Consider the following 72,089-nt stretch of genomic DNA (forward strand, 5'->3'; position numbering starts at 1 on the left):
GCGCGAGCTTCCCTCCAAAAGCCCTGACAAGCCAGACGGTCCTACCTCATGCCCACTGCCCAAGGCCAATTGTCAATTTTGTTCACAGACGTCCCTGGGGGAATCAGCACGATTCCCTGCACGCCGAACACCAAATTCTGCAAAGAAGTCAGGATTGGCAGCAGGTGGCGTCGGCCGTTCCAAATTGAGCAGCAGACAAGCCTGATGCGGTCTGACAACCAATCACAAACACGAAAGAAAAGATGCCCCTTCAGCAGTGATACAGACATCATCACCAATAATGACAGCTCCTCCCTTCTCGCCCCCTGGTGGCCCTCTCATTGATGATCCACTAGCCCCTGGGAGCAAGGAATCATTGATTTATTTTCCTTGCTGCAGTGTAACCGCCCTCAGGAAGGGGAAAAACGCAAATGACTTTGTGGCAACAAATGGGCCCTGCGTTGCAGATCGCTTTAGTAGCGAAACACCAGGTGTAAGAAAGCGAAAATCAAGAAATGACTGAACTGCAAAGTGAAATTTCAGTTTCATGGACTTGGCCAGTGTGTAGTAAAACAGACATCTGCCACAAAGAATAGCATTAGCACAACTTAGTGCTTGTAAAATGAGAAGGGTTAACTGCTGACAAGGGGAACATTTAAGCCCAGGTACACAATATGAAACTCTATATAGTATGCACAATTAGTAGCATCTAGAATCCAAATAAATCATTCAAATGCACGTTTTTAGAAAAAGGGGGAATTAAGCCAGTGAAAAAAATCAGATATAAGACAGGCACATCAATAGATTAACTCATAAAGAAAACTGTATTTATAAATCAAACATCAGGGGTTCGAGATACAATAATATCCGTATACTCTGACGATACACTATACAAGTTGTATTCTACATTCCATGATTTAATTTAATGTTTCCGTCTCAAGTGGATTCAATCCACGAGACCATCCTCAGGACTAATATGATTTAAGCAGAGATGCAAGAATGACCCCAACAAAGCTGAATGAATCAACCAAAATACTTCACTAATGAAAAACTGTTAGTCTGGAAACTTGAAACAGCTACTGCACTCAGTTAAACCGGGCACTGTTCATAAGCTTATCCTGAGGATGGTCTCGCAGATTGATACCACTTGAGACCGAAACGTTGACGCTAAGCCATCCTCCCTGTTCCATCTTTTGATCTCATCATCAATGTTAATTGTATTCTTCGTAATAGGTGGACATTTGATGTTGCTCGATGGAGAGTGGGTTCTTATACATTGACAAATTAAATCATGGACGGTAGAATGCCACTTGTATAGTGCAGTGCCAGTGTATACTCAGATATTATTGTATCTCATGCCCCTGTTGTTTGAGTTATAAATTCAGTTTTCCTTATGATTTACTCTATTAATGTACCTGTCTTATATTTGAATTTGTTCTGCCTTTATTCCCCGTTTTAATGACTTTTTTTTAATTCTAGATGCTACTAATTGGGCATCCTAAATGTAACTTTATATTGTGTACCTGTGCTTAAATATCCCCCTCGCTAGCAGCTCACCTTCTAGTGTTAGATACCTAAACACACAAGGGGTTATGGGGTGCGCTTTTAGTTTGAGGTTTGTAAAATTGGAACATATTAAATGATCACATGCTCACAAGTGTGAAGTCTGGTTTTAGGAACAGGTTACATAGACAGTCACCGAAGGCACCTCTTTCTAGGGGTGTCATTCATGAACTGACCTAACAGCAGCATGAATGCCAAGAACACAGGGGCAGGGCCGCCTAAATATGCCTCGTCCGGGCACCTACATACAAGAGAGGCCATGCTATTCAACAGTAAGCTGCAAGAGTATCACAGTAGCAGGGCCATAACAAATCCAAACTTCTAGAGAAAAAAATCAACTACAATAGGCGAACACATTATCTTTAAGAGGAAAGGGTGAGAGGTATACAGGTAAGTGGCAAAAGGAAATGAAGATCTTGTAGATAAAAAGCTTGTTTGCAAAAAAAGCACAATTGGCATAGAAGCAGAGTAGAAAACTGTACATAGATGCATTCTGAGTAAGATCATGGCACTCATAATGATACACGATGACAGCAAAAAGCCTTGGAAGAGGTAATATGGGGGCATATTATCAAGGAGGTTTATCTCCGCTTTTTTGGCTTTAAAAGCCAAGAAAGCAGAGATAAAATTATCTCCCTATTACCAAGCTGTCGCTAACACCAGTTAGCGACAGCTAATAGGAGATAGCGACCATCTTGGGCCCCGCTTTGCATGTCAGTGATATTTATCACTAATGACATGCAAAGTGGGCGTGCCAAGATGTTAGCGACTGGAAACAGTCGCTAACATCGCTATCTCCTATTACCAACTTTTGGAGATATTCGCGCTAAGCGCGAATATCTCCAAAAGCTAACACCTGCCCTGAGCAGTTCTTAGCCATGTTAACCAATGGGAGGTGGATAACATGGCTAAGAGCATTTGCTCGATAATGCATGAATATCGCTGACTTTTCAGCGATATTCATGCATTGCGGCCGTTTTTTATCGCATTTGCGATAAACCTTGCTAATAGCAAGGTTTATCTGCGATAAAAATCGCCGATGTGCGGCGATAATTTTTGTCTCTAAACAAGTTAGAGACAAAAATTATCTCTATTGGTTGGTAATATGCCCCATGATCCCTGAAGCTGAACCAAGGAGGAACTGGCATCCAACTTGCAGGCTGCCAACACACCAGAGAAGGGCAACAAACGCTGACGAAATACATCCCTGGAGAGAAACAAGTAGAGACCATCCTTATGCTCAAGTCAACAGTTGCACAAAGCTCTGTACATCTTTCAGTCTATGGATGGGAGAGGACACTAAGGGGCATTTTTACTAATTTAACACCCAACACTGGGCAGCAAGCAAAGTAGCAGTGCTGCATGTGTGAAATGGAGAAAGAAGAAATGCGCAAAATCTACTAAGATATGGCTCACTTCCGCTCCCTCCATGCGTTGGCGTACACAAGGCTAACAGGCCCCAACGCAGGTACCCTTGTGCCTTTCGGCAAGGGTGCCTGCGTTACAAGCAGGATTTTGTGCAAAAAGGGGTACCTTCTTCACAAATGCAATCCTGAAAGTCATTTTCCTTTTTCTATGTGTGATACGGAATGCTTCATATATAGAAAAAGGCAGCAAGGAAGAAAAATAAAGATATTTCTCCTCGTTACGCCTGGGTGTGGAAAGTGCACCATTTTGGCGCAGTTCTAGGTTTACTGACCTTAATAAATCTTGGATTGCATCAAAATCCATGGATGAATGCATGCGAGCCCCCATTTTCCACCCATGCCATTCCTCTCTAACGCAGAGTATTTACTAAACCACGCAAAGCCACGCAAAGTGACTTTAATATCCCACTTTTGAAAGTCTGGTGCTGCACAGATCTGGTTGTGTTCGGTCAAGTTAATCAGTGTGTGACCGCCATGGACTCCTTGTTGGAGAATTGCATTTACCTGGTTGTGCATTCATGGAGAAGGACCTGCGGGTACCATTACTTGACTATTACTGTCAGTGGGATAGATAACATTGATTGATACCAGTGTGTGTGTGACACCTAAACAAACGCTGTCCAACCTTTCCTAGGGGTGTGTATATGGTATTGAACTTTGAACACATTAAGCAGTCTCATGCTGTTACTGATTGTATTGAGTCACTGGGGTTATAAATCTGTTCCTTTGTTTTATGTCTGAATTAAATTTACATTTGCACACCTACCAGCTTTGTTTCTCAAAAGAGCATGCCTCCTTATTACCCACAACAGGTTGGTTTTCTGGATTTTGAAGTTTTGGCATAGAAACCTTTGCTCATGCCTTATATACCTAAGGCTATTGCAAGGAAAACATGCTTACCCTATTTTTCGTAATGTATAGCTGAGGCAAGTATGATTTTAGTTATGGATATCAATGATATTCTGTCATTAACCCCTTCCACGCTATTGACGGAACCATTCCGTCATGCCCCTCGGGTGGGCTGTGCTCATGACGGAACGGTTCCGTCACGGCCCGGCCGCCGCGCCTGCGCGGCGGGTTTCATTAAGCGGGCGGGACCGTGACGGAACTGTTCCGTCACAAGCACAGCTCACCCGCGAGCTGTGACGGAACGGTTCTGTCACCAGCGCGGGAGCGTCGCGTGCCCCCCAGCGAACCGTTAGCGCTGCGACGGAATAGCCGCCGCAGCGAAGGTGTTAAAACAATTCCAGACTTTTTAATTGATCTTTATTCAAACATGAAAAGATTTTTGAGTGAAGGTTCAGTTCTTATTGTAAATTATCAACATATATAAAATATTTCTTAATTATTTTTTGACAGTACATGATTACATTTAACCAGAACAAATATAAACTACACAAGCAGAAAGGCTTTCTGACAGTTACAAAAATGTTATTGGAGGTAAGAATAAGACAAAACTGCATTATAAAGGACATATATTTTGACAACAGGGTGAATCTGTGCCTTCAGCGTTGAAGTCAATTTCTATTACCTCAAGAGATTTAGGGGCAGATTTACCGACATTTTACGCTTTGTTTGCCTCACAAAAGAGACGCATGCCAGCCCAAAATGTTTTTTTAAAAATATTTAATTTCCAACTTGTTTTGTGCTGGAAATTGCCTAAAAGTAACATGAACCATCAACAGGTCATCACATGGGTGTTCCCAATGCAACCACTCATGCGTATTGATGCAAAACCCTATCTACCAAAAATATTGGACAGGCTTTTGGGTAAAAAAGGAACACCATTTGAAAGCGGGCGTTAAAAGGAGAAATGTTTTAATTTCTCCTTTCTTTTCCGACTTTGCCTGTGTGCTGTACTGTACAGCACAAATACAGCACAAATACAAAGTAGAAAATGTTTTAAAAAAGTCTTAAGCACAGTACCCGTCCAGTAAAAATCCTAAACTGGACTCACGGAGACACCCTAGCACTATGGTGCAAAGGTGTGTGCGTGGCGCTCAGCAGCAAAATTCTGCTCCGACGCTAGGAAGAGGGAAGGAGAGTGCCATATCTCTGTAAATATGGTGCTCTCCTGCTCCCTCCCTGTCATTAAGCGTTTTTGGCTGCTGCGTTGGGTGACACTTTAGTGAACCTGCCCCTTAGAGACTCTGATTTCATCTGCGCTCTGATGGTGGAATGTATATTATCTGAGCCTCCGTTTTAGTTTATTGCCTCCCCTCTACAGAGTCTCTTTTCTTCTGTCATAATATTTTTCAATCACCTCCCCTCACACCTGCACAGGCCCTTAAGTTTGTGGAGGGAACCCCAAGGCAGCAGTCACCTCCATTTTGTAGCCCCATCTTCTCCGAGCCGTTAACAGCCCAGTAAGCAATGACAAAGGAAGTTGGTAAGAAGATAGACTTTGTGCTGTGTAGTTTGAAACTGTAAAACTTTTCTTTTCCTCTACCCATGACTGTTTAAATGTATCTCTTGGTTTCTGTACAATTTGTACTTTTAAAGCTGCTGTTTTTTTCTACCCCAGATTATTTAGTTTTCTCTCCTGGTTTTCCACTAAGCTTTGCTAGCTACAAGGCACCCCCCTTTTATTTATAAGCTAAAAAGGTAAAATACACCCCTAATCCCAACAAGAGTTTGTTTAAGAGGCCGCTCAATCTGTTTTGTGGCTTAAATTGAGTTTGGAAAGTGTATTTAACACTAGTTTTTGGCTAAACAAAGTGTTTTTTCAAGAGTGCGAAAAGGTGTCTTTTATTGGATTTAGATCTGGGCCTTACCTGCAGGGTTGAAAAGGAACTGCAAAGTATGTATTAGGCCTATCTGTATCCAAGGAGATTCTGACTTTAGGAGCACCTCCTTGCCCCCTGCACTCAGTTTGTGCTCAGGAATCTCAGCAGGCGTGACACCTCCCTTCACACCTGCCCTTAAGTTTAAGGTCACATGCTCTTTAAATAGGTTTCTTATTCGATGTTGTGACTGTGTTCTGACTGGTTACTAAGGCTAGGGTTTCTATTAGATTTAGGGCTTAGGGATTGCGTTCTGATTGGCTCCTATGGCTAGGGTTCTGATTGGCTCCTTGGTCTAAGGTTTCAGTTGGAGTTAGGGCTTGCAGCTCGAGTTCTGATTGACTGATACGGTTAGGGTTTCTATTGGGCTTAGGGCTGACATTCTGACTGGCTAGGGTTAGGTCTGGCTTCTGATTGTCCCAAAGGTCACCTGATCACTAGGGGCTATTTAACCTTAAGGCTCAGTGTGTCTCAGCTTGGATGTCGGGTCTAAGGCCGGAGAGGACAAGGGCAGTTGCCTATTTGGGCCTGTTCGGGTTAGGCCTAGGGCCAGTGATGCTGCCCCTTTGCCCATTTACCAGCAACTACTTCAAGCCATTCACATCCTCAAACCTACAAGCACAATTTCAGCAAAAATACACTGCTCATTTACAACAAACAATCTCTAACCATATTTCAATGTCTCAACAACCACTACATAATGCCACAAACCACATCTATACACCCTTCTACCCCTACTGTCACACAATGACGACTTCACTGCAAATAAACTACCACTCTGCCCAATACCACTATCAAATCCACACATCACCAACACAACAGAAACCCTAATTATGCATACCCTTAATCCCTTCAAACACACACTCCCTGTTCAGTCAAAACACCAGCTCTAACATCTACTTACTACTAACAGACCACTTTCCATTACCACAAACCCTATTCTCAACCTGCTGTCATATCGTCCACCAACAACGCCCTCCTCTTTTTAGTAAAAACACACAACCAAACAATCCATTACCACTTCTTTCTACCAAATCTAATACAAACTTGCATAACCTCTGTTTATCTCCTCTCACACATCACATTCACTCTCTTTCCAATGCACATCACCACCCGTTACCATTCAACTTTCACTCACCAGCACTACTTTGCATCCACATCCTTCACAAAAATGTACTACATCAATATCTTAGTTCACTACTCCACAAAAACAAAACATAATACACACACCGGCACATTACAATCCCTAACACACAATTTCATACTACATTCCATACATATTCCCAGTCCCACCCTCAGGATTACACAAATAATACAGATCCTAAATCAACTTTACTCCCAAATTTTCTATTTTCACCAACAGCTACCACAAACACCCCAACACAACAACAGTAATTCGCCCACCTCTCATCCACTGCATAATTTAGAGCCTTAAAATATGGCCTGCATGTTCTAACACCACCCCTAACCCATGAAACTTCCACCCTAAACAGACGCAAATGAAATAAATACCAATCTACACAATTGTGCGTTCTAAGCCTGATGGATGAAGATTAGGATATAGACAAACAACACTATTGTTATCCTGATACAGTTAGTGCCAACACTAATAATACACCTGCTACAAGTTCAAAGAATACTACCCACTCTTTCACCACCACCAAAACACAATCTCTAGACTACCTGCTAATAAATGCTCGATCGCTCTCTAAAAATAAGCACCACCTATACGACCTACTCAGTGACACACAACCTGATTTATTGTTTATCACTGAATCATGGTTGGAAGATGATATAGCTCCAGGATTGCATGAAGCTGTTCCTTCAGGCTATAGAACTGTCACACAAAAACGGTTAGGCAAAAGAGTAGGCAGACTAGCTGTTATATTTAAAGAAACAATAAATATCACCAAAGCCGATGACATTTCCATACATGGTTGTGAGGCCCTTATCATCCTCCTGTAACTTCCACCATCTTTACAGACCGCCACCCAGCAATGCAACATTCCCACACATGTTTCTGAACACAGTTTCAAACCATATGGCACTGCCCTCAAACCTATTTATCCATACAGACCTAAGCATATAATTTGTCAAACCCAATGGGCTCCATCCAAAAACTATCATTCCCGGTTCTAGCTGAATCACTGTAAGAATATCCACTACAAAAATGTCAACGTCCAAAAAATCTGAGGTGAAATATCGATGTCAACAATATCGAAGTCCTATCTACATTATGGTAAGTACAAAAATATTGAAAAAAAAATATCGTCAAAAATATCGTTGTTAAACATATCGGTTTTTTATAATGTTTAAAAAATTATGTAAAATAAAGTAAATAATACATATAATTAAAAGAAAAATAGTTGAAAATATTGTAAAATGTTTAAAATTATAACTAATACATATAATCTAAAAATAAATTAAACATATACTAATAAAATATAGTATATGTACGTATTAATATTTATAAATAATTATTGTAATAACTTATACATTGTTAAAAACATTTTATTAATTATAAATACATACATACACATACAACAATGATATAAATAAAAATATAAACAATCCATATAGAAACAAAAAAAAATTATAATTATACACTACATTAACTAAAACAGCAAATATTGGATAGCGTAGGGGTAAAAATTACTATTCCCACTCCAGAGAGGGCAAAAGTAGGGAAAGTGTTGGATAGCGTAGGGGTAAACATTACTATTCCCACTCCAGAGAGTGCAAACGTAGGGAAATGTTGCGGTCTGAGCGCTGTGTGTGGGTTATTTTTTCCCTTTCCTTTCTTCCTTTCGGGACTTGCGGGCAGGATTGGCGGACGGGGACTTGCGGGCGGGAACTTGCGGGCGGGGACTTGCGGGCGGGAATTTGCGGGCAGGAAATTATGGCCGGGAACTTGCGGGCGGGACTGGTGGGCAGAACCACTTGAGGCCGGAACTCGATCCTGTTATAGGGTAGGTGGGTAAGAGTTCCCCTTATGTAACCAGCATTGTGAAGGGTGGATGGGTGGGACCTTGGTTCAGATTTAAGGCCCCTGCTGACTCCTATTATTGCTTTTGTTCTCTTCCGGTTTTCGGCCCCGGAAGCACTTCAGCTTCGGTATCCTGGCATCCTGCTGTGTGGATCCTTGTTCCCTGCTCTATGGCTACTTGTCCTTTTGGATTCCTGTTTTGCCCTTGATTGGATCCCCTTCTGCTGTAACGGACTTGTCTGTTTCCCGGCTGGTGCAGACCCTTCGTGGGATATCATTTCTTCTACAGTTCAAGTTGGATTCACCAGGAAGTCATCTTGGAGGGCAAAACGAGCAGTGGATTTATGTGGACTCTAAGAGAGATATTTGTCCACATTTTTGAGAGAATATTATATTTTCTTTTCTTCAGTGCACTGATATGGAATTTCTGAGACTATATTATTTTTTTCAGCGGGTTTTTCTGGTCACTTGTTTCTAGAGGTGTTCCTTTTTTCCCCGCATTCTGGGAGAACCTGGTGTTACAGGATTTTACTTGGAACTTCTTTTGTGGATACCCTCCCCCCCTTCCTTTCATTATTCAAGAGGCCTCAGGATTGCCTGATTCATTAAGAGCAATTACTACGCTCTGTTCTGGGTATGTGAAGGATAACGTTCTTACCAGCGGGTCTATTCCTCTCTCATAATCTGTTGTCTTTTGTTTCTTCTTACTGCAGTATGTTCCTGGTATGGAGATGTGGTATGCCTTCAGTCTAGAGGATGGCCGCATGAAAACCTGTACTACCACCATTATTGACGTTAACTGGTTCTCCCCTGGGTGTGTTGCCCGCTCGGGTGATTATTACTGAATATCGCTTGAGGGGTTAAGGCACAGTTAGGGGGTGAATCGGGCCATCTTCGCTTCTGTAGTACCTGTATTTTCAGGTGAATGGGGTCAGAACAGAAACCCAAGCCCACGATTTTCATACTATCCGAGTGAAGATGGATGTGGACCCTTAACAGGTGCATGGGGGGGTCCTTCATTACAGGAATTGTCCGTGACTCTCACTTCCTTACAGGAGGAAGTGAGGGATTTGCGACAGCAAAATCAAGGATTACATGGAGAATTAAATGCCTATAAGGCTAAGGAATGGGTGGGGGTTGGGAAAACACCTGTACAACCCGCCACTTTCCTTTACGATAGTGCCTTTAGTAGCTCAGGAAGTGTGCCAGTTGCAGTCACTGTAAATACACCTGTACCAGTGCCTTTGGCAGTTCCTGAGCGCTTTTCAGGGGATAGCAATAAATATGGCATATTTATGAACCAATGCCATTTACACTTTATGTGCAGACCAATGGCCTTTCCTGATGATGCAGCAAAGGTTGCCTTTGTGATATCTTATTTGGCTCGGGCGGCTACATTATTGTCGGTTCCCTTGGTGGACAATGACGATCCCATTCTATATGATTTCAGGTCTTTTAAGGAGCATATGCGGCGTTTGTTTGCGAAGCATACTTTTATGCAGGCTAGCGATGCAGAGCTCCTTAAATTGCGGCAGGGTAAACAAGACCTATTGGTGTATATTACAACTTTTAATCGATTGGTGTCCGAGACACCTTGGCCCAATGAGAAGAGAACTTCCCTTTTTTATCAGGGTCCATGTGAGGAGTTAAAAGATGTCATATCGCAGATCGTCGATCCCCCTGAAGATTGTACTGAGTTCATTGACCTAGTGGTAACTGTGGGCCAAAAATCCGTTCCTCTCGTGGATTTTGCGGATTTTCGGCAATTTCGCGATCCGCAAATCTCGCGAAATTGCCGAAAAATCCGGTCGCAGGTGGATTTTTTTTTTGGCCCACAGGAAGCACTTACAGTTAAGGCAGGTGCTCGAGTTGATGCTAACTTTGTAACCATTTTAGAATGGCACCGGCAAGCTGTCAGAGTTGAAGTTGCTTACTTGCAAGTTGCAACTATTCTCTGCCGGCGCCATTCTAAAAGGGTTACAAAGTTAGCTTCAACTCGGTCACCTGCCTTAACTCTGTATTTGCTTCCTGTGGGCCAAATATTAAACCTCAACAGAAAGCACTTACAGATATAAATAAAGCAGGTGCCCGAGTTGAAGCTCAAATTCAGTAATGTTTTAATCAGCCCAAAACATTAGTGAGCACGGTCGAGGCTGGGCATATCTGCCGTCAAAAATTAGCTGTAATACTCGGGGGAGGTCTTTGAATCCCCGAGTTTCTCGAGCGCAACACCCGTGTAGTTCCTGTGACCAGGAGGCTGCTTTCTCCTCACCTGCTGCCCTGCTCGCTCTCTGACCTCATACACAAGAGGCATGTGAACACGTATAGAAGCCCCGCCCGTTTGGCCCCGCACCACACACTAGCGGTATCAAATGTCTTCCCGCCCTTTCCCAACTATCATGGACAGCTCACTCAAGGGACCTTGGCGCCTTTTGGCGCGGTGGTAAAGTTACAGGCACACATGGTCAGTGGAGACAAATCTTCTGGCTCATTACGCAGCTACAGTATAGGAAAAGCACTATCATTTACCCAACGAGGTAGCACTTACTGGATTAGCCAGTAGAAAGTACTCCAGTTGAGTAGAGGTATTGCACAAAATGGTGGCATCTTCGTGGATAACTATGCAGGGCAGGATTCATTCTGGCACGAGGCTCCTGTCACAAAAATTAAACCTCAACAGTAAGCACTTACAGATATAAATAAAGCAGGTGCCCGAGTTGAAGCTCAAATTCAGTAACGTTTTAATCAGCCCAAAACATTAGTGAGCACGGTCGAGGCTGGGCAAGTGTGCTTTCACCCCATACCTGCCATCAAAAATTAGCTGTAATACTCGACGGAGGTCTTTGAATCCCTGAGTTTCTCGAGCGCAACCCCCGTGTAGTTCCTGTGACCAGGAAGCTGTTTTCTCCTCACCTGCTGCCCTGCTCGCTCTCTGACCTTATACACAAGAGGCATGTGAACATGCATAGAAGCCCCGCCCGTTTGGCCCCGCACCACACACTAGCAGTATCAAACGTCTTCACGCCCTTTCCCAATCTCAACTATGATGGACAACTCACTCAAGGGACCTCGGCGCCTTTTGGCGCGGTGGCAAAGTTACAGGCACACATGGTCAGTGGATGCAAATCTTCTGGCCCTTTACGCAGCTGCCGTGTAGGAAAAGCACTATACATTTACCCAACGAGGTAGCACTTACTGATTAGCCAGTAGAAAGTACTCCAATTGAGTAGAGGGCAAATCACAAAAAAATCTGTGAGTTCGCGGGAAAATCTGCAAATTCGCGAATCTTTTTGCGAATTCGCAGATCTGCAAAATTCGCCCATAGTTACCTAGTGGTCAAATTGGATCACAGATTATTGGAGAGGAAGGGGGAGAGCTATTGTTTGCCTATGTCTAGGTATTATGCTGGTCGTAGTGACGTTAAGACAGAGGCAGGAGAAAAGAATCATCCTGAGCTTATGCAGATAGGGAGTGTACGAGGTCCCCTTTCCAAAGAGGAAAAAGAGAGGCGACGAAGGCTTAATCTTTGCTTGTACTGTGGAGGGAACGGGAATTTTGCGCGTGAATGTACAGTTAAGTCCTCTTCAGTGCCGGTACGAAAGTCCGTAGCCTTTGTTGAACAGGGAAAAATGTTTAACGCACAAGAACATGTACATGATTGTAATCCTTATGATGTGGCAGGGTTGGTCAGACCCTCCAGGATATCGCGATTTCGCGATTTGCCGCGAAATTGGCACTTTAGTAAAAATGCCGCGATTTTTACAGAAGTGCCCGCGAAATCGGCACTTTTGTAGGAATCGCGGCATTTTTACAAAAGCCGCCTATATCCTGAGGGGGTCTGACTTACATTGTTTATTGGGGCGGGCGGGAAGGACACAGAAGCACGAACGAAAGAATAACTTTCAGGGCTTAATGGGGCATTAAACAGATGCGTGGGCCTGCGAGGGTTAACTCTTGGATGGGCTCCAGGGATGCATTTCTGGTTTATTTTACGGAGGGAAGTGTGCGCGGGGTTGATTAAGCACCATGGTTTCCTTTTTTCCCATTACCTCCAGACCCCCGCAGCCTCCGTGTTTACTCTTTGAAATAAAAAAGCTGCTGCTGTTTTTTTCCTTATTTTGAGAAGGGCTATTTTGGGAGGTGTGGTGGGATTGTTCGTGCCTCTGTGTGTGCAGTGAGGGAGGAGAGTGCTGAGCACGCCGAACCCCCTCCCTCTGCATCTTATTCTTCTTTCCAAATGATCGCAGCTTTTCTCAATACCACTTCCAATCTCTTTTCGCTATCATCCGCTGACAGTCACTCGATCATGCTCTACCCTTTTAGTGTCTCTTTCTATCATTTAATAACTCAGTATCTCTCCCCCATCGTCTTTTCCCTCTTCTTTTGCAGTTTTTTAAATATATCGCAACCACGACCGAAGATATTAGATGTAGAACGCTATAAGTGATCACCAGTTTCGTTAAAAAAAAAAATTGGGTAGGGATGGAGAGATTAAGTTATGTGCCCTGAATCACAGGATGTTGAGCAGACGCCGAGACTCGAACCTGGTTCGCCTGTTCCAACATGGGCAGCTCTTGCCGTTATGCCACACCCTCTCCCCCAACATTTTCTACAATCAAAGAATACGATAACCTGGTGTTTTAATTTGGAAAGCTACCTACCTATATTTTGTTCTGTCTTTGAAATATGATGCAAACGTGGCTCCATGTTTCCAGGCAAGCCAAAACACGGAAAACTCCGAATTTCATCGGAAACGGACCGGAAGGAAAGTTATGACACCCGAGCCCATCCGTGCGCCTGTAAAGATGTGCGACGTGTCGCGGCCATAAAGTATTTTTGCTTTGTAGCACCTCGAGTACTGTACTCCAAGGCGCCCGGTTTGACGAGCGCGGGCACGTGAGGGTGGGTACCTATATATAAATATTGATGGCATGCCCATGTAGAAGGGGGCACTCGAGCCTTATGCGGGCCTCAAGCTGTAGGAAAAGGGAATTACTTAAACCCACAATCAAGAGTGTTTCTATGGAGGAATGCTTACATTAGTATACATACATAGCTTCATGTTGTTAAATAACTAAAAAAACGAAGATATCTGTGTTTGTTGTAGGAAAAATGGCCAAATAAAGTGCCGCAAAATTGCCGCTAAATTTCCATATTTGTGCCACTAAATTTCCATTTTTGTGCCGCTAAATTTGCTAATCCATGCCGCTATATCCTGGGGGGTCTGGTTGGTATCTCGAGTACCGCGTTATTTTACCATCACAGTTACCTTGGTGATATCCGGGAACAAAAGAAACACCTTTCCGGTTCTCCTTGATTCCAGTGCCACAGGGAATTTTATGGATATACAGTTGGCTAAAACATTTGACATCCCTTGTGTGTGTAAGATCCACCCAGAACCAGTGAGGGCAATTGATGGCACAGAGTTGTCCTCCGGATTGATCATGAAGCAGACTGAGCCATTAATTTTGATTTGTGATAACGGTCACTCAGAGTCTGTGAGCTTTGATCTTATTGATGCTCCGGCTTTTGATATTATCTTGGGGGTGCCCTGGTTGCAAACTCATAATCCCAAGAAAGATTGGGTAAGACGTACGGTTACCCTAGACTCAGGATATTGTTTGCAACATTGCTATCAGGAGGCCTCGGATTGGGTGTCCCCTTTGGTATGTGCTAATGTATGTTCCATGGCAGGTTCTGGTATCCCATCACAATTCATGCCATTTGCGGATGTCTTTGATACAGTCAAATTCTGTGTTTTACCACCTCACCGTTCTTTTGATTGTCGCATTGACTTGGTTCCGGGGGGAAGTTTGCCTTGTAGCAGGATTTATGCCTTGTCCGAACCGGAAACACAACATCTCCGGTTATATTTGGACGAAATGTTAGCTGTAAGTTTTATTCGGCATTCTTCACCCCCCAGATCTTCTCTTCTCTTTTTCGTACCGAAGAAGGGAGGTGAATTGCGCACTTGCATTGATTATAGGGCATTGAATAAAGTAACCATCAAAAACAAATACCCTCTTCCGTTGATTTCGGTGTCGTTGGACCAACTGCGACATGCTACCATCTTCACAAAACTCGACCTGCGGGGGGCTTACCATCCTATTCATGTCCATGAAGTGGACGAATGGAAGACCGCCTTCAGAACGAAGTTCGGTCTTTTCAAGTACTGCATTATGCCCTTCGGGCTGTGTAACACCCCCGCAGCGTTCCAGTTTTTTATCAATGAAGTGTTGAGGGATTTGTTGGATATTTGTGTCATCGTGTATATCGATGACATTTTGTTTTTTTCACAGAATGTCGGGAATCCTAAAAAACGTGGGCCTCATTTATGAAAAGTGACGCATCACTGCGTGAAAACAGCGATGCGTCCCTTTTCACTGCGTCCTCCTTGCGACACCAATGATGCATCATATTTACAGTATGACGCATCATGTCACAAGGAGTTACAGATACGTCAGTATTTCTGACGTATCTGTAAGCGCAAAAGTCACGCATTTCTGGGGTGTGTCAAAAGTGACGCAACTCCAGCAATGCGTCCTTTCACATGGGGAAGGGCTTGCGTCAGTCTTACGCCTGCTGTGAGGCAGGCGCAAGATTTTGACGCAACAGCGTCCTAACAGTGACGCAGTGAAATCTCATAGATTCACTGCGTCACTATTACGAGGCTTTTTGCGGGGGAACGCCCCTCTGCATACATTATACCTGACGCAGGTATAATGTAGCGCAGGGGTTTACAAAGTGACGCATCTGCTTAGATGCGTCACTTTGTAAATAGTGCGCAACAGGAGGCATGTTTTACGCTGCCGATGCGTCACAAAAAGTGATGCATCGGAAGCGCAAAACTGACGCAAGGCCTCATAAATGAGGCCCCATGTGTCTCAAGTTTTACAGCGTTTACGTAATCCTCTGTTGTCTGTGAAACTTGAGAAATGCATCTTTCAGACATCATGAGTATAAAATGTGGGTTTTATTATTGCTGCTGAGCGTATGGATGGATCCCAAAAAGACGGAAGCCATTACTACCTGGCCGAGTCCTACATGTGTTCGGGGTGTTGAAGTGTTGTTAGGATTTGCCAATTTTTATCGCCGATTTATCTCCCATTTTTCGGAGATAGTTACACCAATAACATCATTGCTGGGAAAGGGAGTGGTGTTTCCATGGACACCGGCGGCTCAAAAGGCTTTTCAGACCTTGTTGGAGCGCTTTGTCACGGCCCCCATTTTGCACCATCCCGATCCGGCACTGCCTTTTTTTCGGGAGGCAGATGCCTCACAGTATGCAGTGGGGGGTGGGCGGTGGGGAGGGGGGGGGTATTATCGCAACGTGATCCTGAGACCGGTCACATGCACCCTCTTGCTTTTTTTAAGGTTTAAGGTTGAGGTTGTTACTGTTATCCTGTGAGGTTGTATTAGGGAATATAAGAAAGGCATTCTGTTGAGCCAGATCATAAAGGCTTCTGTAGACGGAATGTCCCCTTCCCATATCACCAGAACGTCGTCAATGTACCGTTTCCAAGTTCTTAAATGACGAAAGAATGCGTTGTTGGCGTGCAGGTTTTTTGTCACATCCAGATGGTGCACGTAGAGACCAGCTAAGCTAGGAGCAAAAGTGCTCCCCATGCTGGTCCCGTGCTTCTGGAAGTAGAAAGTGTCCTCATACTTAAAGAAATTCTTTGTGAGCGTCAAAGACACATGATCCATCACCACATTACGTGGTGTTTGATACTCCCATGTAGTGGAAAAAAAGATCTCCTCAATTATGGCCAATGTCTCATCGTGGGGAAGACTTGTATATAGGCTCTCCACGGCAAGTCCCATGAGCCGGTCATTGTCAGGGTCAAAATCCATGTCTTGGGTTAGTTGTATACATGCTTTAGTGTCTTATAAATAGGCCCCTATTGTTTGGACCAGTGGGCAAAGGAACTCATCAGCGAACTTCGATAGAGGTTCCAGAATGAAATCTATACCAGAAACGATGGAGTGGCCCAGTGGTTGACCAAGGTTCTTGTGAATCTTGGGTATAGTGTAGAAGTATGGGGTTCTCTGAGATTTTTTAATGAGAAACTCAGCATCCTTCTTAGAGATCCAATCATGAGCCAACGCTTCCTCTACCATTGCGACTATCCGAATCCTGGCTTCTGTAGGGTCATCACGTATGATCTCATAATTTCTGCAGTCTTCGTCGAGTTTCCTACACTCGTTATCATGTGCGTTGGTGGTCTGAATAACTATTCCCGCCTTTATCATCTGGCTTGATGACGATATCGCCATTGAGTGTTAGTTGACGTATTGTGTCTTTCACCTCTCTGGAAGTATTTTGGAAAATCGTGTTTCCCATTGTTGAGATGTTCCCCATCTCTTCCATAACTGCTTTCTCGAATGCCAATAATTCTACTGGTAGTGTGGAATCCGGGGGGACAAAGGTGGACAATAGATTAGATTGGATTGTGAGTTGCCACTGAACTGGACTGTGTGCTCGGTGACGGTTGCTTTTAAAAGTATAACAGCATTTTAAACGTTTTGGGTCTATGTGTTTTAATTTGACTACATGATTTTTATAATTACTCTCCTCATGCCGCATTCAACCTTGGCTACCGGAGGTGTTTAGAGCGCCCGTTTCTTCTGGTTTCTTCCGCTGTCCTTGATTGGCGAGGCCCGTCCGTGCGAGTGGACCCGCCATCTTGGACTTTAGCGGTCTAGTTTTCCCACGCCCTACCAGGATAAAAGTTGATGCTGTCACGAGCGCGCAGCGGACGCGCCAAAGGCAAGCCCGTCTGCGCCCATCCGCGCGAAGGAGGCGCTCAGCGCCAGCCATGCTGTTGCTTCCCCGGTCAAAAAAAGACAAGTCGGTAAAAATGCTTGCGGTCTGGTCAGCTATTCCTCTGCTGAACTTCGCTATATTGATACAATAGCCATGGGCAGAGGAAGGCTGTGTTTCGCCGATTCGGCTGCACCCTTATCTGACTTTCTGGAACAGGATCTAATCCCCTGTGGCCTTCTCAATGTGCGGTCATTAGCGAAACATCAGATAGAAATCCATCTGTTACTGGAAACACACGACCCGGCAATCCTATTTATGACCGAGACTTGGACTCGTTCCGACTGTAAGGTTGATCTCGGTCTAACCTGTCCCCCCGGCTACAGTATTCTCCATAAACCCAGACTGAGAGGTAGGGGTGGTGGGGTTGGATTAATTTATAAGGATTCCTTGAATTTAGCCTCTCTAGATATTGATGAGGTGACGGGGTTTGAGCTCTTTGGTTTTTCCATGAAAAACACTTATGGACAGACCTTAACAGGCATCATATGTTATAGGTCACCGAGTGGCTTTAACGTGCAACAACAGCAATTGCTGCTAGAGATCCTGACTAATATGATTACTACCCACCGCAGGCTGTTGATTTTAGGGGATTTTAATTTATGGTTTAACGGAACATTGGACTCTGGTTTCAGCAATATTCTTCAATCCTGAGAAGGTCTTGGCCTAGTTCAATGGGTGTCTGAGGCCACCCATATAGGTGGACATACACTTGATCTTATTTTTTCAGAGGCAAACCTGCTATCCATGGGAGAAATTCTTCCAATGGACTGGACTGACCATTTCTTGATCAAATTTTTTGTTCATGATGCTGTTCAAGTCAGTCATGGTACCAAATCGGTGGGTGGTTATGTAGGTAGAGATTGGAAAGCTTTGTTGCAGGAAAAGGGGCCCACCCATATATTTCAGGTACAGGATGGCTTTCTTCCGGAGGCACACGTGGAAGAAAATTACTCTGCTCTCTGTGGTAATATCAGTTCTGTCTTGGATAGCCTAGCGCCAGGAAAAAAGCATTATAGTAAAGGAAGACCTCGGCCCCATGGTTTGATGAAAATCTAAAACATCTAAAGCGTGAATGTAAGCACGCAGAGAGGACCTGGAGGAATAATTACCAGGTTGAAGATAAAATCACCTGGAGATTAAAGATGATGAGCTATAGGAAAGCAATCAATAGAACCAAGGCAGAGTATTTTTCTGCTCTGATACTAAATGCCCCCAATAGCTCCAAAAGCATTGTTAACATCCTTAATAGCCTAACCAGTCCTGATTGTGCTAAAAATATAACAACTCCGTCCCAGACACTTTGTGATAACTTGGCCGTTTTTTTTCTCGATAAAGTGAATAACATTATCAGGGAGTTTGATAGGACTCCTGTTTGCACTGAAACAGGAAGTATGCCTAGCTCAGAAAAAGAGGATCATTCAGCAAATTGCTCAGTGACCCCTGGAATCAGCTCTGAAGGTGGGAGAGCTCATCAGCTATCGGTTCTTCCTCCTTTGGACATGGAAGACTTTCATAGCCTTGCAAGGTCTATTTCTTCTGGATCCATGCTAGACCCTCTACCCTATAAAATGTGGAGAGAATTTGAGGAGGAGCTTTTTCCCACTCTCCTTCAGATTTGTAACCAGTCCTTAACTGTTGGACTGGTTCCATCACAGTGGAAACAAGCCTTGGTCACCCCACTGCTAAAAAAACCTTCCCTTGATCCGGAATGTGCCATAAATTATAGGCCTATTTCCCTTTTGCCTTTTCCTGCAAAGATTGTGGAAAGAGCGGTGAGCCGTACACTTTCAAAATACCTGGAACAACATAATCTCTTGGAAGATGTCCAGTTCGGGTTTCGGCCAGCTCTTGGCACTTAAACAGCTTTGGTGACCGTGCTGGATGATCTTCGGATTCGGGCAGACAGGGGGCAGGCAGCGATACTTGTGCTGCTTGACCTGTCTGCCACATTCGACACGGTCAACCATCAAACCCTGTTGGGCAGACTGAGAGAGTTGGGAGTCACGGGTCAGGCTTTAAAATGTCTCCGGTCCTTTCTGCTGGACAGACAGCAAGCAGTATCCCTTCCACCGTATCAATCTGCCTTTTCCAACGTCCTGCAGGGAGTTCCTCAGGGTTCGGCCATCAGCCCTGTTCTTTTTAACATCTATATGAAGCCCCTGATTGCAGTCATCAAACAATACAACAAAAATATTATTAACTATGCTGATGACACTCAGTTAATCCTCTCCTTGGAGGGTGAGCAATCAACTTCTTTAGAGGAGTTTCATAGCTGCATGAGAGACACAGCCGTATGGTTGAGGGATAACTCGCTGCAATTTAATACTTCTAAGACGGAGGTGCTCTATTGCACCACGCAAAAGATTCCCCCCATCCTGCCCAACAACTTCTGGCCTTCTGAGACTCCCAATGTGGTCCGCCCAGTACAGACTGTTCGCAATCTGGGTGTAATGGTTGGTAACAAACTAACCATGGAGGCACAAGTGACAAAAACAGTGGGCTGCTGTTTGTCCATTATTAGATCTTTGCGTGAGGTTCTCCCCTTGCTCCCACCCTCAGTGCGTATACTAGTCACACACAGTACTATTCTTAGCAGACTCGACTATTGTAACGCTCTGCTGCTCGAGTCTCCCAGATTCCTTTTGGACAGACTGCAAAGAATACAGTCATCCGCAGCTAAACTCGGACTTGGCTGGCCTAAGAGGTCGTCCTCCTCCCAGGCCCTGGCAGAACTTCATTGGTTACCAATGAAACAGCACATCCATTTTAAGTTGCTTTGTCTGCTGTTTAAAGCTCTACAGAATATATTTAACTGGTATGTTCCCACTAGATGTTTGCGCTCAATGGGAGCAAAACTGGTAAAGGTACCCAGATTTAAAAAAGTTAGATCAGGTGGCAGATCCTTCGAGGTTGCAGCAGCTAAACTGTGGAACACTTTACCGATGGAACTCAGGCAGATCAGTGAACTCCTACCTTTTAGAAGAAGTTTGAAAACTTGGCTGTTTCCCAAACCACAGCTGTAAGATCATTCGCTACCTCGGTGACTCTTTTCACTCCTTATCCATAGCGCCAGGATGCCTGTTCAGGTGACAGTGCGCTCTATAAATGCAATAAATAAATAAAATAAACTCGAGACCCGTGTCATCGCCCTTACCTTCTGATGTTTCTTTGTCTTTGAAGAAAGCACTTAACTTCAGTTTGCAGATTAACTCCTTCATCTCTGTACACAATTTTAATTTGTCCATTCTGTTTGTCGGTACAAATCCTAGTCCTCGTTCAAAGACACATTCCTGTGTCTGTGCCAACTCATAGTCTGTCAGGTTCACTACTAGGTTCCTCTCATGCTGGTTGATGGCTGGTTGCTCGACGCGTCCGTCATACTCCTCGTGGAGACTCGTGGTGTCTCGTCCTAGGTGATGGACCAGTGGACATTGTTGCCCCTCTAGTTCCTGCCTCTCTGTGGTCCATGGTGTGTCCCTAAAAAAGGCGGTGGGCCACAGTAGTTGTGATTGTATTCCTGTGGTGGAGGTATCCAGTGTTGATATGGTCGACCCATTGGTAGTGGTCCATAGGGTAGGGTGGGTAAGACGGTGGTCCTGGATGATTCCCCCATCCTCTCCGTCTTTGGTTGTTCGGTCATTGATATTGGCCTCCCCCTTGATGGTATCAAGGGCCGCTTTCTCTGCTGGAGTTCGAGCTATTGGATCCCGTGTCGGATGAGTCTCCATCAGAACTCTGGTCTGTATTAGAGTTCTTTGGTGTGTAGTCGTCCTGTACATATGGGTACACTTTATCATGACTAAAGCGTGTAGTATCTTTCTATAGTTTATTATATTTGCTTTGCTTAAGAGTGATTTCAAACTCATTCATCCACTGATTGAGTTCTTCCAGGCGTTTTTTTGAGGACGCTCGGGGATTGGTAGGTCTTGAGTTGTACCTCCAGTTGATGAATCTCAATCTTGAGTTCCTGGGTAAGTCTTGTGGCTGTCTTGATGATCAAGACCAGCCTGTCACGAGTACAATGCCACAATATCAGTGACCAGTCTTTCTTGAATGATTTGTCATGCTGGAAAATATGTGGTTTGTTACGAACAATCAAACCCTGAGGAGCAGCATTTGCCCTCAGATACTCCGTCATCAGCAACCCATGGAGAACTGTTTTTATCTGAGCTCTTCTCAGGTTGGCCAATTCGTCCCAGGCAGCATGGTTGGGACCGGGGTAGGTAGTATTCAACCCTTCAAAAGGATTGTTTGCTGCTAGGATCTTATCTACCTCTTCTTCATTGAATGTGAGGCCTGTTGTTTCCGCCATATTTAAGGTTGAGGTTGTTACTATGTAAGTGATGTAAACTAAGTTAGAGGTGTGTGTGTTCAGTGTTGTTTGGTTGAAAAGAGTGGTCGACTGACCTCTCAGAGGTATTAGTATTCTCACCAATATATTGTAACCAGGACTACTGGTATACTCTCATAGCTGCACGCTGTCATGTGCAGTTCGATCTATTTTAGGCAGCTCAGCAGGTTCTGTTGAACTTGTAGATGGCTCGTGTTGAGGCATATTCATGTAGACATCAGTGTTAGGCCGAATTGAAATTTGTCTTTCATTTTGATTTTGAATGTCAGTTTCAAGAGGAACAAGTTCCATGGCATTATTGCATAAGTCAGAATTTCGTATAGGTGACTCTTCAAATGTGATGAGTCTTTCTGTTTGAACTTACTGTACGGTAGTGAGAGGAGGGCGTCAGCTACCGAGGATCCCACGAGGTCTACTATTCAGTATTGGCCACTTAGTGTAGTTTTATCAGATCAATGGAGACTAATCCTTTCTCCTTCAAGAGGCAAGAGGTGGCAGAAGCACAGTTCTTGTTCCTTCGACTGCCAGGAGAGGTACAGGCTTTCTATATGATGGCCCAAATTCTTTTTTGTCCAATATTTTTTCCTTGACCAGATCCCCGACTCTACAAATCCAGAGAGGTCTTGCCGTGACTGACTTGACTTCCCCAATGGCAGTAAGCTTTACCTGCACATTACTCTGTAGTGCCCTGGATTCATTCAGATCCTGTAAAACAGCCAAACGTTTATTTATGTCAAAAGGTTTTTCATCCGCCACTGTGCCTTCACAATCGAGATCAGGTACCCACATTCTTTTCCCTAAAAAGGACCTCATAACGAGGGACACCCCATTGAGAACTTCTTGGCATGTTATTCAAGTCCCTCTGTACCCCATATAAATGATTGACCCAACCGCCACCCGTGCCTAATACTCTAGCTGTTAATAATTGCTTTAATTCCCAAATTTTCCTCTCCACAACCAAATTTCGCTCGGGATGGTATGGAGAGGAGTACCACAGTTCAACACCCAAACTTCGCATTGCTTACTTGTAAGCCCTAGAGCTAAACGCGGGCCCACAGTCAGAATGTAATGTGCCAAGTGCGTATGTCCCTATAAAGACTTGCAAATCTTTGATAACAGTTCAATCGTCAGCCGAGCGCTGAGGCAATACCCATAGGAATGTCAAGCAGGAATCCACTGCAACCATTAGATACTTGTAAGCCCCATCACATTGTAAGGGGCTGCAGTGGTCCAGATATACACACACATGTGGTCTGTCTAATATTAGCAATGGTGTCTGCGCTGGACGTGTTACGGTGGAGCCCTTCATCTGTTGACAGAAGTCTCATTTTAAGACATAATCTTTTGTCTGCTTTGTTAGCCCTGACCGCCAGTAGCGTTGTTTCAGCAAAGAAACAGTTGCCGTAACTCCTTTGTGTGCAGAACCCAAAACCTTGTGTGCATCTAATATTAAGCTGAGTCTGCGATCCATATTTGATATTACTCTATCCTCCACTCTGGGAATCTGAGCAAATGGAACGTTGTTTGCATCTAACTTGTAGGAGCACTTGAGTGGAATTTTTTTCAGTACAGCTGAGTTATTGCAAATAGTAATGACAGCAACCATAATGCTTCCATCTATTCATGTCTTTGAACGAGCGATTGCAGCTACGGAAGCCGTACCCGCAGCCCCTTTTGCAACTTCATCAGCCAATGAATTCCCTTCAACGTGAATGCCATCACGTTATTGACTCAGTGTGTGTATCACTTGAGCTCTTGGTAGTTAGTTTTTCAACTCAGCTACCTGTTCCCATAGCATTTTATGCTTAATTGTGCCACCTTTTGAGTCCTTAATCCCATTCTGACCACAGTAGTGAAGATATTCATTATATGACTGTACAGAGTAAAAAGAATCAGGGAATTATCGATCTGTATTTATCAGTGCCAGCAATAGAGCTTTGTATTCTGCTAGTTGAGCTGTGCAGTCTCCTAGAGATTGTGGTGCATATTAGCAAGAACCTCGTTAAAATTATCGCTGTTTTAGCGGCAGGAAACTGCCGCTAAAACGGCGATAATGGGCTTGCTAATATGCGTTATAGAATTCCAATAGAAGCCCTGGTTAGATGTGCAGGACATCTAACCTGGGCTTCTATTGGAATTCTATAACGCATATAAGCAAGCCCATTATCGCCGTTTTAGCGGCAGTTTCCTGCGGCTAAAACGGCAATAATTTTAACGAGGTTCTGCTAATATACCCCTTTGTTTTTGAACAGCTTGGATGGAACTTTCCCTCCTGCATGCAACCTTTTACAACCGCTCATGCGGCACTGTGTTGTTGTTTACTTCCAATGGCCGACTGAGCAGATCCGTCAGTATAAATTATGTTTTCGTACTGATCTAGAGGCATTATTTAATTCGGTAGAGGATATTCTTGTTCATATGGCAAAAATGCTTGTGTTTTTAGATTTGGGTTGTATCTGTATTCTACGTCTGATGCAGTGAGAAAATTAGGCCCTTTGTATCCATCTTGGATGTAAGGCTTTAGCATTTGGAACGCTTGCCTTTGTAGCAGCCTCCAAGGCCGGTACTGGAGTCACGGCAATTATTTGCTTCCCCTAAGCCAGTGCTCTATCTCTCACTACAGCAGTCTGTACTGCTGTCAGAATTTTTTCTGTGGTTGCAAAACGCATCGCAGCATTCGTATACGAGTTTGTATGTTATGGGTAGTGTTTCACCTTTATTGTATGCTAAGTAGGTGTACCCAGATTGACCCACAATTATATGGTTCACGAGGTTGTGGACATTAACGTGTGTCTGTTAGTGTCTTTAAGCTATCATGTCAGATTATAGGGAACAAAGGGTGTCTCTGTGTCCCTGTGGCCTAACTGAAAAATCAGGTCTTATGAGATCGAAGAAAGGTTTAACCCTTTCTGCGTAATACAAAATGTATGTTCTACCAAAGTTCAGGAATCCCAGTATGGATTGTACATTTTTCAATGATTTTGGAGGTTGAAGCAGTGCGCACTTTTCTATAATGTTGGCTGCCAATGTTTTTTCTTCACTTGAAAGCGCATATCCCAAAAATAGGACATTGAGGTATGCTATTTTTTATTTTTTGAAGTTGAATTTGGATCCCTCAGAGGCAAATCCCAAAATGATGGTTCTCACCCTGGTCAAGTGTTCCTCTAGGTCATCATCCGTCAGTTAAATATCATCTACATAGGACAATGCCTCTTCATCCAGATTCTGAAGTAACTCAGTTACTCCAGCTGAGAACAACCCCGGGATGTTCTCATACCCTTGGGGGAGTCGACAAAGTTGACGCTGCAACCCCAGCGCTGAGAATGCTGTCAAATATCTGCTCTCAGGTGCTATATTCAGGCAGAAGAATCCATTTGAGATATCTAGTGTTGTTTTGTAATTTTCCGCACAATGTTATTCATCAATGCGGCACTATGTGCGTTTTGTACTGCAAATATTTTTGTGCATGAGTTCAGATGTCTGTAATCTAAAACTAGACAATATGAGTTGTCAGGTTTCATTACGGAAAACAAAGGATTATTCATTGAAGAGGTGCAGGTTTGAATCACACCCTAGTATTCAAGTTGATCTAAGATCTCCCTAACCTGTTTTTTGCTTCCTGTGTTATTGGATACCGTCTCTGTAGAGATGGAGTAGATTTTAATGGTATCACGTGGTGGGTTGAATCTTCATCCCATCCAACATGGGTACGATATAATGCAGGAGCTAAGGCTACCGCCCACTCCTGCGCTTCTGTGTGTTTTAAGTGGTTAGGAACGAGGTCTGAAAAGGCCGGAAAAATGACACTTTCTCCCTTTGCGATTCAAAAAGGGGGTGGTGATGGACAGAGTGTCTCAATTAACCCCTTCGACGCTCATGACGAGCCCAGCTCATCATGGAGTTTCCATTGATTTCAATGGAAATTACATTGAAGTCCTAAAATAGCCTTAGCATCCAAGTGGTTAAGCAGAACACTCCTACGCAGTCAAAAGATCAGGGCTTGATCCATCACCGTTTTTTAGCTCACTGCACCATCCCAGCTCAGAACCTGGCTATATGCAAATTAGTCTGACCCGGCCCAGTGCATCATGGGAACAGGGCAGATCAAACTACCAAGCCAATTCTTTACTGGAAAGGAAACAAGCTTCCGGGGACCGGTTTCTGGCATTACAGCCGTCTTCGGCCCGGCTTGCTTGAATCCTGATGGTGCAGTGAGCAAGGGACTCACATCTGAGTATACCCTTCCACACTTGTGGTGGCCAAAACGATTCAAAAAGGGGGTGGTGATGGACAGAGTATCTGAATTAAGCAGAACACTCCTACCCAGTCAAAAGATCAGGGCTTGATCCATCACCGTTTTTTAGCTCTCTGCACCATCCCAGCTCAGAACCTGGCTATATGCAAATTAGTCTGACCCTGGCCCAGTGCATCATGGGAACAGGGCAGACCAAACTACCAAGTCAATTCTTTACTGGAAAGGAAACAAGCTTCCGGGGACCGGTTTCTGGCATTACAGCCGTCTTCGGCCCGGCTTGCTTGAATCCTGATGGTGCAGTGAGCAAGGGACTCACATCTGAGTATACCCTTCCACACTTGTGGTGGCCAAAACGATTCAAAAAGGGGGTGGTGATGGATCAAGCCCTGATCTGTTGACTGGGTAGGAGTGTTCTGATTAACTCAGATACTCTGTCCATCACCACCCCCTTTTTGTAATTATTTTGGCCACCATGAGTGTGGAAGGGTATGCTCAGACATGAGTCCCTTGCTCATTGCACCATCAGGATTCAAGCAAGCCGGGCCGAAGACGGCTGTAATGCCAGAAACCGGTCCCCGGAAGCTTGTTTCCTTTCCAGTGAAGAATTGGCTTGGTAGTTTGGTCTGCCCTGTTCCCATGATGCACTGGGCCAGGGACAGACTAATTTGCATATAGCCAGGTTCTGAACTGGGATGGTGCAGTGAGCTAAAAAACGGTGATGGATCAAGCCCTGATCTGTTGACTGGGTAGGAGTGTTCTGATTAACTCAGATACTCTGTCCATCACCACCCCCTTTTTGTAATTACTTTCTCCCTTTGGGCAATCCATAAAAATAGCGGGCGACCAATCTCTTTCAGCTAAAAGAATGTCATAGCCAAAAGTCAAGTTCTCCCAAAAGAGACCTTCAATTCGTCTGGGGGGCTTTTCCCCCTCCATTTGGAGTTTTATTTCATGTAACCTATCTGGGACACTTACCCTAGTATCAGGTGTTTCCACCGTGATATGTTCACCAGAAATTCCATCAGGTTCTGGCGAGGTATTACTTCTGCTGTGCTGTCTAGCATTGTCTGAGCCCATTCCCGGTCCAGTGGTTGAGCCCTCAGAATTCTGACCATGTCTCACTTTGAGACCTGCTACTTTCTTCTTTTTGAATTTAGGTTTTGATTTAAGCTTTTCTTCTTTTTTAGAAGCATGGTTTGAAGTGTATTGTGCGTCTGTGAACTTTTTATGCTCTTCTTGTCTGTGTTCTGACTGTTCTTCCCTCTCTGAGTTTTTCGATGAACCCTGAAAGGAACGAGAGGAATGTGTATCAGTGTTCTGATACCTGGCAGGTTTTCTAATGTTGTCCCTATTCCTAAGGTTATTCCTCCATTTGGAGGGCTCCTGTTGAGGAGACCTACCTCTGGATTGAGATCTATTGTCTTTATTCTTTTGTTGTTTGTTATTATCCAATTTTTCTTTGAAGAAGCAGGTGCTTTCTGGACTACCCATCAGTTGTGGTTTTATTGCTCTAGCTCCAAAACTGTCTCTACCTAATTCTGCATAAGGAGTTTCAATTATTTTAGGTAATTCATGTTCCTGTTGTAGAGGAGTGAACTCCCTTAGGCGTTGGTGTATTGCCACCGAAGCTGCCTCCCCTTTAATATTTGCTAATATTATAGTTGATACCTAGGCAAAATAACCTAGTAATTTCTTCCCTAAGTCCAGAGCAGGTTCTGCTCCATACTCGGTCTGTATTTGTCTTAATACATCTGGTATTAATGCTAATGATGGGATACCATGAGTTCTGGTATATGTGGCAGCGAAAACTGCACCCCAAGAGGTACAATCCTCTATCTGTGGTGTTATCCCCATGGGCAAGCAAATTGTTAACATTCCGTGTTTTTCATGTGGGCCGGTGTATGGAAATACCACCTCTAGTTGTGTTATTTTTTGAGCTACCCAGAATGACATTTGTTCACATTTAGTGGGCATTTTGTCCATTACTGTGTGTAATGTTTGTGGTGTAATTTTAGTTGTTGATGTTTGAGTCGGACCTGTTGGTGTAGCCGTTGCTGGCTGAACTGTGAGTGTCCTCATCATGAACTGTGTCATATTTCTGTAAAGTTTTATTAGTTCTTTATGGAGTGTAAGTGAGTCTCCTGCTGGCATGGTTTCAATGTCAGGATGTGGTGTATAGGCCGCTAGTACCAGCCATGTTGCTCCGTCTCTTCCGAGCGGACCGAGTCTTACTTTATTTCTTGTATGGGGTAGGCCATCTTTAAACCAGTATACATGCTCCTGGTTAGTGAGCAGAACTTCAAGTCCTCGTATGGACAATATTCGTTCGGTATGTCATCTTCTGTGTAGTAATGAAATGTCTTCGTTAGTGCATTTGCCTGTGGGAATGTAACGCATGAATAGAATACCTCTATTCTGAAAGATTTGTGTGCCTCAATCATGAAGGTTACTTGCCGGCCCCTAGCTGTTAACCCATATGCAGCTAGTTTTAGGGTGATGGCATTTCTAACATTTTCTATAATTTGTATTCCATCTGCATCTTCTTCTTTGGCTGAGAGATTTAGTTCATGTACAGCGTTATCCACTTGCTCAGTCATTGTTTAAGTAAGAAGTGTTTTCCAGAGGAACCAAGATAAGGTGTTATGCACAAATACAAACAATGTGTCCTTCAAGCTTGATTAACCAACAGTCAATACATAGGATCTTTGCTTACTCAGCTGTGGTGGAGTTTGTACCCTCCCACTCCAGACATCTCTGGGGAAACGTGAGTAGGGCCTCTGAGAATAGCACTACTGACCCATCAGATTTTACTGTTAAATAAGTACCCAACCAATGTTTGGTGCCATGTCATGTAGTTCCTATAAAACCTATATAGGATCTGCACGTTTTGACAACATACACTGTAGGATTGGTGTCAGACTGATTCTAGACACCCCGAAAGGTTATTTTGGCCTGTGTACCAGCTATGTCACAGTGCCACTAGAAACTCCTCTTATCAGGGAGAGAATAGTTCTTGGCAACTATCGAACATGACAATCTTGATCCCTCAGGACCGTGGAAACAGTGTACTTCTTTTCACTCAGTCACTCATGGTCACTTAGTCTCAGAGAGATACACAGAATAAACGGTATGGACATTTTTCAATAAGCATTTACTGAACAGTCGTTAAATCTGGTGTAAAATAGGTGTGCTGAAACAACCATTAGACAGTAATAGATATAAATGATTAGAACCACAAGGAAAGTAAAAGGATGGTAGATTTCTACCATTTTGCTACAACCATGAATACAGGCAAGTATATAAAATACATGAAAATAAAATGCGTACTACTGGCTTGGAATGTCAAGATGGCGGTGACACTCAATCTGCCACAATCAGCACTCATCTGCCCTGCTAACCTGCTGCCTGCAGTCTGCTGCAACTCATACATTTAGTGGCGGCAGAGGACGGTGGCCTTGGGCACGGCAGCTGGCCCTACATCTAGATCCTTGGGCCGCGCCGCACTCAAGAGGACGGCACCCACTCCCAGCTCTTCACCATCGTGGCCCACAACTGGGTGATGAAACAGGCATGAGAGGCCCCTTGCCTCGGACCTAGGTTCCCTCCAGCACAGCCAACTGACGGACTGTACACCAAGAGACCTGCATGCTGCAAGTGAGGAGTGGAGCTGCGGTACGCTCTGGCTTCGCACAATTAACCAAGCAGAGCCTCGGCCTCCGCTGAGACCTTCAATCCCCCCTCTGGAGCTGGGGCGCAATCTGGACCCATGACAACCACATCTGGCCACCAGACAAGATATGCAGGAGGGATCGGCTGCCAATTTGGGCAGCAGGTAGACAAGCGCCTGCGGACTGGGCCCTCTCCCCCCTCCCCACACGCTAAGATCCAGTGGCCGGGAGTGTTTCCGAGCTCAGGCCTGGTCTGCTGGGACCCACCTGAGGTGCTGGATTGCGTTTCCTTGGGGCCTTGGGGTCCCGTCGGTGCACGGATGATCATCAGCTAATCGAGCCTCTCGCGGCCTGGTGAATGAGGGAGCTGCGCGAGGGGAGGAGGAGGCCTTCCCTGAACACGCCCCTCTGGCTGTAATCGACCGGGCCTGCGGTGGGGGAAGGGGTCTAGCCTGTGATGGATCGGCTGTCTTTACCGGGTAGCGAGAGTCTTTGCCATTCCGCCAGCGGTGGGTCGCTCTGGCATCCTGTGGCCCTGGGATCCATCAGCCAGAATACACTCCTGCCTGTCTTCGCTACAACCCCGAGCCCCCCTGCCGGCGCATAGAAGATCATCAGCCAACTGACCCTCCTGTGGCCTAGTGAGTGAGGGAGCCGCACTGAGGGAGGAGCAAGAGGCCTGCTCTGAACACATCCCTTGGGTCGGGAACTACCACAGCTGCTGCTTCAGCGTCCTGCAGCCGGCTGGGCTTCGGCAGGGGAAGAGGTCTAACTTGTGGGGATTCAGCTGTCTCTACCGGGCAGCAAGAGCGTCTCTGACTCCCCCTGGCTGTGGATCGCTCCGGCATCCTGCGATCCAGGGACCTGTCGGCCACAATCTAATCCTGCCTGTTGTCGCTACAACCCTGGACCTGGGCCCCCCATGACGGTCCGAGTGGACCTCTTGGAGATTCCCATTGTCACAGGGGGGAGTTGCCGGCGAGGGGCCGACCAGGAGCCTGGGCCTTATACCCCCGGTGAGGGGTAACATGCTGGCTGGCTCCCAGGGCGGTCTGAACCAGCAGCGGACATGCCCGACGTACTGTTGTGTGGTGACTGAGGAGTCGGCTACCACTCCGGGCAGTGAGGAGGGTTGAGAGCTACATCCCCCCCTCTGCCTGATTCCATGAGCATAAGGTGGCCCGATGAGATCTATTGATCCAACATCTGATAGAGGGCACCCCCCCATGGCCTGGCAGGTGTGCGGTGGTGGCAGCAGGCAGGGGTGACCCTCCAACTGGCCCTTCTGCCTCTCCAGGTGCAGCAACACTGGGCTATCTGACAACGGAGGGGCCAACTTCAGAATCACCCAGTGGAGGGGCTAACCACAGGGACCGTGGAGCGGCCACCTGTCCCACGTTCACCTACCACCCACAATCACAAGGAAAACGGCACCTGAGTACTGGCCTGGTCGGTCTCCCCTGCCCCGCCCATGTTTCACGGCCTGAATCGCTCTCCCCTCCCCTAGTCGCACGGGGAACAACTGGAAGCTCTGATTTCTTTGAGGGGACCGAAATCTACCCGCCAGCATGGGAAGGGACCAAGACCCGAAACCACCCACAACACAGACTAAATTGGACCAATATACGACCACAGACACTGGACTGACGAGCAGCTCCACAGAACAGAGTGCCCCCACCATCACCAACCTTAGCACCATCCTCCAAGCAATTGATACCTTGCAAGCCTCGTTGAAGAGTAAGATTGGCGAGGTCCAAGTCGACATGGCCCTCATCCGACAGGATCTCCGCAATGCGGTGGACCAGATCAAAGAAACTAAGTCCCATATCTCCACCGTAGAAGACAATGTCCATCAGCTAAAAGACCAAGTTGAGCATCTGCAGACCCACACTAAAGAAATGCATAGACAAGCGGAGGATGCGGAAAACAGATCAAGATGCAATAACCTCCGTCTGGTAGGATTTCTGGAGGGCTCAGAACAGGGGCAGATGTGCAACTTCATTGAACACTGGATACACTCATAGATGCCCAAAGACGCTCTCTCCCCGTGGTTTGCGATCGAACTGGCCCATTGCTCTCTGGCTCCAAAACATTCGCTGGGAGCACCCACATGCCTATAATCGCCCGAATCCTCAATTTTAAAGACAGAGACTCCATCCTCACCGAAGTTCGTAAGCTCAAATCGCTATCGTATCAGAGCTACCCAATAATGATCTTTCCGGACTACACACGAGAGGTTCAAACCCAAAGATGATCATTCGTAGAGGTTAAACAAAAGCTCTGTGCTCTGGATCACCAATATCGGCTCCTCTTTCCAGCCCGCCCCCGAGTGGTGTTACAGAACAAAACCCTCTTCTTCGAGTCTCTGGAGGCGGCCTAGACGTGGTTAATGGAGGAGCGCCCCCTGAGGCTGAACGCCCTGGCTCACTCCCCTAATGCCCGCAATGGGGATGCCTGGGCTAGGTCACCCTAGCCAAGCAACAGATGCACACGCTCGCCCAGGGGCCAAGGAACACACCGGGCTAGATCACCCCTGGATCCTGGACTGCATTCGAACACACAGGAGCCTTCACGCGACTCCCACCTCTAATAGCGAGCTGGCTCCACAGACGGTTCGGATCCTGGAAGTGTCTCGCCCGACCCTCTCTGGTGGACTTGCTGGATTCAGACCCTTCTCGGAGTCCAGCCCTACACTTTGCACAGTGGCGGACGAGTTGAAACACAAGACGTGGCTCATTCCTGTTGACCGTGTCTACCGCAATTCAATTTCTTCTGATTGCTGTGATACAATATCCTTTATGTGAGGAAGGGTCCTCCACGAATCTTCACACCCAAGTGTTTTAGTTTGGCATTTTGCATTGGTTGTTAGTGCCGACAGATGCTTCCGATCCCGAAGTATAGGGTGGGGGGAAGGGAAGGGGGGGTCCGTTGTCCCAGTTTCTTGTTAGTACACCTTGTTGACCACACCAGCACTCCTCTTCAGCAGCACAACACTCGGGCACGCAACCCAAGTCGCAGAGACACACTTGTAGTCCATAGCAAGCTTGCTGGGCAATGCATGCCATGCCTCGGTCACTGCCCATGGGTTCTTATCTGCACTTCTACCCACTATGACAGACACACGTAACGGCAGGCACCTACTCCGTATAATGTTGTGGAATGTCAATGAGTAACTGGACAGAGTTAAAATGACAGCGGTCCTGCGTAACACACAGTGCCATACAGCCGACATACTACTACTTTAAGAGAACCATCTCCTAGGTAACACCTGCCCCTTTCTGGCGTGATACGGCTATGACAGAGTCTGACATTCCAGGTTCAACCGGGGGTCCAGAGGCATGGCAATCCTTATGCAGCGTAATCTCCCTTTTGTACTTACCAAAGCCACTAGCGATCCCTTGGGTTGCTTTGTCGCCCTAAGAGGAACCATAGGAGGCACTGCCCTCAATTTAATATCTGTATACTCCCGCCATCACTGCTTGCTCCCACCCTCAACTGCACGGCGGACTTCATCGGCTCTATACCTTCCGAAATGAAAATAATTGGAGGTTACTTTAACCCAGTCATGCAACCGGCCCTTGACACCAACAACACCCTATCTACCACAAGATCCGCCCATGCTAAGTAGACTGGTGCGCTGCACAAAAGAGACCTATGAAGGAAGTGAGAGGATGCCCAGCGAAATATCACAAAGTCTGGGGCAAATGGTTGGGACCACTGGAATAACAGTACTTCACTCGCGGGGGTGTGGGGCATGTGAGAAACTCTGGTTTGACTCTTCCCTTTGCACCGGTGTACCTTGGGGGCCTCTCTGTAAGGGCACTGTGTTGATGCCTTATAATTGCTGTGAAATGCTAAACCTGGCATCTGGTGGTTTTCTCCCTGTTTAAAAAACCAATAAAGTTGTTTATCAAAAAAACAATGCGTACTCCTACCCTAACTAGATGTACCTAAGTGTACCTAGCATGCATGCAGGTGTTAAGCCAAGAATCCCTCTAGGATAAAGTCAACCCCATTACCTGAAGTGAGAGACTATGGGGCCCCGCCTTGGTCTCAAGTTGTACACCCCGCAAGGGATGTTAGACCACTGCGAGCTGGAGCATCTGCATACAGGAACCTCAGCATCTGGTGTTAGTGTGTGTCGGCAGGGAAATCCTGATCTCCTCTGTTTGTCTCAGCAAGATGTAATTGTTTTTACCCAAAGGTCTCCCCGGGGGTTCTACCTTGCTGTGCCAGTTGTCGGACTTAGGATGACGTCGGGAATGAACTTTATACATAAATGTTATACAGGAGATGGTAGTCCTGCTGAGTTCCCAAGAATCCGTATGCATAATGTATGAGGCCTTTACCAGGGAAAATACCGCGTTCTGTGTGCAGTGTCGTATCTAGGTAAAAGGTCAGTCCCTAAAAACCATTATGTGTGTAATGTAGGGAAGAATATAGGTGAAAGGTTACGTTGTTAACTGAGCTTATGTTGGGGAACCTATATGGAATATAACACTCATGTTTCTGAGATCAAATATCATCTGGATTTCAGGAAACATCTTAAAACTTGTCGTTTCAACTTGCAGAAGGACTAGGATCTTAAGATGTGGATGTCTGCTTTTCCTTGGAATTTTGGACTTTTACAGGTCCTGCAGCACCTTGACCCCTTCCTGAGCATATGTGCATTTTTTAATTGTTTTTCATATCATTTCAGTAACTCAAAAGTTTATTTTGTTGCTCAGTACCCTCACAGTAGGAAATTATTGGTTACATTGCAAATATGGCTGATAAGTTCTTGAAAATATTCATATTTACCAGCCTGTGAATAAACAGTATATTATTTTTGCATATGCAAACATTGTCAATGTGTATTTATTAGTTATAATGATGTGTGTTGTTTGGTTTTACCTTAGAAGTGGTTTTGTATAATCCCTGCTCCGTTTACCCTTCTTTGGCAGCCTTTTCTGCATCTTGTAATTGTTGGTGCAGGTGGGCGTACCTCATCTTAATCAAAGCTGTTTTCATCTGGTACACTAAAAGGGACCTTTCTGGTGGAAATGTTGTACAACATCGCACAGAAGGCAACAATCTTGCATGTGGTCAGGAGACTATTGTTGTGCACCTCTGCTTTTGTGCAGACAGTGGAATCAGCACTTTAGTAACCCATATCTACATTAAACTACTGAACATGGGCACTGATGTGGAATATTGTAACACCTTTATCTGAGTCACGGCATTCAGATATGGAGTGAATATCCTGGGGTGTACAGCATATGCGCTGTCACCTAAAAAAGTAATGCAATAATCATTACTGAAATTATTTATTATGTGGCTGGTGTACAGCCATGTCATTCTTCTGTGATTCACCTAGTAAATAAATGTAGCCACAATCTCCTATGGCTAGATTATTGTTGAGTCCACATTGGTATAATATTTGAGAATAGCAGGTACTCCCCCAGAGTATCTTGTCACAGAGTCAGTGATTATGCTTCTGACATTACACACAATCTGTGTGTTTAGGGCTTGCTGATTCTTGTGATTCCAGTACAAATATTTTGTGGTAAAGAGCAGGTAAATTGAGACATGTTTCTCAACGACACAGTTTATCTCTTATTAAAATCAAGCTTAGCTTCTTGAATTTCCTATGGTGTATTTCAAAGAAAATATGGGAGCTAACCCTATCCAACACTGTGTCTGGAAAAAAAATGTAATACCCTAGAAAAGGCACTCTGTGACACACCACCTTCTGTTCCTATAATGCACTGACACTGATTGATGCAAAGAGCTGCAATGTACATAGGACCTGAACATGTGTGGGTATATTTTCACTTCGTTGGTTGTTTTTATGTAATACTTTGTGAAGCTCATCAATGCGGGCATGTATCACATGTCTGCTGAGCCTGCACTTGGCATATTTCTCATCCTCTTGTCAAGTATTTGTATCCTGATACTAAGGCGCAGATTTACAAACATTTTGAGCTGAGCAGGTCCTATTTTCCTTCTCAGAGTGCTGGGAAGGCCTCAAGCAGCAGGAAAGTCCTTTGCGGAACAAGGCAGGCCTCAAGCAGCAGGGCAGTTTTCTGGTAGCAGCAGAGCAGTCCTCTAGGAAACAAGGTAGGTCTCAAGCAGCAGGTCAGTCCACTGGGGAACAAGACAGTCCTGCTTCTATAATGTCCACAGGTCCAGGAGTGTATTGAAGAGTGGTTATGAGGTCCACTATTTATACCTGGTACCAGCCTTTGAAGCGGGGGATTCACTATACTATTCCAACAACTAGTTTTGGAAAGCTCTTCTTCCCTTCCCCTATCAAGGCTCCACACTGTCTAGGATGACAATTAGCTGGTGTCAGGGTCTTTTATGTGTGATGGAGGTAAGCCCTTTAAAGTGGGCAGGGCACGGCTCTGCCCTCGGCCATCTAGCCAAGATGGCTCATCCTGCCAACAGCAAAACCCACATATGTCACTGTCTGGCAGGTATACGCAAATCTGAACAGCAGAGCCATTAACAGTCATGTGACCAAAGACACTGGCAAAAGTCACAAATGGTTAGGACACAAAAATGCCAGCTTTAGAGGACATTTCTGCTTTATACATCAAGATCTTAATTATTGGAACCCAAACTGCGAGATAGTCCCACTAGTCCGTTGACACAAATCCTCTCAGGAGATGAGATCACCATTCTCAGTTAAATGGCCCCACTGTACGATCCCACTTTGAAACAGCGGTTTTCACAAGTAATACCTAAGGAACTTTGAGGTACCAGGGTAGTCCCAAATTCGAACCAACACCCTGTAATATCAAATTCCCCAAATCTTCCTAACAGCGTATCATAGACACACCGCTCACCGCAAATTCTTGAGCCTTACTTTTTTAAAGTACTGAGAAGTCCCAAATATATACAGAAAGTTTTCTCTACATAATCCTCTCTAGATCTCTTGATAAAGCACTCCTAACTCAAACAAGAGGATGTCTCAGAGATCGAAGAGGCCTTACATATTTAGGCCTCAAGAATATAGAAAGTGGCATTTTGGTATGCAGGCTTACTGGAAAATGAGGAGAAAAATGTTCCAGAACCTTACCACATTCTGGATTTGGACTTACCAATGCCTTAGATAGGACATTAATGACAGGTATCCCTGAAATATTATTATAAAACAGTTACATCTGCATTATTATGGAGGAATCATTTTTTTTTTACCATCTACAAAATCTACTGGTGCCCAAAAAACTGGCCAAACTCCCCAACCAAGGGGAGGGAAGGTGTAAGAAGTGCTTGGAAAGTCAGGCCGATGATCTTCACATGTTTGTGAGATGCCCCTCTCTGCCAGGCTACTGGAGAGATATGGGTATGATGATTTTGTGGCACAAAAATAGAACTTTTGCAGCATTATTACTGCACTTTATTTTACTCGTAATCATCCCTTTTCAGCCTTAAATCAATAGAAACTGTTTTAGCAGAGTATTTTACTTTGAAATAGGTATGTTTAAAGTGTCTGTGGGTGTTTATTTGCTACATGGTGTCCCTTCCTGCACATAAACAATCTGAAATGGCGGTTTGAAACTTCTACGTCTGATGCTTAATGCAGCATAGAAGTTGCAAAACGTCATTTTTTTAAATGATTGTTTATGTGCAGAAAGGGACCCCTTCCTGCACGTAAACAATCAATGGTGTTTTGCTGTTTCTATGTGTGCTACACAGTGCAGCACACATGGAAACAGCAAAAACTAGGAGAAATTAAACATTTCTCCTCGTTGCGCCGGAGTAAGACCAGGTTTTCCCTGACCTTAATTTTGGCCCTGCCCCATATTTATGCCACCCTTGTAAATATGGGGCAGCGTCAAAATCAATGGGTGATGCGGTGGGATGCCCACCACAACACCCAGTGCCCACTCCTTTCATGCTAAGTATAATGTGAAAGGGTGCCTTATTCAGAAGGCGGTGTTAAGCCACATTAAGTGGCTCAACGCTGCCTTGTGAATAGGGTGAAGCCCCTATCACCACCACAACGTAGAGAAAAGTGACGTGGTGACGATAGAGGCTTGTAAATATGCCCACACATTTAAATAGCTGAAAAGTGAACTGTACAAACATTTCAAAATAAATTTCAGTAGTTCTGAAAGACCTTGCTTGCTGATTCTGTGTGATGAAAAAACAAACGTATTACGATGAAAGCAAATTAAAACACTTTAACTGATTAGGTGCAAATGATAAATATGTTTGCTAAAACCCAATTTTCACAGATTATTGTTTATACACTATATAGTTTTATTATAAAATGCATGTTATTGGGAATGTCTTTGGCAATTTTAATGCTTCAGTAATATATTTATTAAAAGTGATTTTTTAAAGAGGAAATGAGAAACATTCCTGCCCCTGCCCTGATGGCAATGCTATTAGTGTACTAAGAGGCAAGTCAGGGGTCATGTGTACCTTATATGTGGGCTAGATTCTTATTATGCATGGAGCAAACATTTAGTCTATTCAATCAAACTAAATAGGTTCTTTTGTTCAGCAGGAATGCTGAACTCAGATATTGTAAGGTGTTCTCGTATGTGATAATGAACAAAAAGGTGGCTCTGCAAAATAATAAAAAATAGGTTGATATAATGAGACCAGTTTATGGGTCAAGTACAGTGCAGTTTAGATTATTCAAGTTACTAGACCTGCAGGTCTAGTAATAATTTTTTTATTTTTCGAGACCTGTCGCTGATGGGCAAAATACATGGCAGACCACAAAAAGTTGAAAAGGGCCATATTGGAACAGCTTTTCTTGCCACATGAGCAGCTTTGTCATCAGGCTAACTCCAAATGTAACCAGATTGGTTGCGGGGAATCTTCATTGCTTATCCAAACTGTCATTGATAAAGCGAGTAGGTTTGTCTCTTGAATAAAACATGAATGAAGAGGTGCACAATAAACAGGTACAAATGCACAGATAGATCATAACACATGCACAGGGGCCAACACCATCCATTTTAATGAAGCCCAGCTAACATAAAAAAGCACATGCACACAGAGCAAGGAGTACCAGTGATGCCTCTCAGGGGAGCATTTGGTGTTGGGGAGCACTGAGAAATGTTCATCAGATACACAAGTCCTCAAAATGTGAATTTTGAATGGGAAAAAATAGAAGTGTCTGAAGTTGTCACAAATCACGTGTCACATAAAAACCTGTCCAAAAGCACGTGGCATATGGTTTGGAGAGGACCTAAGATTTGAGGACCACATAAAGAAACTATCTGGGACATGCTTTGCCACTCTGAGAATGTTATGAAGATTTTTTCCACTGCTGCCTAGAGAGGCAAAGGAGACTGTCGCTCGAGCTCTCATCCTAGCAAGGCTGGACTACGCGAACGCCCTGTTTAGCGGTATCCCCGCTTATCTGGTTAAACGCCTCCAGGTTATCCAGAACGCCGCTGTCCGTCTTTTATTTAATGTTCCGAGATGGAAGAGCGTTCGCTCTCACATGTGTTGCCTTCATTGGTTGCCAGTGTCACAACGCATCTTGTTCAAATCCCTGGTGCTCTCGTTTAGAGCAACTCACGACCAGGGACCTGCCTACCTGAAGAAACGGTTCACCTTCTATGCCCCCACACGAGCTCTTAGATCGTCTTCCCTGTTCAAGCTGACTCTTCCTCGCTTTAAGCGAACTAGACTAGGGGGCCAGTCCATAGCTGTGGTTGCTGCCCGGGCCTGGAATGCTCTTCCTCTCCATCTGCGCTCCATTCAGTGCGTAGCCCAGTTTAAGAAAAATTTGAAGACCCATCTTTTCAAAACTGTGACATAAGTAGATCTCCGCCCTGCCTTCCTCTGCCATTTCCCACCGCGCTAGGATACTCCCAAGTAATAGAGCGCGCTATAAAATGGTTTATACATACATACATACATACATACACTTCACAACTACACACATGGACAAATGGATGAAAATAAAAAGGTGTATTTTCTCCTCATAATTATTTGAAATACATGTTTTTCGGAAAATATGCATTCCGGTCTGAACAAAAAATGGTCGTTAAAAAAAATGTTTTAAGGTTTTTAATTTACGCTACTCTGTAGCATTTTCAGTTCAGTCCTAGGTCCCTTGTAAGAAACATCTGTAACAAGGAATGTAAAAGTTTACCAAGGTTTGCTGATTTATACGCCAGCACCCCCACTAAAAACACATTAAACAGCAAGTGTTATTTAAAGAAAATAGTAATGAAAGCAAAATACATTCTGAAGCTTGTAACCAACAGCTCATTCCACCTCAAAGACAGCAATTCCACTTCTTACATGTCATTTTTAAAATCAGACCTGAAAATGTTTTGTCATCGCCAGGCATTTGTTGCAATGCACATTTTAAATGTTCCCTGCTAAGTTTTTACATTTGTACTTGCAATCATTTTAAGCAGCCCAGTTATAATATTTTGAGAGGCATTGATAAAATTGTACTCATATTTTGCTTTTGGCTCTGCGGCTTTGGCTTTAATCAGCCCACGTCGATTTTTTTCTCCACCTACATATCGCGGCTGTATGTTATTTCACACTGAAGACATTGCCTCTCTGTTCATATGTTCCTGAGAAGGTTGTGGGTGCAACTACTTTAACTTTCCATGCCAACCTGAGCTAAACAGCATATGGCATCCAATGAGGATGGCACAGAAATGCGTCACCTCCACCCTTCACCACCCGCACTCACAGAAGTATCCCTAGTTACACGTATCTAAATGGCAGCTGGAGCTGTACAAGTGAAATAAGAGGGGGTGCATCCCTGCTTTCCATCATTAAATCTTTTGACCCAAGTGTCAAAATTCTTACCTCTCGTTTGGAGAGACAATTGAAAGATGCTTCCATCATCGACCATTTCTGTTCAATTAACCTCTTTATTTTTTCAATATGTGATCGAAAAATGGCTATTATGCTCTGTATGAAAACTTTTACCCAACAATTATTTTCTCCGCACCGAGAAGCGCCATAGCCACACTCCTTTGTTCTGTCATGTGCTCGCAGCTCTGGATCCATGTGCCAGAGAATGCAAGCTCTGAACGTGATGTCACGCAGGGCCCACTGACATGATCCCACATTTACATTTTTAATTCATAATGCGCCAGAAGGAAGCAGCTATTACTGCTGTATGGTGGCACGCAGTGATGTGTGCATACAGCCAATAAGAAGTCACAGTTTTTGCTGTCTGCTGGGAGACCTTTTTTGAGACTATAATGGTAAATATTGGATTTATCGCACTATTTTGCTAATTTTATGGCTGTTTTCCACAAATCGTGAAATGCTGGAGGATCTGTATAAGAGAAGTGTGGGATGTTTATTTAAATGATATAGATCAATGCCTCTTATTCTATCTAATTCTCTTTGCTAGAACTTTAATTTGCAAATACTGGACTGAGCCTATTGCCCCATCGGTGAGGGAGTGGATATCCAGAGTAGTTTTTTACTCAAACTTAGATAAGAAAACTGAGGGACACTCTGGAAAAATTTGGGAATGTATTGATGCTTGGCTGGGAAATCAAGTCTGATGATTATACCACAGATAGCTCCAAAGACTTCCTCTTTCTGCCGTTAGGGATAAAGAGATGGGAGGGGAGCCTCGCTCCTAGGCTGAGACACAGGACAGCTTCGGACAATGGCTAGAGTGTTCAGTTCCTGTAAACCCATGTAGTCGGAGCATTTATTCTCTGGTGAATGAGGCCCAAAATGAGGCCCAAAAAAGATTGAAAGCGCCTACTTTCTCAAAGTGGTATTTTTAGAATTGTGACTTAAAATCTACCTTTCCATGGTAGATGATTTTAAATGACAATTAATTTGAGCCCAAACAGCATATTACTATTTGCCCCCAGTCCAATGTTATTACTTATTAAATGTAATAATAAGATAACTGCGTGTTAGGCAGTGAGAGATAGGCCTTACAGCACTGAAAAACAACATTAGGAGTTATTCATTAAAAAGACATGTAAACCTTAAAAACACACTTCCTATTTTTTAAATAAAATGCCCCCTGCCTATGAGCCTTTAGGGCTTATCTTAAGGGTGATTTATATGTATTAAAAAGAAAGGTTTAGAATTGGCAAAATGTTTATTTTTTCAGGTCAGAATTGCAGTTTAAACTGCTCTGAGGCTCAGGTGTCAGGCCTGAGACTTGTTTTTAAAGGCTAAAATGAGTGGGTGGCACAATAAGGGCTGCAGCCCACTAATAGCAATAAATGTATAGGCCCTAGATACATGTAGTACCATTTGCTATGGACATACAAGTACATTAAGCACACCAATCAGATATCTGCCATTTGTACCTTGTTTTAGGGAGCGACCTCAAGCACTTTACGACTGGTTAGGAGGGGAAAAGTGCACAGAGGTATAATACCAACAAAAACAAGTTCAGCAGCAGAAGGCAAAAATTCTGGGGGAGACCTTTCAGAAAGAGCCAAGACCAACAAGTAAGCACCGATAAGGTGATGAAAGAACAAGATAAGAATGTAAATAGAAGACAAACACCAGAGATTAAGATGTACGTTGTTTAGTCTGTGAACTGAAGCTAGTCTTAGGTGCTATTTAAGGTCTTCCCCAAGATATCCCAGCCAGTGTTCCCTACCAGCAAACCCTGTGCTTAGTGAAGCGTCTCTGACTTTCTTTGAGACTAAACTTTCAAGCAATTGGGCGACTATCCCTTACCACCTCAAACCCTCCCATACCACCCGGTATGCACACTTTACATTGCCTTCATCATCTCCTCCTTCCAAACTTTGTTCTTTTCACATGCACTGTAATTAACTAGTGAGCCTCATGGCTATGAGTAGTACCCTGAACAGTTTTGTAAGTGAAGGAACAGACACCAATCAGGTTTCTGCTGACACTGATCTATTCAACTCAGATCTCTTGACTGGGGGGAATGTTTTGATTTGTTCTGCATTCCGTCCATCAATTGTGTGTCTTTTGCTTTCTCGCCCTAAGTGCGCCAGGTATGCCCAGCCGTGGGTCCTGGGCTCACTGTGCCACTGGAATCAAGCTATTCTGGCTGAAGAGGGGTGAAACCCCGAAACCGGTCCTATGATGCTTGTTTCCGGTCCAGGGAGGAACTAGCTTGGCAGTTCAGTTTTGAACTGTTCCCATGAGGCACAGGGTCAAGACTGATTTGTATATGGCCAGGTCTAAACTGGGGTGGCATGGTGAGCAAAGAATGATGGATTTAACCCAGATCTCTTCACTTGGGTGAATGCTTTTATTTATTCTGCATTCTGTCCATCAATTGTGTGTCTTTTACTGATCTATTCAACACCTTTAATCCACAGGGTTCTGTTCCCGATTGATACAAACATTCTGTAGCCCTTTTCTGTAGGAACAAAATCGAGTTTCCTAGGACTCATAAAACTATGGTTCCATGTCAACCCTGCCCTTCTACAGAAAGATTTCAGAAAATAAGTTATCTAGACCAGTGGTTCCCAAACTTTTGACTCCTGAGGACCCCCACTGAATCACTACTGGAAGCCGGGGACCCCCAAGCAATTTGTACAATTTAAATTTCTTTTTAAAAACGCCTTTTGATGCAGAGGCAATTTCAAGAGGGAGACAGCCTGAATTGGGTCTATTGGCATGGACATGTATGCATACAGCAGTGTATTATTTAGTGGTACCCAATGGCTTGTGGAAAGTGAGCAATCAGACAGCAGCACGAAAATCTTACTGCTGATCCAGGCTGCATCTATTTTTACCTGCCTGCCAAGTAACGGTAACCTATACACATGTGCCTTTCAACGTTTTATTGATTTTATTGTATTGCCTGTATTTCCATTGTTGTGTCTATGACTGCTGTTGTCTGTCTTCCCCCGCTGCCTGTACGTGGTCCGTGCCCCTTTTTCTTCCCTCTGTTCCCCTCGCTGTCCCCGTGCTCTCTCTGCCCGGTCTTTCCTTCTGTACCCCTCGCTGCCCCATGTCTCTGCCCGGTTTTCCCTTCTGTTCCCCTCGCTGCCCCGTGCCTCTCTGCCCGTTCTGCTGTCTGTTCTTAGCTGCCCCTATATTTCTGTATTCTGTATTTTGCCTCTGTGCCATTCGTTTTTTGTGCCCGTCTGCCCTCTGTGCCACTTGTTTTTCCCTCGTTTTTGTGCCCTTTTGCCTTCTGTTCCACTCATTTTCCCCTCGTTTTTTGTGCCTTTCTGCCCTCTGTTCCACTCGTTTTTTGTGCCTTTCTGCCCTCTGTTCCACTCGTTTTCCCCTCGTTTTTTGTGCCTTTCTGCCCTCTGTGCCACTCGTTTTCACCTCGTTTTTTGTGCCTTTCTGCCCTCTGTTTCACTCGCTTTTCCCTCATTTTTGTGCCTTTCGGCCCTCTGTTCCACTAGTTTTTTGTGCATTTCTGCCCTCTGTTCCACTCGTTTTCCATCGTTTTTTGTGCCTTTCTGCCCTCTGTTCCACTCGTTTTTTGTGCCTTCTGCAGTCTGTTCCACTCGTTTTTCCCTCATTTTTTGTGCCTTTCTGCCCTCTGTTCCACTCGTTTTCCCCTCATTGTTTGTGCCCTTCTGCCCTCTATTCCACTCGTTTTTTGTGTCTTTCTGCCCTCAGTTCCACTTGTTTTTGTGCCTTTCTGCCCTCTGTTCCACTTGTTTTTTCCCTCGTTTTTTGTGCCTTTCTGCCCTCTGTTCCACTTAGTTTTCCCCTCGTTTATTGTGCCCTTCTGCCCTCTGGTCAGGGTAAGAATAGGCACAAACTGGAATAGTATTTGTGTCCTTTGTCCAGCCGGACAGGAATTTATTTGGCGATGCACACAATCAAAAAGTAATGTCAAGGGGGCACAGCCCGTGACCCACAGTGAACAAGACAAAATAACAAGTATAGGCAAGAACGAGCAAATCGGTCTGTATACTTATAATCAGTGAACAGACTTGATTGTAGTTTGAGTGACCATTGTACATAGCATTCACAAGCATATTCAGTACATATGATCCTATTGTGTCGACGACGTTTCGATGCCGAAAAACAAGATAAATTGCATAATCTTCAGGACAAATATATAAATCATGTTTGTCTTGGAATTATAAACAATTGCCTTTCATGCAAGACAGATCCTTAGGCGGGGAGGTAGTACAGGTCGAGAGAGGTGGATCGATTTGGACCAATGATAGCGTGTATTTCAGATTACCCAGCTTTGGAGTCAAGTTAGACCGTCCAGATCATGGCTCGAGTTGTGCCGCTTGCAGAATTGCAGGACACGGCATATCTGGCGGGGATACGCGCTATCATTGGTCCAAATCGATCCACCTCTCTCGACCTGTACTACCTCCCCGCCTAAGGATCTATCTTGCATGAAAGGCAATTGTTTATAATTCCAAGACAAACATGATTTATATATTTGTCCTGAAGATGATGCCATCCATTTATCTTATTTTTCGGCATTGAAACTTCGTCGACACAATAGGATCATATGTACTGAATATGCTTGTGAATACTATGTACAATGGTCACTCAAACTACAATCAAGTCTGTTCACTGATTATAAGTATACAGACCGATTTGCTCGTTCTTGCCTATACTTGTTGTGTTGTCTTGTTCACTGTGGGTCACGGGCTGTGCCCCCTTGACATTACTTTCTGATTGTGTGCATCGCCAAATAAATTCCTGTCCGGCTGGACAAAGGACACAAATACTATTCCACTTTGTGTCTATTCTTACCCTGATCACCCAAACTACTAGGGTCCACTGTTTTTTGTAATAAGTTAAACCCCCAAGGTCCCTAGTGTACTACCTTCGAGTTCCCTTGTTTCCTTTAACCTTCTGCCCTCTGTTCCACTCATTTTTTTATGCCTTTCTGCCCTCTGTTCCACTCGTTTTTGGTACCTTTCTGCCCTCTGTTCCACTCGTTTTCCCCCTCGTTTTTTGTACCCTTCTGCCCTCTTTTGCACTCGTTTTTTGTGCCTTTCTGCCCTCTGTTCCACTTCATTCCCCCCTCTTTTTTGTACCCTTCTGCCCTCTGTTCCACTTGTTTGTTTGTGCCCTTCTGCCTTCTGTGCCACTCGTTTTTTCCTTGTTTTTGTGCCCCTTTTGCCTTCTGTTCCACTCGTTTCCCCAGCCGCTGTTTTTATTTTTCACTATGGCAGGCACTCGAGTCCTGCGGACCTCCTGGGAATGTCTCACGGACCCCTGGGGGTCCGAGGACCACAGTTTGGGAAACGCTGATCTAGACAGTACCAGCCTACTCTTCTAATGCCAGCAAGCTTCAGGCCTGCAACACCGTTGGAGAGAACCTTCGATAATATTAGGGAAAAAAGGACCTTAGCTCCCTGGATAAAGTCTGCGAAATATTGACCATGCCCTTTTTTCCTGTCTGCAGCGTATGAAACAGTTGACCATAACACAAAAGTTGACTAGTTACAAAACTGATTAAGGATGTCTGGCATCATGCTAGACAAGATCAAAATATTCAGGAGTTAGAAATGGTCTCATTCCATTCTAGATCTCAACAGTCTGAGTTTGCGGTCCCCAATACTTTGCCATGTTCCTACTCTTGGGTCTTTATGTACCCCCTAGCCCAGGTTATAAATCAGTATCGCTTAAGGTTCTATACAGATCATTTTGCAAGTGGATGGGACAATTGGTCAAACAGTGCAACATTTCACCGTGCCCAAAACACATTATTTTTTGACTAATGGAGATATTTCACATAACCTTTGTCTGAACGGTGCCAAAAGCACAGTCTTGGTGATAGCTTTGAGAACTCCACTACACTGTCCATTCACTTGGTCACAGCCCTTATCTGCAACACTATTCTTGGTTCAAACGTCCTCTGATATGAGACGCATCACTTCTCTGCTGACCTGAATACTGTGATCAAGAGAATTCATTTCCACCTCCATAAGCCACTCACAGTCACAGCCCTCATAAAGTTCCAGCACCCACTGAGGCTCACCACATTTCTGGTCACTGCGCACCTTGATTATAGCAACAGGTTTCAAATTGTTTGAGAGGAAAAACCAGACCAAAATGTTACAATGTATGGGCTTTGCCTTAATTGAAAAAAAGACTGATAACATTACAACAACCACAAAGCACCTGCCAGTTGGCTACAAGTGGAATACAGGGGTACGTTGAAAAACAATGCTTCTTACATGGGGCATACTGAAAGGACTGCCTCAGCTACTTGCACAAGTAAGCACCAATCATAAATCTGACATAATTTCACAAATGTGTATTTACTCAAGCCAAATTCAAACACAGCATCAGAGTGGCAGATCTCCCAGAGCATTAGCCCGCAGCTTTGCATTTCCTCAACCCTCAATTGAAGGCTTTACCAAAGAAGCTATAACAAAAAATCTCTAGTCAGGTGAGCTTTGGACCAGTTACTGCAGGCTACCTTTTAAAAAAAATATATATATATATTTTACAAAGGCTTTTGCTCCAAGTTGACTATGTCCATCAGTAACACTTCTAAAGATTGAACGATGTTGAAAGCACCATTCCGTGATGGAGCAATGCTTTGAAGTGACTGCATAAACAATATTGGTTCTCACTATAACACCATAATGTGTACTTTCAAAAGCAGAAAACATTCAAAAGCAGGTTAAGGTGGTGATTGTAAAGTAAATGTAATATATCTGCTTTCAATATTTACATATCTCAGGTGGACTTTTGAGAAGGCTTTAGGCACTTAGAATAAGAGAGACGGGCTGTTAGCGGTATATATAACATGGTGCTGTGCACAAAATCTTTTTAGACACTGCCTCTTGATCTAAATCCCCCTAATCAGAGATGTTTTGTATATATTTTAATCTAAATTGAACAGGTCAACTTGAGTATTTATGTAAGGAATTAAACATTAGATTTTTCTCAGGTGTTCATAAAAATAAGTGGATTGGTTGTTAAATATCTCAGATACGATGAATTATGGTATAATTGAGCAAAGGTATGTCATCTCAAAACTGAAAGCAATCGCCTTGGTTTTTACCAAACGCTCAGTACCCATCTGCCTCAACAGTCATTCAAAGAGTGGGTCACTTCCCGCTGTAGCCTACTGCTGTGAGTCACTTCAGAGTAGCTTTTGTTGAGCAATTGCACAGTTCATACACTTTAGAATGGTTCTCCTTAATTGCACTCCAACTGAAGACAAATGCACAAGTTACTTACCTTCGGTAACGATATATCTGTAAGAAACAGTAGTTAGTGTTAGATTCCTTACCTTAGACTATCCCCAGGCGTCAGACTGGATCCGGAAAGTTTTGCGTAGCAGTACCCCTGCACGTCGGTAGGTATCGTCTGCGGCTCCGCGTCCGTCGTCGTCGTTGTTGGCGCCGGGATGACGTCGTCAGAGTACTTAGACGCCGCCCTCGCGCGCTGACGTCAGTTCTTGTACATACCTTTCCGCACCAGGAACGCAGAGCCATGCCAGAGACCGACACTGGTGCCATGAAACTAGGGCCCTCAAAGGGAGATATCTTAACCCTAGATATCGGTTCGCAGAACGGGGAGGATGGGTGTGGCGGTAAGGAATCTAATACTAACTACTATTTCTTACAGATATATCGTTACCGAAGGTAAGTAACTTGTGCATCTGAAAGAAACAGGTTAGTGTTAGATTCCTTACCTTAGAATAGATACCCCAGCAATACCAACCCCGGTGGTGGGTCTGAGAACCAAGATCACACCAGAAAGTACTGGAGAACGGAACGACCGAAGAAGACATCTCTCTGAACCAGGCTGTCCAGACAGTAGTGTCTAGCGAACGTGTGCAGCGTGGCCCACGTAGCTGCCTGACAGATGTCCTTCAAGGGGACTCCCCGACCCAGGGCAGTAGTAGAAGCCGTGGCCTGAGTGGAATGGACCCTCAGCCCAACGGGGGGCTCCTTTCAAGCTAAGGAGTAACAGACCTTGATGCACAACACGACCCATCGAGAGATGGTTCGTTTGTGCACCGCCCGTCCCTTCTTCGCGCCCACGTAACCAACAAAGAGCTGGTCGTCCACCCGGAACTGGCGTGTGCGATCAAGGTAGAAGGAGAGCGCATGTTTTGGGTCCAGACGGTGGAGCCTCTCTTCCTCTTTCGAGGGATGCGGAAAGAAGGTGGGCAAGGTGATGGACTGCGCGATGTGAAAGGCCGTAGCCACCTTGGGCAGGAAAGAAGGACGCGTTCTTAAAACAACTTTGTCTGGATGGACAGAAAGGAAGGGAGGCTTAGAAGATAGAGCCTGGAGCTCACTCACCCTCCTGGCAGAGGTGATGGCAACCAGGAATGCAGTCTCAAGAGTTAGAAGACGAAGAGGGCAATTGTGAAGTGGCTCGAAAGGAGCGCACATCAGATAGGTGAGAACAAGGTTCAAGTCCCACTGAGGCATCACGAAAGGAACAGGAGGAAACATGTGCGTGATGCCCTTCAAGAATCTATTTACAACAGGGGACTTGAAAAGAGAAGACTGATCAGGAAGCCTCAAGAAGGCAGAAATGGCAGAGAGGTGGCAATTAAGAGTGCCAAGAGCAGAGCCCTGCTGGGCAAGAGAAAGAAGGAAGAGGAGAACCTCTGAAAGGGGAGCAGAGAGAGGATCCACAGCCTTTGCTGTGCACCATGCCACAAATTTGTTACACCTGCATGCGTATACCGATTTTGTGGAGGGGCGCCTGGCTGCCAGAATCACATCACAGACTTCAGGAGGCATGTGAAGTGGCCTCAACTGCCGCCGCTCAATCTCCACACATGGAGGTGGAGGATGGACAGGTTTGGGTGGAGGACCGTCCCCTGCTGCTTCGACAGAAGGTCCTCCTAAAGAGGCAGACGAATTGGTAGATCGACTGACATGCTGAGTAACTTGGGATACCAGTACCTTCGTGCCCAGTCCGGAGCCACAAGGATGACTTGGGCCCGGTCGTGCCTGATCTTCTTCAGCACTCTGGGCAGAAGTGTTATAGGCGGAAAGGCGTACAACAGACCGCAGCTCCACTCACGATGAAAAGTGTCTCCGAGAGAGTGCCGCCTTGGAAATTCCAACGCGCAGAACTGATGACATTGCGCATTCTCTTCGGTGGCGAATAGATCTAACTAAGGCTCTCCCCACTGCTGAAAGAGACCTTGCGCCACATCCGAGTTCAGACGCCATTCGTGATCCATCATGCACCGGCAGCTGAGTTCGTCCGCCCTGGCATTCAGAGAACCTACCAGGTGTTGAACCACCAGGGTGATGCCCTGGCATTCCAGCCATTGCCAGAGGCGGAGAGCCTCCTAACAAAGAGTCCACGACCCCACCCCGTCCTGTTTGTTGGAGTACCACAAGGTGGTGGTGTTGTCCGTGAACACCTGCACTACACTCCCCCGGACAGAGGGGAGGAATGCCTTCAGTGCAAGTCGGATCGCCCGCAGCTCCAGAAGGTTGATATGGAGCCGGGACTCCGCCGGAGATCAGAGGCCTCTGATCTCCGCCTGTCCCATGTGGCCCCCCCCAGCCCAGGAGGGACGCATCCGTCACAACTACGTGCTCCGGTTGGGGTAGGGAGAGGGATCTGCTGCTGACCCAATCGCGATTCGTGAGCCACCACTGCAACTGTCTTGCAGTGCCCTCCGAGATCAAGACATGGTCGGATAAGTTGCTCAGATGCTGGGCCACTGAAACTTCAGGTCCCACTGCAGAGCCCGCATCCGCCACCTGACGTGATGCACCAGAAGGATGCAGGAGGCCATCAGCCCCAGAAGCCTCAGCATCAACCTGACCGAGACACGGGATAAAGGCTGAAAGATCGGAATCAGAGCCTGAATATCCCGAACCCGCTCTTCGGGAGGATAGTCCCGAAACTGCGCCTAGTCCAGAACCGCTCCGATGAAGAGGAGTGTCTGAGAGGGGCACAGGTGTGACTTTGGCACATTGATGGAGAACCCCAGCAGGTGCAGGAGGTCGGCCGTAGTCTGGAGGTGGCTGACGACTGTCTGGGGCGAGCCCGCCTTCAATAGCCAGTCGTCGAGATAGGGGAAGACTGACACCCCCGATCTGCGCAGATGAGCTGCGACCACCACCATCACTTTCGTGAACACCCCAGGGGCGCTGGTAAGGCCAAAGGGGAGCACGGTAAACTGAAAGTGCTCGTGGCCTACCGTGAACCGCAGGTAACGCTGGTGGGCCGGCAGGACGGGGATATGGAAATATGCGTCCTGCAAGTCCATCCAGTCTCCAGGATCTAGGGCAGCTAGGACCTGAGCTAAGGTCAGCATCTTGAACTTCTCCTTCCGGAGTAAGCCGCCGACTCTCCGGAGATCCAAGATAGGGCGTAGGCCTCCTTTGCCCTTCTTGGGTACCAGAAAGTAGTGGGAGTAGCAACCAAGTCCTACTTCTGGCCCAGGAACACGCTCAATGGCCCCCTTGGCCAAGAGGGCCGTAACTTCCTCCTGCAGAAGTTTCAAGTGATCCCACGACATGTGGTGGTACTGAGGTGGCATGGCTGGAGGGGTTGCCTCGAAGGGGAGGGATTAGCCCCTTCGGACGATTCGCAGCACCCACTTGTCCGATGTGATGGTGCGCCAGTGGAGCAGGTGATGGTGAACCCTGCCCCCCACTGGCGTCGAGTGGGCCTGAAAGCACGGACTAGGAGGGCTTTGAGGCGGATGCTGCGGGGGTGGATGTGGACTGGCCTTGCCGTTGTCCCCTGGCACCGCCAAGGCGGTTCCTGCGTCCGACGCCGTGCTGAGGCTGGTTTTGCGGCCTGTGGCTGGCAGGACACCCCTTCCTTGGCCACGAAAGGGGCGAAAGGCAGAAGTTTGCTGGTGCTGGCCCGACAATCCCAAGGACTTGGCCCTGGAGTCCTTGAAACGCTCAAGCGCACTGTCTGCCTTGTCGGCAAAAAGGCAACAGCCATCGAATGGCATGGCCATGCGCGTGGCCTGGACATCAGCCAAAAAGTTGGCGGACCTGAGCCAGGCGTGGCGACGAACCGCCACCGTCGTGGAAATCGCTCTACCTAGCGAGTCTGTGGTATCCAATCCACATCGTATGAAGTAACGCGCTGCATCCCGCCCTTCCGCAAGGGCTTGAGCGAGCTTTGCCCGGGCCTCCGCCGGCACTGCGGCAGCACGTCCGCAACCGTATCTCACAGAGAGTGGGTGTAACGGCTCAAAATGCAAGCGGTGTTGACAGACCGCAGCCCCAACCTGAGTGAGGAGAACAGCTTCTTACCAAACTGGTCATACCTTTTGGATTCCCGATCTGGCGGGGTAGTCGGGAATGCGGTCTGGGAATTAGAGGTCTGGATAACCAGACTCTCAGGGGTGGGGTGGGTGGACAGAAAGCAAGGGTCGCCTAGGGCCGGGCGGTGGCGTCGGGCCACTTTCCGATCTACAGGAAGGCCTGTAGTGGGCTTCGACCAGGTGCCCAGCAGAACGTCCGAGAGGGCTTCATTAAATGGCAGAAGAGGCTCCGAGGAGCTTGCCTGGAGTTTGGGCACCTCAGTGAGGAGGTTAGTCCTCATGGCCGCGACGGGGAGCTCAAGAGCCAAGGCCTTGGCCGCCCTCGTCAACACCACGCTGTAAGCATCTCCCTCCTCCGTAGCCAAGGTAGGAGGGGAGACAAATCCAGTGTTGGGCGAAGTGTCCAGTCCACTGGCCTCCCCTAGCTCAACTGCCCAGTTCTGATCCAACTGGCACTCCTCTGCCAGAGGGTCCTCAGACCCCTCCCTGTCCTCCCCGACATCCATCTCCTGATAGTCAGGGTAAAATGATGGAGCCGGATCGTAGATGAATTGATCATCCCTCGGCGTCGAAGCCGGCGCCGGAAGGCACCGGTCTGACGCCGGATCCGGACCGGGGCTGGGACTGGGGACGACGTCGTCCGGAGACGGTGTCGGGTGCGACACACTTGGTGACGGCGCCGGAGGAGGGGTCGTGAGGTCGACCGGGGTCTTCACGGATCCAGGCCTGGATTCTTAGGGGCCCTGCGGCGTCGGGACCAGAGTCGTTTACGGCTTCGGGGCCGAAGCACCCGACGGCGCTGGAGCCGCTGGCCCGCTTGGGCTCCCAGACGGATCCGTGGGGCCCGAAGGCGCCTCAGCGGAATCCGGCGGAGGGAAGTGCGACCTCATGGCCATGAGGAAGGCGCTGATCTCCTCCGGCGTCGCGTGCAGCCCAGGGACCGGCAGGTATGGAACTGGACACGGTGCTTGCGGCTCCAGCAGAGCAGCGTGGGCGGTGTCGCCCGAACCCCCGGCCGCGTCGCGCGACCGTCGGGGGGAGTCAGAAGAGTGATGTCGCTTCTTCGACTTCTTGTACCTCGACTTACCTGAGGACTTTGAACCCGACGAGTGGTGTCGACTCGCTGAGCTGTGACCGGTCCCTCAACCTCCTCCTGTACCGGGACCTCGAGCGGCGCGGGGCTGACTGCCAGATCTCGAGTCGCTTACGGGACCGCTCCCGCCTAGCTTTCGACGTCAAGGCCCCGCAATCGGGGCACGACTTGTCATCATGGTCGGCCCCGAGGCAATAAAGGCACCGATGGTGGGGGCCGGTAACCACCATCAGTCGGCTATAGTCATCACAGGGCTTGAACCCGGGCATCCCTACCGGCACCGGAGTCGATAAACAACTCAATAAGATCCAAAAGAGATCGAAAAAAGTTAGTCAAAAAGTGACTAAGAAGTACTGCTCTTCCCAGATCTGCGCTTGCTGTTGCGGAAAAAAGAAGAACTGACGCCAGCGCGCGAGGGCGGCATCTAAGTACTCCGACGACGTCATCCCGGCGCCAACGACACCGACGACGGACGCGGAGTCGTAGATGACGCCTACCGACGCGCAGGGGTACTGCTACGCAAAACTTTCCGGATCCTGTCTGACGCCTGGGGATATACTAAGGTAAGGAATCTAACACTAACCTGTTTCTTTCAGATTCCAAGCACACAACACAACTTGAGCCTCCGCAATACAAAAAAAAGACCACAGACTCCGCCAGCACAATCCCCTCGTTTATCCTCTAGCTCGTAGATTTCCTCCTGGATGAGAGGCGTATTCTACAAATAATCATAACATAATGAAATGAAAGGAGCAACAATGATGTTATAATACATTTGTCAAACAAAAGGAGGTGCTAAATTGCGATTTAATTTACTGCATCTGTGTGCCGGTCGTGGTACCAGTTCCTAAAAGAGAGTAAGAGGATAGCAGCCTCGCGAGTTTAAAACACATACAGGCGTACCACTCCTCACTCTGACACACTCATACCTTGTCTTTGGAGACACCCTACCCTTACTTGCAACCATAACAGGCTGCTATCCTCTTACTCACTTTTAGGAACTGGTACCATCTTTAGCATTTGCCATTATCTTTAGGAGCATCGGTACAGGACCTTTTTCCAATTAGCTCCTTGTCCCTTCCTCTGTGAATTGTGGTCACAGTTTAGTACGGTGGCTAGCCGTGGGACAATCTATTCTATTTTCCCCCTTTCTATAATCACGTGACCTGTACTCCTGGGCCATCACTCATCCCCATTATGGACAATCCAGGCCTCAGTTTTGATGACGAGACAGTAGCTGAGATTCTCAGGGCACCTTCCATATTAGCAGAAGATGGTAGTGCAGCCACTGGCAGCAAACATGATGACTGGAAATCTCTGCAGACACTTAGGAAGTTGCAGATAAAGACGGCATTACACATCACTATTATGACAGAATACCTCAGGGCAAATATCGCCCCTAATGGCCTCCTGATCACACTGGCCCCAAGAATTTTTTTAGAGGACTTGCCCTTGCGCCGATAGTGGTCGCGGATTTCTTGGAAGTGCACACATGACTGGTTAGTGTTGATTATCAACACTGTCAAGAGACTGTCGAATGAACTATTGATCTAGATCACTCTATCTGAAAACAAACTTACAGCAGGGATATCCATCACAGCCTTCAAATCACGCCTAACAGAAATCAACCAAGAGATGAACGACCACAAAGAATATCTAATGAAGCAGAAGATCAACCAACTGCAGAAGGATGTCAAACGTTTTGACAAAGAAAAAATCTACCCCTATACAAATGAAGATTACGTCTGTCAGAATAGCAAGACCACATCGGATGATGCCAGCAACAGTTCACTCCACAAGATCAGACTCAATCAGCAGCGAGTCCAGCTATGTGAACAGACAACACAGACCGTGGGGTGGATACACACATCAGGCACCACTACAGCTGTTCCAAGGCTTCCCAGCCCATCCCTTCCAACCACCCATATACTAGGGCTGGATGGGACCACAACCGCTATGGAATGGACCTCCTGGACAAAATCCTCACATGCAACAATACCAACAATTCCAAAAAAAACCTTTTTACAACAGAGGGAGGGGCAGAGGAAGAGGCAAAAGTCGAGGAGGATCCAAGAATGTCCATTGGCAAGATCAGTAACAGAGGGTATTGAGGAGCCACACAGTGAGACCCTAGCGGTCAATCTCTCCTCCAGACCCTTAACGTCGGAGGAACATTAGTCTCTTGGAGAAGGGTCTAGGCTTCGTCCTCATGCCCAAGGAAGATGACTTCAGATTACACCCAATTCTTCAGAAAAGTGCGCCTAAAAGCATTTTTCCAGGATAAACCAGAGGTCCCCACTGAGGGTACAGGCTTTAGAACAAAATCCAGATTCACGCCCACCGCCTCGATGACACCTCATGAAGTGTTGACATTTGAGCAAGCCACCCTCAAGGATGTTAGCTACATCACTACTGAACGTCCTTTTGACAATCTTACCAAAGAAGAAAGACGATTACTGAAGAACATCACGGAAGACATGATGATCATCCTGAAACCCACTGACAAAGGCGGTGCCACTGTGATACAGGACAAGGACGCATACGATGCTGAATGCCGTCGCCAACTTTCTGACACCAGGTACTATCAACCCATAGAAGAGGACCCCACCTCACGGCTATCGATCAAGATACAGGGCCTTGTTTTCGAAGCCGAAACAGAATGCTGGATCTCACGAGATGAAGCATCTTTCCTTATCAATAACGAATCACGCATCCCCTATTTTTACTGTCTACCCAAGATTCACAAAGGGGTGAATACACCTCCCGGGCGCCTTATCGTGTCTGGCATTGATTCCCTGCTAGAACCCCTTAGCAAATTCTGTGACTTTTTTCTACGTCCTTTGATCACAAAAACTCCTACATATCTGAGAGACACCACAGAGGTCCTCAATCTCATTGAATATTTTGTGGACCTGAATCTATCAACCTTCTGGTTACCCTCGACGTGGAGGCCCTTTATACCAACATCCCCCAGGACCCATGATAGCAGTCCTAGAGAAACCTTGATCCATGGCCTTATGTGACTCCGATCACCTTTATCTGCGAACGTGCTACCATCGCCCTTAAAGAGAACTTTTTTGCCTTTGACAAAAAGCTATACCATCAAGTCCAGGGTTCCAGCATGGGCAGCACCTTTGCGCCGAGCCTGGCGTGTCTCTATATGGCTAATTTTGAAGCAGAACACATTCTAAACACAACCAACCCGTTTGAGACGAACATTTTGTTATGTGTCGTTATATCGACGACTATCGACGACTATCATTTTTTGGAAAGTGGACGAAGAGGAATGTCGCTCCTTTTTTGACTAGATCAACGCCATTGACCCATTCCTAAAATTCATGGGTACAATGTCACAGGATTCCATTCCCTTCCTAGATCTTATGATCTCTCTGCAAGAAGGCGCCCTCAAAACTACCAACTATAAAAAGCACACAGATAGGAATAGTCTCCTCATGTACCACAGCCACCCCCTAAAGCATTAAGTAATAATCTCCCTGTGGGACAATTTCTACGTCTTCGTAGAAATTGCATCACACTGACTGAATTCGAGGACCAAGCAACCACTCTTTCTGAGAATCTGAGAGCGAGACAACACCCCAAGAAAATCGTCAAACACGCACGGAAGAGAGCGAGAAATAACCAAAGAGAGTCTCTTTTAGAAATCAGGAACAAAACCAAGACAGACACCCTAACCTGGGTCCCATCATTTACCCCTACCTTCAACAGAATCCAGAAGATTGTTAAAAAACACTGGAAAATTCTGGAGACTGGCACTTTCAACCCACACCATTATTTGCCTTCAAACGAACACAGAACTTGAGAGACGTTCTTGTGCATACACGCCCCAAGAACTCCATCTGATAACAACTGACACTCTGGACACTGCCCGCAGTAGTGGGTCATTTCCCATGCGGAACATGGGCAGTTTGTCCACAAACAAAACCCTCAAAAGAGTTAGACCTGGGGCTCGCTAGACCTTGGCAACAAAGACGCCAATACGAAGAACTGTGTCTACATGATCAGATGCCCGTCCTGCTCCAAGTACATAGGCATGACAGCAAGACCAGTAAATGTACGGATCGGAGAACATAAAAGTACAATCCGGTGTACAAAAACCATCACCATACTACAGAGACATTTCTTAGAGAAAAATCACTCCCCAAACAGTTTACAATGGACCGTGATCGAGTATAACCCCAACTGGACCCTGTTTAGACAAGAACAACGATGGGTGTTTAGACTGAAAAGTAATGTTGGAGGGTTGAACGATGGCATACCTTGGACAGAATTAGTAACCTGAATGCCCCCCCTCTCTTTTCCCAATGAATAGCAGGGATACATTATGAATACCACGCCTCACTCTGTATAGGACCAGCATCATTCCCTGCGTTACTGGTTTTCTTTGCACCCTTGACAGCCCCCACTATCATTGAAGCATTCACTGCATCTTATTACATACGCTACCATGTGGGTTGGCATATGGGCTGATTAGCTGCACTGTCCTTTGATGCCGCTTGCACACATGCGGTCGTGTATATGAGACATTCATACTAGCACCTTCCTTATTATATTTGGCGATTAGCACACAGTCAGATCTGGTGAGCTTTTACATCGCTTTCTTTACCTTTGATGTTCCCTACTCAACATCATGGTGTCCGGGCACCACCAACTGGCCCAGGACTGCACCACATTAGCCACTACCAATATAGAACTACTTGTGGCACCACACCACGACTCTTGATTAGTGGCCTTACATATGATCTCGTATTATACAACACCTCCACTCTGCGGGGGGAGGTATAGTGCACTTGTATCACAGTTTATGGGTGTCTATACCCACGACAGCACCATCGCGACTTCTACAACAGAGACATTTCTTAGAGAAAAATCACTCCCCAGACAGTTTACAATCGACCGTGATCGAGTATAACCCCAACTGGACAGCTCCAGCCCTGTTTAGACAAGAACAACGATGGGTGTTTAGACTGAAAAGTAATGTTGGAGGGTTGAACGATGACATACCTTGGGCAGAATTAGTAACCTGAATACCCGCCTGGCGTGGGCAGCGACCTTGATCCTGTTCCCAGGCAGGTCGCTCCCCACGCCGCGCAGCTCCACCTGAATGCGCCTCTGTTCTTGTGACCAGCTGCTCTGCTGAGGGTGTTCGAGGCCCGCCTCCACCCGCAGGCTGCCACCTGCGCCTCATCCCTGGTGGCCAGTGGTTGGCTCATAGGTTTGTGTTCTGCCCGCGCTACTTTTTCCTTCACTGTTGCTTGCGCTGTATCTTTTGTAATTGTGCCTGTTGCTTAGTGCCTTGCTTTGTTGCTTTGTTGCCCGCTTTGTTGCTTATTGCCTGTTGCCTTTGCCCGTGCTTGTTTTCCCATTCGCTGGTCCCGATTCCTGCCGCTGCGTCCCCTGTGGCCCCGCCCCCGATCCCATTGGACCGTTCCCCCACCCAGCTGCTCCTCTCTCCCACCCCCCCTCTTATGGCGGGCGCTGCATGGCGCCAAAGGCAAGCCCGTCTGCGCCCGTCTGCGCCTGGATTGCGCCCAGCGCCAGAACCCCTGGACCCCGGAGACGCCACAACACCGACTGCACTACGACACCAGCACCCTCCACGCACTCAACCCCGGACGAGAACGCACCTGCCACCCTGAAGCGCACCCAAGGGCCTTTCACCTGCCGGAACTGCAGCTTCACCAGCATCCGGCCCGCCAACCCATCAACCAAAGGACCCAACCACCTCCGATGCATCCTCCTCAACACCCGCTCTGCTCGCAAACACGCCATCGAACTCTGGGACCTCCTCGACTCAACCACCCCCGACGTCACCTTCCTGAAGGAGACCTGGATGAACACCACCTCAGCTCCAGACAGCGCTATAGCCATCCTGGAAGGCTACAAGATCTCCCGCAGAGACCGCACCATTGGAGTGGGAGGTGGAATCGCCATCGTCCACAAGAACACCCTCAGAGTCTCGACCAACACCGACGACACCCTCAACATCGCTGAACACACATGCACTTCCAGATCCACTCTGACCCCAACACCACCCTCAGAGGAACCCTTCTCTACAGATCCCCCGGACCCCGACCACAGTTCAGCGACTCCATCGCCGACTTCGTTAGCACCCACGCCCTCGCCTCCATGGACTACATCCTCCTCAGGGACCTGAACTTCCACCTCGAGAACAACAACCATACCAACTCCACCACCCTGATCGCCAACCTCGCCAACCTCGGCCTCAGACAGCTTGTGACGACTCCCACCCATGCCGCCGATCACACGCTTGACCCCATCTTCTCCGCAAGTCCCCACGTCTCCTTCAACCACACCTCCGAACCCCATTGGACCGACCATCAATGCGTCCATTTCACCTTTAGGAAAACCACCACGCACCACCGTACCCAACAGGTGCCACGCCGTTGCTGGGGCAAAGTCACCAAAGACCAGCTGACCCAGAGCCCACCCGTCGACCCCACTGATCCCGACACCGCCACTCACAACCTCAGACAGTGGATCGATGACTGTGCAAACACCCTCGCTCCACTCAAGACCCCCTCCAAGAAAGCTACCTGGTTCACCAAAGACCTCCAGGCCTCTAAGCGCACATGCCGGAAACTGGAGAAGAACTGGCTCTGCGAACGGTCACCAGACAGCTACATAGCCCACAAGAACGCCACACGCAGACACCATCAACTCATCACAAACGCCAAGAGGACCGCTTTCAAGGACCGCCTAAATAACAACGCACACAGCAGCAAAGAGCTCTTCAGCATCATGAAGGAACTCTCCAACCCCAGCTCCACACCAACGACATTCCCCCATCGCAGGACCTGTGCGACTCGTTGGCTTCCTTCTTCCACCGCAAGATCACCGACATCCACGACAGTTTCAACGCCTCGACTCCCCCACCTATCACTGAGTTCCCCACCTCCACGGTCACCACCCGTACCAGCCGTCTGATCTCCTGGTCCAACGTCAGCAACGATGACACCGTCAAGATCATGAACTCCGTCCACTCCGGATCCCCGTCTGATCCATGCCCACACCACGTCTTCAACAAAGCCAGCACAGTCATCGCCCCCATCTCCGGAGGGCGATCAACATCTCCTTCGAGACAGCAACCTTCCCAGAAAGCTGGAAGCACGCCGAGATCAACGCCTTACTCAAGAAACCCAAGGCGGACCCCAAGGACCTCAAGAACTTCCATCCTATCTCCCTGCTCCCGTTCCCGGCGAAAGTCACAGAGAAAATCATCAACAAGCAACTGACCCGCTACCTCGAGAACAACAACATCCTGGACCCATCCCAGTCCGGCTTCCGCAGCAACCACAGCACCAAAACCGCCCTCATCGCCGCCACCGATGACATCAGGACCGTGCTGGACAATGGAGAAACAGCAGCCCTCATCCTCCTGGACCTGTCTGCCGCTTTTGACACGGTCTGCCACATACTCTAAGAACGCGCCTCCACGATGCCGGAATCCAAGAGAAGGCACTGGACTGGACCACATCCTTCCTCTCAGGGAGAACCCAGAGCGTCCGCCTCCCACCCTTCCGTGCCAAGGCCACCGAGATCATTTGGGGCGTACCACAAGGCTCCTCACTCAGCCTGGCGTTGTTCAATATCTACATGGCACCACTCGCCCACGTCGCCCAACAGCACAACCTCAACATCATCTCCTATGCCGACGACACCCAACTGATCATCTCCCTCACCAAAGACCCTCTCACCGCCAAAGCCAACCTCCGCAGAGGAATGAAGGCCGTCGCCCAATGGATGAAGGATAGCAGGCTGAAGCTAAACTCTGACAAGATGGAGGTCCTCATCCTCGGCTCCACCCCCTCAGCCTGGGACGACTCCTGGTGTCCAACATCGCTGGGAACAGCCCCGACACCAACCGACCATGTACACAACCTGGGGTCATCCTCGACTCCACCCTCTCCATGACTAAGCAGGTCAACGCTGTCTCCTCATCCTGCTTCAACACGCTCCGAATGCTCCGCAGGATCTTCAAGTGGATCCCCACCGAAACAAGAAGAACTGTCACCAAGGCCCTCGTCACCAGCAGGCTGGACTACGGAAATGCCCTCTACGCAGGAACAACAACCAAGCTCCTGAGACGGCTGCAACGCATCCAGAACGCCTCAGCATGACTGATCCTCGACATCCCCCGCAGCAGCCATGTCACACCCCACCAGAGAGACCTACACTGGCTCCCCGTCAGCAAGAGGATAACCTTCAAGCTCCTCATCCACGCACACAAAGCTCTCCATAACACCGGACCAGCATACCTCAACAGACGACTCTGCTTCTACACCCCCACCCGCAACCTCCGCTCACCCGGCATCGCCCTCGCCACGGTCCCCCGCATCTGAAGAACGACCACCAGCGGCAGATCCCTCTCCCACCTCACCGCCAAGACCTGGAACACCCTCCCCACCAACCTACGACAGACCCAAGACCTACTGGCCTTCAGAAGACGTCTCAAGCCCTGGCTCTTCGATCAGTAGCAGCTCCCCCCCCCCCCCACCCAGCACCTTGAGACCCTCAAGGGTATGTAGCACGCTTTATAAATACCTTGATTGATTGATTGTTTACAACATAGCCCTGTCTCCCGGTGCATATCTATACTGTTTTAACATTGTCCGCATCCACCTGCATAGATACCCCACTATACCACCTCCGCTATCTACTGACCTCAGTTTTCTGAACCACTATACCTCCCTTAGACACTCAGTATCAGTTGACTGCTTGATAATCCTTATCAGTAGAGGATACTTGAGACCTTCTCCAAGATGGCCGCATCCTTTACACGCCCTTGTCGTCCACCTTCCCCGCACTCCTAGGTCGCACAAGCTGTGACGAATTAACAGCTGACACCGCCACTATATTCACTGAGACTTCCCGCACCAGAATACCGGCAGACTGGGAAGGCTGTTAGGTCCCCAGGATTCGGTTGGCCGGTGATAAGTAAGTTTTCTACGCTGTCGACCATCTACGATTCCAAGGTAATCTGTGACGAGCGTTTTTCCTATGTCGGGATACATGTCCTAGCTTCTCTGTTTCCTTCGTTTTTTTTCCCTGCAGCTCTCCTTCCTCACTAGCCGGCTATCCGCCATAGAAGCCCTATTCCATCTCGGGAAGGGTATGACATTGTCTCATTGTGTTTTGACAGTATGCATAATGCCTAGCATGCAGCGCTTACGTTCATTGCCTCATAACGTTATTAATCTGTTCTCACTTAGTCACACGCTTGCTGTTTAACGGCGCACGCCTCTATTTAAATTTACAGCATTTGGCCAGCGTGGCGCTGCCCTCTTGTGCACTCCCTATATTTTGATTAATTCTCAACACCCAGCTTCATACCTCAAACTGTGTCTTTGGTTGGGAACTGCATGACACGCAGCAGGGGCCACTATTAGGTCAGCGCCAATATATGCCCTTCCTCTATCTGCCCCCCACTACCCACGCCCAGTCACAAAGCCATTGTCTCTCCTCAGGATGCCTAGGTTATTCCGCTCAGTGCTGTGCCTTAGCCATTTGATGCATGGCGGTCCGACTATGCATGAGGAGCACTGTCTGGAGTCCGCACTGCTTTTTTATCCTCAATTGTTTGCCTGCATGGAGCTGGTCTCTACAATGCATGATAAGTACTGTTTGTAGTTAACCACTTCTCATTGTCAATACCTTGACCTTTGCAGTGTTCTCTTACCCATGTTCCTTTTGTTATTCCCCCTTCCCTTTTTTATGTCTCTATTAGGTTTGAACTAGAGCACACAAATAAGACGTGGCTCTCTAATACCTCAGACATCCTCAATGAAGGCATGGTAGGAATATAGGGTGCCATTTTTCCCTACTCCTCCCTTCCTATATTCACACTCACGGTCCTGATGAAGCACTCTGGGATCCTTTAGGGACCAATTAGCAACGCGAAACATGTCGACCTCCCACTTTAAAACACCACACCACATTGTCACACGGGTTGAGAGAAGTGGGAATCTATTTGTTTTTTCCCCTCTCTATCAGCATAAAGAGCATCTCCATCCCCTTTCTGATTTGAACTTATTACTGAGGACCCTTTAATAAATACATTGAGGCACCAACGGGTTATTTTATTTTCACTCACACTCACCACTTGGCCCACACACCAACATGCACAACTGCTGCAACTCCTAAAAGATCTCCATCAAAGTATCCTCTTTGAGGGCCCGTGAGGGACTGCAGCGCCACCCCCACGAGGAGCAGTGCCCAATGATGATGCTTTACACTCGCAAGGGTGTGTGAGGGCACAACACATACAGGAGTACCACTCCTCACTCTGAAACACTAATACCTTGTCTTTGGAGACACCCTACCCTTACTTGAAACCATAACAGGCTGCTATACTCTTACTCTCTTTTAGGAACTGGTACCATCTTTAGTGTTTGGCATGCCTTTCCATGCCTCATAATTTACCCAACCCTGCCGCATAATTTGTCAGTCTCCTGCTGCATAATTCCAGTGGCCCTGGTTATAGAAGATTGTTGTATGACTATTTATGCAGCCATTTTGAATCGGGTTACATTTGCTTTCTTTGACAAAACAATGATCGTTTGCTAGGTTTCCGCCTGTAGCATTCAGCGATATAAATCACTTGGGGGCATATTATCAAGAACGGCGTTAAAATTATCGCTGGTTTAGCGTCAGAAAGCGGCGATAATGGGTTTGATAATATGCCCTGGAGAATTCCAATAGAAGCCCATGTTCACACCAGAACATGATATGATGAGAATTGGATAGATGCACAGCGATGGGTTGTATTGCAGTAATCACGTTAATTCAATTTTAAGGTGCACCGAAAGGCGGCGTCGAGAGTCCAACGACGTCCTAACATATGAATTGAGAAGTGAGACTGGGGAGCCCTAGACTCATCCCTTTACGGGCACACATATAGTTGTCTTCTTATGAGAAAGACTTCCACTCCAATTTGTTTCTTAGAATGTATTTTTTTATTGCTTTAACACTTTGAGTTTAGAACTATTCGAACATCTTGTCTGTGTCGTATTGACAATTCTAAAGCATGTTATTTCCTTCAGGCAATGTCACGATAGTATTACCAATGCATTTCGGGCATTAAAATCATGCCCTTCATCAGGGAGTCGACAATGCCTTTCATAGTGAAGTTGTTCTAATCTGAAAACGAAGTGTGAACGAGCTCGGGTCCGTTACTAGACTTCAGTGGCGGCGGCCGAAATGCATTGGTAATACTATCGTGACATTGCCTGAAGGAAATAACATGCTTTAGAATTGTCAATAGACACAGACAAGATGTTCGAATAGTTCTAAACTCAAAGTGTTAAAGCAATAAAAAAATACATTCTAGGAAACAAATTGGAGTGGAAGTCTTTCTCATAAGAAGACAACTATATGTGTGCCCGTAAAGGGATGAGTCTAGGGCTCCCCAGTCTCACTTCTCAATTCACACCAGAACATGGACTTCTTTTGGAATTCTCAAGGGCATATTATCAAGCCCATTATCACCGCTTTAGCGGCAGTTTTCTGCCTCTAAACCGGCGATAATTTTTAACGCCCTTCTTGATAATATGCCCCCTATGGTTTTCATGGGCTACCTCTATGTTGATGGTTTCAAAAACGATAGCTCGTGCAAAACATCCAGGAAGCAGAAGGGGGATTCACACAATGACTGTTAATTACTGGTCAGTGCTCTGCCTACGTCACCCGTTTACAGCTCTTGTGATCCCTGTGTAGATCATCCCAGCATGTGTTTTAGCTGTCGCCGCTACGGTCATCACGAGTCATGTTTATTTAAAAGAAAACGTGTTAGTGCCCGCAGCATTCTTTCGGTCTTGGTTATATGTTCGTAGCTTTCGATTAAAGCTTAACTCGAGAATCAGCTCTCTTGCATCAGATATGACTCTGTCCCTTAAGAACACTTAAGCCAAGAACTGAGAGTTATCAATATTACATAGCAGAATTAGACGCTTCTAAGCCCCTGCGCCATTTTAATGAGGACGCTAAAATGCACTCGAAACGCCACGTCGAGATGGCCGCTCCACCCAGTGACGGGGTCACTCTGCAGCTCAAAACTGGACCTTATTGAACAATAATGCTTTAATCCACCCTACTTATTTTATGTATATAGAATTAAGCTCTATACCTCCCTTACATTATCATAACGCGTATTGTTTTTCATTCAGCTTAAGAGGATTTGGGCGACCTTTTGGCCCGAACGTCTCCCCGAAATTGCAAACGTAAATATTAAATCTAATCCTGACATAAGGATTAAGCAAGCAAAAATATGCTTTCAATGTAAAATCTATGCATGGACGCAAACTGCCAACAATGACGCAACAAAGGAACTGAAATGTTTCTGTCCGCATTTTTTTTGTTTTTGTTTCAAGCACTCTCAATTAGTGACACTCATACGTTTGAAATTTAACCACTGCTTTTTTCTCTCTTTTTTTTTATACAGCAAACCATGTGGGTCTCTTTCTTTCATGCGCCTTCCAAATTAACTTGATTTGGCTAACGACAAATATTTTAAAAGAAAAAATAGCTGCAAGCTGAGAGCCTGCTGAGACCGCCAACGGTCTTCCTGCTCTGTTTTTTTTCTTAACATCTTGAGAAGCACACTAGAATTTACAGAATGGTATCCCCCATTCTAAATAAAATGTGCTGCCAAGCCCTGGGCCATTTCACTTATTGTGCTCACCTTACGTCAAAGATTATCTTTTTTGAAAGGAGTTATTACAGCAATGATTCTGAAGGAAGTTGGGCTTGAACACGTGCCCTTTGACACGTTTATGACAACCGAACTCTGGTTTTCTTAAGTGCACTTCTTAAGGCTGGCTCTGCCTCAAATCCTCTTTGCAGATGTAGGGATTGCTTTACCAAGGCCAGAACAGCCAAGCATATGGAAATATCCCTGGTTTGAATGTGTACAACACAAAGATGGATAGTTACTTGGACTTCTCCGGGGTTCAAGTAACATAACCAGGGCACAAGTCCTAAAAAAAGAAGTAGGGGGACGCTGACGTCACGACAGGAAGTGGCGCCACGAAAGGTGGCTTGCACCATCGGACTCATTGCCTCCCCTCGCTCACCCCTTAGATGCGATTGCATCAGAGAAGCCAGTGCATGAGCAGCGTTCTGAATGAGCTCCGATCTCGCCCCAGAGAGGCCAAAGAGTGAATGTGTGGCTCCATTTGCTCCAGTTACAGAGCTCCCGTTAAAATAAGTGGGGGGACGCCATCCACCCACGTGGTACCTCGACTCGTGCCCGGAACATAACATAATATATATTTGTAAAACGCGTGCGGGCTCATGGGGCTCAAAACTCAACTGTATTCATTTTCTTGACCTCTTAAGGATTTTAGGCTGAGAGCATCGGAACCTGCAACCATGAGGTCAAGTACAGATTCATGGAGTAGATGCATTAACCCACTGAGCTACCAGAGGTACCGTTCAGCAGAAGGGCCATTGTGTAGTGTCAAGTCTGTGGGGTCGTAGTTTGGCTTAGAAGCAGGAGACGTGGTTTCTTACGGACGAGGGGCATAGCCTCAATGGTGAACCAGACCCAGTAGCACCAGGACATGGGAATACAGAGGTCCACTGCAACTCATTTATGGCTACCAGGGGGCCATGGAGATCAATTTTGCTTCTTTGCATTAGGACCTAAAACACACCTGTAGTCCACTGTTTCTGACCATGGTGTGTTCATACCGGGCAAATGTTCACGTTTGTGTCATGAATGATAGCTATAGATCCTTGTGTACAGAACTTAAGGCCTCCTTTACGAGGTTTTGGCACAGGGCAGTTAGGCAAGGAATCTTGCTGCGCTGCGCTGCCCTGCATAAAAAAAGGGCATGAATGCGCCAGAATTATGACCTGGCGCATTCCTGTCCTTTAACCCAGTGCTGGCACAAAATAAGTTGCTATGCGATAACACAGACACCCTTGCACCATGGTGCAAAGGTGTCTGTGTTGTAGTGGTGACAGTTTTTGTGCAGAACGGGACACCTTCCTAAACAAACACAATTATGAGAGGTGTTTTTCTCTTTCTATGTGTGCTGCAGAATGCCGCACACATAATTGGGAGAGGAGTTGGCCTAACGGCAAGGGTGGTTGACTTCTAATCTGGGAAACCAGGTTCCAGTCTCGGCGATGACGCTGAACATCCTGTAATTGTGGGTAAATCACGTAATCTCCCCGTGCCTAACAAAAATGAATGTGTCCTCATGTAACGCAACTGGTACTATGTAAGTATCACACAAAAGTCTTCTCCCAGCACTCAATATACTATAAATCAATACTGTCCATATACAGTCTCTCTTCAAGTGAATACACCTCAGTTGGCACAGTTAATCCATGTTTCTGTATTATGTTTCCATAGACACGCCAGTTCATACGATCTTCCAAAATAATGTTTATTGATCGAATACTTGATCCAAAGAAAGCAGCCAACACGTGTTTCGTCGTGCTTAAATCTTAGCACATTTGACTTCTTCAGGGCTCATATAATGTGTTGAAGTCTTGTAAGTCTAAAGTCCAACCAACAATCAATCAATAAATAAGAATTGTCCACACAGAGTAAACATCCCCCCTTCGTTGGTTTCCTATGCATGCAATATAAATTTTGCTTCCGAACAAAAACGTGAAAGAGATAGTCACGAGTACTTGATCATAAGTCTCGAGAACAGCGTCCTGTTACCAGTACAATAACCGGCGTCCTAAGGACTACACATTATATGAGCCCTGAAGAAGTCAAATGTGCTAAGATTTAAGCACGACGAAACACGTGTTGGCTGCTTTCTTTGGATCAAGTATTCGATCAATAAACATTATTTTGGAAGATCGTATGAACTGGCTTGTGTATGGAAACATAATACAGAAACATGGATTAACTGTGCCAACTGAGGAGTATTCACTTGAAGAAGACTGTATATGGACAGTATTGAATTATAGTATATTGAGTGCTCGGAGAAGACTTTTGTGTGATATTATCATCTGCATCTGTGGATAGATTATCTGCATCTGTGGATTGTGGTGGGGTTGTATGGTAACCGACCTCTCTTCCCCTTGAAGCACCATTGGAGACGTAGTATAACTTACATTCCCTGATTTGCTGAGCGCCCTCTTGTATCTCTGGTTACCATTCATTCTAGAACTGGTACTATGTAAAGCGCTCTTATACCAGATACCTTTGGGTCAAGTTCGCGCTATAAAAAACTATGATTTGATTTTTTTAAAAGAAAACGAGGAGAAACAAGGATATTTCTCCTTGTTGCGCCTCCCTAATGCCACCCCTGGGGTAGCGTTAGGATCTGACGCATTTCCAGGTATAAGATTCCTCGTAAATCTGGGACAGTTTCAGATTCCATGGGAGTTGTGTCGGAACACCCATAGCATCACCCACGGAACGCCTGTTTCACGCAGACTTCTGTGCAAAAGAGGCACATATTTAGGAGGCCACGAAAAGCCATGCAAAATGGCTTTAAGTGACGTTGTAAATATGCTGTCCACATTGCGCCTCCAGAGCATCAAAAAAGTTCTGCTCCAGGGGTGCAAAAGTGCCGCTCGGGGCCTCGTAAATGAGGCCCTATTATGTGCACAGTGGTATGGCTCACAAGTGTGTAGATTTACAAATTTTTGTAATGCAATAACATTTGCCAAATTGTTTGTGACATTTGCAAGTTCCCCAGCATACTCCTGGAACTCCATTTTCACATGTGCAAATATGTAAATATGCAATCATATATTGTAAAGCGCTCTGATACCTTCGGGTCTCGCTAGCACTATATAAAACTTCTAATAGTCTGTCAAGGCTCTCTTTAAAGAGGCACTGCTGGCCCACAAAACACAGATCAAGTGCGCCAAAGCCAGTTTCCTTGAGGAGACGTTATTGTCAGCGGCGAACAAATCTCAGGCCCTGTTCAAGATAGTCAGGGATTTTTCTCGCCCGGTCTGTGCTTCCAATGACATCCCGGCTTCTCAATTGCTTTGCGATTCCTTGGCAAAGGCTTTCGAGGACAAGATCGCCTCCATCCTGAGCAATCTAGGTACTCCGGTCATCTCTGTTCCCCAAGCTATGCCTAACTCTGCATTAGGGAATACCCTTAAGATCTCGGAGATGGACGCTAGGCAAGCCCGGCTGAACAGCTTCCCCCCCATCCTTTGAGGATTTTTGCTCTGTAGCTGACGGGGTCTCTTCGGGTTCTCCCTTCGACCCGTTACCATACAAATATTGGAAACTGTTCCATGAGGAGCTCTTTCCCCCTCTTCATGCCATCTGCTGTCAGTCCTTCAGTACTGCTCGGGTACCGGACTGCTGGAAGCTGGCCGTGGTATCACCGCTTCTGAAAAAGGATACATTGGATCCAACTTGCTCAGCGAACTACAGGCCTATTTCACTGCTCCCTTTCCCAATGAAGATCTTGGAGAAACTGGCAACAAAACATCTGTCCAGCTTTATAGAGACTAACATCTGCTTGGACGAGGCTCAGTTTGGTTTCAGGCCAGCCCACGGTCACTGAATCTGCATTGGTGACCGCTTTGGATGGCCTTCGTTCGCGTGTCGACCTTGGTCGAGCAGCCTTTTTAGTGCTGCTCGACATGTCGGCCGCGTTCGATACGGTCAGCCATGCCATCCTGGTCAGGAGACTAGAGGAGATCGGGGTATCTGGCCTGGCCCTGGATTGGTTGGTCTCTTACCTTGGTAATAGACACCAGGTGGTAGCCTTGCCGCCCTACCGTTCTGACATCAAGAAAGTGGGGCAGGGCGTACCTCAAGGGTCGGCCATTAGCCCTATTCTATTTAATCTATACCTCCGTCCCCTGATCAGATTGATCAAGACCTTTGGCATTGCGGTCATCAATTATGCCGATGACACGCAACTTATCTTCTCGTTTGAGGGTAGGGATGCTGTGTCGCAGGTGACGTCCATCGCTGCATGACAGCTACCGCAGACTGGCTGAGTTTGAACTCCCTGCAATTTAACAGCTCAAAAACCGAGGTACTGCACTGCTCAATGGATCGCATTCCCCGGCCTCTGCCACCGGACTTTTGGCCTTCTTCCTCCCAGGGCACTGGGGCAGCGGCAGTTTCAACTCGGAATCTGGGTGTGATGTTCGAATCTAATCTACAGCTAGACGCATTTGTTAATAAAACCGTGGCCACGTGTATGATGCTGCTCCGAACATTGCGGAAGATTCTTTCCTTCCTCCCGGTCCATGCCCGCCCAGAGGTAGTGCGTAGTATCATCTTAAGCAGGCTTGATTACTGCAACGCGCTACTTCTGGGTGCGCCAGCTATCCTAGTGGGTAAACTGCAGCGAGTGCGGAATATGGCTGTTAAGCTGGCTCTCTCTAGACGGCGTCTTGATTCCTCTTCCTTGGCGCTTATGGATCTCCACTGGCTGCCAATTGCCCAGCGTATTGATTTTAAAGCACTATGTCTTGTTTTTAGGGCCCTCCATGGCCAGGGGCCGTCTTCACTGCAGTCGATGTTCTCCTGGTATATTCCCACCAGACCCCTTCGTTCTTCATCAGCCTGTCTGGTGGTAATCCCTAAAATTGTGAAGATTCGGATGGGCGGACGCTCTTTCAGATTCGCCGCAGCCAAGCTGTGGAACGCTCTACCCTTGCCCTTGAGAAGCAAGGAGGATCGTTCCTCCTTCAAAAAAGGATTAAAAACATACCTCTTCCCCAGGACAGCGTAAAGATTGAGGCAGCGTAACATCGCGTATGGCTGGTCAAGTCAAGCGCCTGGATACCCTTTGGTTGACAGTTTCGCGCTATATAAATATGCCATACAATACAATACAATAAGGATTAGTTACTTACCTGTAATCCTAGTTCTCTTCCAGGGGTATCCTCATCAAAGTCATAAGCATTAGAATATTCCCGCCCATGCGCGGGACCCCGGAAACAATATATTATATGTGCCCCACATAAATATAGACATATATATATAAATATATATATAAAAATAAGCAATTGCAGCCAAATAAAACAATAGAGCTGGAATATGCCGTGAAGAATTTCCACCATACAGTGTATTTTGCATTAGAAACATGAGAAACAACACCAATGCTTGTTTAGAAACTGTTTTAATGCTTAGAAAACAGTAGAAATTCTCATAACACACTGTAAGCATATACAGCTCCCAGGCTGCATTGCAAATCCCCAGTCTAAAAAGACTGAAAAGCTAACCTGTAGCTGAATGTACTAAAACTGACGCCGTGCCTTTAAGGCACCTCTGCCCCTAGCTTCCCATCATGCCTCAGGGGTTACAGTTAGGTCAGTTGTTCTTTTCGGAGACTGAAAACCAAACCATGGTAATAACAGGTTAAAAAACATCTCCTATGTAATAAACAAAGTCCTTTGCCCGGGGAGGCGGGAGGGTTGCTTATGACTTTGATGAGGATACCCCTGGAAGAGAACTAGGATTATAGGTAAGTAACTAATCCTTCTCTTCCAGGGGATCCTCATCAATAGTCATAAGCATTAGAATAGAGTAGCGAGCCTCACCTCATCCCTGCGGGCAAAGGAATCAACAGATAACATTCATATCCGTAGGCCCAAAAATAGGCCTTATTCTACCCAAATAGGTTTCTCAAGGAGGCTTGCCCTACTTGAGAATCCGCTCTGGAATCAGACTCTAGGCAATAATGCCTTGTAAAGGTATGGACTTATTTCCATGTCGCAGCCTTGCATATTTCTGACATAGGAATGTCATGCAAAAAAGCTATTGTGGCTGCTTTCCCTCTAGTGGAATGAGCTTTGGGTGATTGCAACAAAGGTTTGCCCGCCAGCTGGTATGCTAGTTTGATACAAGAGACAATCCATCTGGAGATGGATCTTTTGGCTGCTGCAAACCCGGTCCTCATAGCACCATAATTGACAAAGAGTTGGTCTGTCTTTCTGGTGTCCTTCGTTCTTTCTAGGTAAAACTTTAGCACCCGTTTAAGATCTAACGAGTGCAACGACCTCTCAGCTGGGGTCGATGGGTTAGGAAAGAACGAAGGAAGGGTAAT

This window comes from Lissotriton helveticus, chromosome 6, assembly GCF_964261635.1.
Source record: "Lissotriton helveticus chromosome 6, aLisHel1.1, whole genome shotgun sequence".
Taxonomy (NCBI): domain Eukaryota; kingdom Metazoa; phylum Chordata; class Amphibia; order Caudata; family Salamandridae; genus Lissotriton; species Lissotriton helveticus.